Below are 69,874 nucleotides of genomic sequence, written 5' to 3' on the forward strand. Positions count from 1 at the left end.
CTTCCATATACTTCTTTTGCTTCTTTATCTTCTTCTGATTTTTGTCAACCACAGCTAAATTTTTCTCATTAAAAAAAAAAAAGAGAGAGAGAGAGAAGGAAGAGTCTTTATCCATTATAGTACACTGAAAAAGAAAAAAAGTGGGAAATCCATCACTTTATAAGTGCGTCAGAAATAGCTAGCAACATTTTCTAGCCTTCACTGGCACAGTCATGCATCACTTGCAGGCTGTTTGTGGTTTGCTTGATACATTTACACAGATCTGGATACATTTAGAAAAAATGTAAAATTTCCATATTTACCTATCTTCAAATATATATTAAATAAGAACAGATGTAAAACAGATAAAATTTATTAATCATATATATATATTTTTATAATGCAACAAAAACATATTTAGAAAGATAAGGAATAGAATAATTATGGTCTTCCATAGGACTCTGTCAGCAACATCTGTATACTTTGATTAAATAAATTCTATAAAGTATTGAAACGTCTATGGGGTGGGCATTCAGTGCCTGCAAGATTAAAGATCTCTGTTAAGAATTGTTTTTCTTTAAAAATCCAATGATCCTATTCTATATCTGGTTAATTTATGCTTTTTTTCCCTTCCTAAACATCTTTCTGTAGTATTATAAAACTGCCTTTTCACTTTCTCTCCAACCCCAAATCCTCTTTAAAATTTACGTTTATGTTACATTTATATTTTTTAGAACTGTGAGCATGGTGATCTTTAGTATAAATTTGAACCTCATCATGGTCAGAGCAAGATGTTCAAGATTAAACAGAAACATTAAAAAATAAATGTCTATTTCTTTATTGCCTACCAATCACAGATCTGAAAATTTTATCTGAAATATTTTGATATTTACTAGTGCACATATTCATTAATTAAAGCTATTTAATATTCATAATCATAGAATTTAATAATAGAAAATGAGTAACTCCCATAAGTGACAGCCTTCAGAAATAATCTTTAATAACTAAAATATGCATATATACTCATATACCTGCTTTATATTAAATTTTCTAGTGTATGTTACTGAGGGGCTTTTCAGATTTTGAAAATTAGTTGAAGGAACCATTATTATTTTATTGTCTATGTGGTAAGTTTCCAGGTTATGGTCTACTCATTATCTCATAGGATAAGACATATTTGAGAAAAAATGTAAAAACAATGCAGAGATTTAGTATATAAATCATTACACTAAAAAAGCCATCAGAAGTTGCAAAGCTCTTGGCTTAACATGAATCAAGAATTATAGCACTTTTGCACTGAATTATGACTGTTGAGAAATGTTACGAATGTCATAATTAAAAAAGATCTCTCTTCTTTCACCCTGAATTACTCTTAAAATCTATCCAACTAACACCTGAACAGTTTTAAGGCCCATCTCAGCCCATGAATGGAAAACAAATCCAAATTCAATGCTTGAAAAGCAGTCTTTACAGATCTTCTGTAATAGGTCTTCTGATGTGATAAAGAATGAATTGCATTACCTATCTCCCAACCACAATTTTCTTAAAATCTATCCTAGCAAATTTCTACTCTGTAAAGAAGTAAGTTAAATCTTTTACTTCAAAATGTTCACCAATACTAGGTCTTATTCTTCTATTCCTTTTTTAAACATTCTTCCCCACTCCCTTGGTTCTTTTCTCCTGATTCTTCCATCCCATCTTTTTTCTTTTCTCAGCTTCTGCCACTCCTCCCCATATCCCTATCAACAAAAGAAAAGCAACACAGCAAATCCAAAAATATCTTACAGATCTCCCTAGAAGAGGCTGAAAGTGGAGGAAAAACAGGAATGTTGCAAAAGTCATACTTTAATATTTTGGGTCCTACTGCATAAATGCACATGTGTGTGCATGAGTGTATGAGTTCTGGCTTGTCATTAACTGAAAATTAAGTGCTTTGGAAAGTTATTTCAAAACAGATGAAGATGATCCTTTTCTACTGCTTTAGCTAAGGAAATGTATTATTAATTTAAAAAATATTTTAAAAATTAGAAACTGTTATCAGCTCACAGTTGGTATACATCTTTATATAATAAAGATATTAGAAGCAGGTGTAATCACTTCTTTTGGTATCATCACTTCAACTTTTCCAACCTCAAATTCCATTAAATAGAAAAGACTCATATTCACATTCAATCTGAAAATATTTTAATTATTTTTGTATGAAGACTCCAAAAGGTAGATTGATGGTATTCTTCCATTAGAACACAGGGCACTGAAGTCATCCAACTTTTTGTTTTTATGATCAGCATTTTCAAAAGATTTTCACTTTTTATAATAATGTTCAATAAAGGCAGTGTAAACTATAGTTCAGTTTAACAAATATCTACAAGGTGTCCCTTACATGCATAAAATTTTATGGCAAAGATAAGTTTGACTGTACTGTCCTTACCTCTAAGTATCTCTTAAGCTTAAAACTTAGAGCCTATCTTCCATGTTTGCTGTAATTTCCATGTCACTTAGTTCTTTCCATAGAACAAAAATACATTAAAGAAATAAAACCTTGTTTATTTGCAATTGGACTTGCAGACCCTATGAAAGGAGATATTTTGAACCTCAAATTTTTTCATAGATGCCTCCACACTTCCTCTGACAGAAGGGAGCACACTTGTTTGATTCTCTAAAACAGTCTCTCTTGTTACCTACCATTTGACTCTCCTCAGGAGTCACATAGTGCCACTGTCCTGTGGCAGACTGCTCAGTTCATGTGTAGACTCACTACCTCAAAGGTGCCTCCAGTTAGAAAACATCAACCATTTTTCAAAAACAGTGCTGGGGTACTCTCCTGCGCAAGCAATTCACTGGCCCTAGGAAATGTAACAATGAGTATATGACTGCAATGGTTGCATAAAATTTTTTCCAACATGATATATTTAACAAAGAGCTTCCCTAGTGGCTCAGCTGGTAAAGAATCTGCCTGCAATGAGGGAGACCTGGGTTTGATCCCTGGGTTGGGAAGACCCCGTGGAGAAGGGAATGGCAACCCACTCCAGTATTTTTGCCTGGGAAATCCCATGGACTGGCAGGCTGCAGTCCATGGGGTCTCGAAGATTCGGACATGACTGAGCAACTAAGCACGGCCCAGCACATATTTAACAAAGGAAAGAAATGATTACTCACAACCAGAGCTAACATATTACTAGATGAAATAAAGGAAAAGAAAAACCTTACATTTCAGAAGAGTAAATGCCCCATCTTTCTCTTACTGTTCCCTTAAAAAGACAAGTATTAGGCAAGTGTTTCAAAGATTTCTTAGGATATAATATATTTTTTGTATGTTATAAGAGGATGTGACATGATATACATGATTCCTGAGAGAAAAGACAAAAGATCCAGAAGAAGATGCGGGACATCAGAATGTAGTTTTAACGAAGCCTCTTTCTTCTAATAATCAGATTTTAAATTAAGGATGGATTTATATAAAATGTTTTAAAAAGGATATTTACATTGGAAGACTTAGGTTATTTGCTCTTAATCCAAAAGAGGTAACAAAATCCTGTTGGCATTGGCAACTTAGAGAGAAGCCAGAATTAATTATATTACTTCACTTTTCATATAAAGCATAATTGTTGCTCTCTTTAAAATTATTTACTCAGTAATACTTTTAAGTTGTAATGAAGTTTTTATTTAACAGTACATGAATAGATTTGAAGGTTAATGTTAGCCTATCAATGTTGATTCAAAATTACTTTAAAAGTGAAACAATGAAAAGTAAGCTACAATTACTACAGGCAGCAAAGCACTACTAAAAAATAAATTTCATATTTTAGAAAAGAAAAATAAATTTCATCTTTTAAAAACACAGTGTTGGGTTTATCTTAATAGTACCAAGTCACCTCCATTTTGTTATATTTTTGCACTTGTGCATTGAAAGCAAAATTTCTTTCTAAACAAAATAAAGAAGGTTTTTGCTTGAATTTCCACACTGGTTTATTAGAATTACCAAATCTCTATATTCTTAAAAGAACTTTTGATTTGTTTCTTTTAAAGAGGAAAATCTCAAAGAAGAATTCAACTATCTTTTAGAGCTAATTAATCCTTAAGAATACAAAAGCATTAAAAGAAAATTACCTGACAGATGAGGATGAAAGATCGCTTTTAAATGTATTATATATAAAGATGTGGTATCTACTTTCAATTAGAAAATAAAATACAGATTAACACAATTTCCTGGGAGTTGTAAATTAGAAAAGTATCAGAATTATTGAAATTTTTCTCTCAAGTAAAGCTCTGTTCTCATCCATATTTCTTCACTATTTGTAACCTCAGTCTAATCTTTAATTTGTCATGATAAACTTACTTTTGGTTAAGATAATAACTCAAACTGTAAATCAGAACAACTGAGATATGACTTTAAGGTGTTCAACAAAATAATAAAAGGACTAACCTACTTCAGGATTCTTATTTAGTTAGCATCAGAATCTCCATGTCATTAGCCCTCACTGAAGAGAGAACGGTCCATATTCCAAAATAATACATTATTGTAAAGAAAACTCCAAGGACATGAGAATCTTCATTTTTCATAAATCTAAATTAAATTTTATGTTTAGGTATTATTAACTTTGTAGATAGATGTCATTGTTTTCATGGGTTAAATATGACAAGCAGTATCGATGTGAGCATTTCTAAACTAGTTTTTCTACGTTTACAGAGCATTGTCCTTGGAACAGTCTTAATTTACCTTTGTTCTAGAAAGACCAAATATCATTTAATTTTTTGAAATCATGATAGATGAAGTGAATAGTGCTAAATCATAAAAATAAACAGTATACTTTTAAGGTTTTTACCTAACTTAGAATGTCATCTTCTGTTGCTTTTATAATAATTTAGGTCTCTCTTCCACATTTAGTAATTTGTAGAATGAAATATATGCATTTAAATAGAAATTGCTTTCCTTAAATGTTCACTTAAACACACCTTCACTCAGTCAGAGAGAAGCCAGAATTAATTACCATCACTTCATTTGTCATATAAAGTATAACTGTTACGCTGTTTAAAATTATTTACTCAGTATTATTATTAAAGTTGTAATGAAGTTTTTTTTTAACTGTACATGTTTTGTTTATTGCCACAATTTACTACTCAAATAAATGTGCTTCAACGTGCGGTCTTTAGAAGCTCTGTGACAAAATCAATGACCATTCTTTTGCTAACAGACTTGTAACTTAGCAAGCTATTTTTTGTCAGTGTGACTGATATGAGCATTGTTAAGACCAATTTGTGTGAAAATCCATTGGTATTTTATCTAGAGTTACTATTGCAGTATATTCAAAAGTATCTTTAAAACAGCACTGAATTTTCATGGACAATATAAAATAAAGACAGGCTTTTTTAAATGTCTGTACTGCTTGGAAAATAAGGTTTAACATGCATAAATGTTTGTTATTGAAGTGTTTAATTTGCTTTAATTTGATGTTGTTCTTCCTATGCCATATATATGTATTTAAAGAAAATTGTATTAATATATTTATACAATGCAAAAATCTCATTTTCTTCTTACAGAAATGGAGTTTTGACATAATTTTAAGTGTTTTAGGTCTCCAAGGGAAAAAAATCAAACTGTGAAATGGGATCATTTGTTTTTTGGAAAGGCACAATACCTGAGCATTTCTAACATGAATACGAGTGAGAGTAGATTTTAAAGATAACTATATGTGCTTTATTTATGATATATTATTAATCATTTTGTTAATCATACTTTTCCTCTAGAGTGTATTATCGGAAACTTGAATAGCTTTGCACATTTTTCACAAACTATACTTAGGTTTAATTCTATAGGCAGTATAAGCTTTGACACTTAATTTTGACTTCTGATGGAATAATTGTTAATTAACAGTCCATGTTTCCTAAAAATGTTAGTTATATCTTCTATAATAACCTTATTTTTTTAAAAATCAGAGACAGAGCGTGAATTCTGAATATGAAAATGGACCAAATTCCATTAAAACTGAGGAAAAGACAAAAAGGAGTTTGTGATATAACTATTAATTATCCCATTTTAAAAGCAAATAAAAAATTAATAGAAAACAGTGAATGAAAATTATTGTCATGTTACTCTTACTGGTAATTTTGAAACTAAAATACCTTTTGAGGATGAGACTCTAATATAAATATGTTCACTGATAATTGTTAAAATATGTATTGCTATCTACAGTTAGAAACCTTCCCAAAATATCAAAAATTTAATGTTTAAGTTTATTAATAGACCAAATGATCACAATTATTAACATTTCCATATTAATAGTTCATTTGATTTCTAAATAACTATTTCATATATAATTAAAGAACTTACCCTGCAAAACTGAATATCAAACTGTAAAAACACTTTACAGTTATTAATGATTCACTCCTATTAATAATGATGAGATTTTTCTTGTGCTTTATTAAATGTAAAACAGTGTATATAAGATGCAGGTAAAAATAACTGAGTTGAAAGGGTAGCCTTTTAGAATCAATTTATGCTTTTATACAGATACATATAAATGTATAAGATTATGTGTAAAATGTAAATAAGTACCTTTTACACATAGTCTTAAATGTTTAAAAAATATGATACCTATGTATTAGTTGTACATTGTATCTTATGACCTCTAAATGCTTATATTCTTTCAAGGAGATTGCCTTCTCTTTTCAGTTATTTTAAGTATTAAAAAAAAAGAATTGCTTTGTATATTATATTTCCATTCAATCTCTCTAATATTGATTGTAATTTCCCAATTCTCAGAGAAGTTGAAGCCAAAAAACATAACATAGTGGCTAGAAGTTATTATTTTTTAAGTTCTACTCTTCTTTTATATAAATTTGGTCATATATTCCATAAAGTCTGCTGAAGAAAGCAAACACTTTTGCTTTCTCATGAATGGAAATACAGAAAGAAAATCTTCCATTAGACTTTCTATATTCAAAATAGTGAGCATATATTTTTATAGTTATTTTCCACTGTTTACATTTATTCACTTTTTTAATTTCACTAAATAGAATACTTCAAAAAAAAAGGTAAAACCCTTCCAATTTTGCATCAATTGCTTATTTTCTTCAGAGCCTCTAAAAATTCCTTTGAGAAAACAAAACATTTCCTTCCTTATCTTACAATCTTGATCACTGTACCAGTAAATGAAATAGATATCTGTAGTGTAATATAGAGAATAGCAAAAAATAATGATTTGTCTGATTAAAGCTATTTATACCATGGGGAACAGATATAACAAACTTAAAGTCAATCATGTCTGTTTGCTAGTCCAAAACTGTATAATTCTTAATTTTAAAAATAGTATATATACTGATGTACTTTAAATATGTATTTATCCATAAGTCCATTCGTTCATTAACTAACATTTATTAAACACTATCTTGTACCAGTGTCCTATTCTAAACATGGAGGACACAAAGCGACCAAGACAAGCAAAAGCCCCTTTCTCATGGGATTGACCTAGTGGTAAAGATATACAGTGAAGAAGTACTGATAAGTGCTGTGCTGAAAATTAAATTAATATTGCTACATAGCATGACTGTGGCTTCTTCTCTTAAGACGTAAGGGAAATCTTCTCTAAATGTGGATGTGATATTTAAACCAGTATCTGAAAATCATGAAGAAACAAGTCGTGAAAAAATCTGGGGAAATTCCAAGTAGAAGGAACAATTTAATATGTGTTTGGAGTGTTTGAGGGTAGAGAGAATGGTGTGCTTGGTACACAGTTTATGAGCCAAAGAGGGGCAAAAACAAGATGGAGGTCAAAGAACACTTATGAGGCTACTGAAATAGTTTAAGCAAAAAAAAAGAAAAAGAAAAATGGTAACTTTTGTTAGAGTAGAAGTAGTGAGGATGGAGAGAGGCAGATGGATATTGGGTGACAGAGCATGCTAATGGATTGGGCTGAGAGATGAAGAGAGAAAAATTAAACTCTACATTGGGAAAATAAGAAACATAGTCAGTGGTGGTGCAAGAGAAGCAGGTTTGGAGGGAAAAAAATCAGGAGTTTAGTTTTAGCCATGTAATGCCCAAGATGCCTGTTAAATATTCAAATGGAGATATCAAGCAGACAGTTGTATATAAGAGTTCCAAGGAGCAATCAGGGCTTGACATCAAGCTTTAATAGTCATCAGTATATACATAGTATTTAAGGTTTTTAAATCACTTAAGAAAAGCCTGTAAGATACACAAGTAGGCCATGATTGAGGTCCAGGTAGTATCAATGTAAAAGTTAAGTGGAGAATTAGAAGCCAGCAGAGGACCCTGAGGAGTGTAAGGTAAGGTAGAGAACAAAAAGTCCAATTGGCCATATGGATTAAATACTTTAAGAAGTCAAGTTTAGAATAAAGAAATGGCCATGGGGCTTATGAACATGGAAGTTACTAATTATTTTGACAAGGACAGTCTCTTTGAAGTAGTGAAATTAAAGCCTGATTGAAGTGGATTAGAAGATACTTTAGGAAAGAAGGTGGAGTCAATATCTATAAACGACTCTTTCAAGGAATTTTACCATAAGAAAGCAACAGAAATAGGCAGTAGCTGAGTAACTGGAAGTAGATGTAGGGTCAAGAGTGGGTGTGTGTGTGTGTTTACAGAAAGAATGCATATTTATACACTAATGAGAGTGACCTGGGGGTGTGTGTGTGTGTGTTTACAGAAAGAATGCATATTTATACACTAATGAGAGTGACCTGGGTGTGTGTGTGTTTACAGATAGAATGCATATTTATACACTAATGAGAGTGACCTGGGTGTGTGTGTGTGTGTGTTTACAGAAAGAATGCATATTTATACACTAATGAGAGTGACCTGGTAGAAAGGGGGAAACTGATTATGCAAGAGAGAATTTAATTAGAAATGGCTTTGAGAGGTAGATTAGGATTCGTGGCATAAGTAGGAAGGTTAGTTTTTGATATGAGGAGACATAACGAACTAAAATGGGAGGGAAGGAAGAGTGTGTGATATGCAGACAGATTGGTAGATTTGTGATAGAAAGGTAAGTATGTTACTATATGAGTAGTTGCATTTTAGCAGGAGGAGATAAAATTCAGTGTGGGGAGTGGGAGAGGAGTAAAGGCTGAAGGAGAGATGTGTTAGTAGTTCTAAAAGGGAAATGCACACACCCATTTATATATCTATATACATGCATATATAAACATAGGCGATGGGTATTTGTACATAATACACCACAGGAAAAAGACTTATTGAATAAAATATTTTAAAGCCATTTTTACTAAATATTTTTGAGATACTTTACTTGGAAGACTTGAAACTGAATTCTGAGTTTTCCAAGAAGCTGATAAGAGTCCTTTTTCCATAATGTAGAAATTGAGGACTTGTCAATGTCATAGACACTTTTCATATTTTATTTTTGTTTATTACAGTAATACAGAAACATCATGTAGCTATTCTAATTCAAAGTCTATAAAAAATAGTTTAATTCTAAACGATGTGTATTGTACATTCAGTCAATTTTCTCAAAACACTATTTTGAGAGGGTTTGACACAACGTCTGACTTTTTTTAAAAACAAGGTAGTTAGGTTCTAATCTTTTGGTGAAACAATACTTTTGTTTTCACATAAAAACATCTGTCATTTAGAAGAAACACATGGGCTATATGGTTATTTTTTCATTGTGCCCTCTCTCTGATCCTGTAGCAGGGTGTGATTTTTTTCATTATGCTTGCAGCTTTATTTCTGGATAGACCTTATGTGATTCAGTGTGTTGGAATTTATATGTGCATAATAATTCTTTGGATTTTATGTAAAATTAGATTGTGAATAATGGAATAAGATTATCTATTTTTTTCTGTCTTAGCATAGCCAAAAATATATATGTGTACTTACAAATATGTATTTGATTAAACACTTAATATTTAAATGGCCATGTCCAATATTAAACAGTAGATTTGACAGTTGCAGTATATTCAAAATTTTTAAAGTTATAAAAATCTTTGTAACACAAATCCTAAAGAGTTTATTAAATACTAAGTAGTACATTTATAATAAATGCCTAGATAACATCTGTCTAGGTTGAGACATTTAATCCCTCATAGAATAATATTTGACTAATGAAAAACTGCAGCTGAAAACATTTTTCCTTCCTGTAAGCATGAATGATTTTTAAAATGTATTTCTTTGTAACTTGTCATAAAGTTATTTATCATTAATTGTGGATTTAGCACTGTACCCATCTACTCTTGCAAAAAGGAGAAAAGATCTGTTTGTGGGAATAAGGAAGTGCAGCACCACTGCACCATTTTTTCTCCTTGGTATTATATTGCTATTTAGAGCTTCAATATATGCCTTCCACTCAGGTTCTCTTTACTGGTTGCATCACAACATGGTAGAAAGATAAACACAGTAAGAGGGGGTTAACTATAGAACTTCAATCCTACCTATTCTCTACTTCACTATGACAGTGAAGTAATCTAAACTTACTTGAAGGTGGTATTGTTTTCATCTTATAAAAATCTACTGTAATATGATGTTTCATGTAAATTTTCATGTGCTGGCATGCTTACAAGTTATAGTGTTTTAGAATGCTCAGCTCTCAATGAGGGATTGTTTGTGGTGAACTGCATTACATATGTCATCTATTTGCTGAAAGAATATGGTGTTTAGCAAAGCTATCTGCTGAGCAACATAATAAGATTTTTGTACAAAGTACAAGTTACTAATTACTGTATTTTATTTTTCTATGATTTCCTAAGAGGCATTATCAGGGTCTTACAGATGGAGTAAGCCTGTTTATTAAAATATCTATTAGCAAATAAAAGTTACAGTTCTGGTGGTTGACTTTGTGGCTTTTGTATTATTGTATTGATCATTATTTAATATAACATCTTTTAATCTATTAAATCTAGATGCTCTTCAGATATATTAGTAATTTTGAAGACAGCTGTAATCTTTCAAAATAATACTAAGATCAAGACATAAATTCACGTGTGTGTTAGTCGCTCAGTTGTGTCTACCCTTTGCGACCCCATGGACTGTAACCTGCCAGGCTCCTCTGTCTTGGGATTTCTCAGGCAAGAATACTGGAGTTAGTTGCCATTTCTTTCTCCAGGTTATCTTCCCAACCCAGGGATTGAACCTGGGTCTCATGCATTGCAGGTGGATTCTTTACCATCTGAGCCACCAGGGAAGAAAGTCACATAAATCACTATAAATAATTAGTATATGTTTTTGTAGTGATTTTATATCAGCAAAATATTTTGTGAGATTCAAATAAATTAAATGCTCATTGCATAGGTAATACTGTACACAAATTGCAGGTGACTAAAAGATACAAATAATGTACAACTGTTCAAACAGCTTTAGACCACCAACATTCATTCCAAAAACTTCCAGTATATTACAATGGATTTTCTGTAGTTTTTTAAAATTGTTCCTAAGAAAAAACATTAAAAGTACCATGAATTAATCAGAATAGAGCTGTATTCATCATATCTCACTCTTCTCTCATTTAGAATTCTTCTATACAGTTCCAAAAGCCAGTATGAAATTTATCTGGTAATAGAGTACTTGAAACTTTCTTCCCTTAAACAGGTATCTTAAGTAGCCCTCATAAAATTAAATGACTATTAAGGCTTCTCATTCTCATAATAAAATGAGGAGAGCCAATCTAACTTCTTAAATCAAGTAAAACCAATTTGTATGCTGAACTGTCAGTGTATTGTTGAGATCTGTTTGGGCTGGCAAAGCACCAAAACAGCAGATTCTACCATATGGAATATTTTTTTTTTTTAAGGTTGTTAGTTTCAAAACTGGCATTTTCCAGATTATTGACCAGACTGTCGGTTTCATACCACTATTTCAACTCTAATAATAAGAAGCCAACACAGCAACTACAAATATCTAAGATAACTATTTACCTAGCTAAATTTTTGTGAGAGAATTATGTACCCTAAAAATTCACTTAGTTAAATTTTCAGAATTATGTAATCTGCTTAAATTGACTGAAAAGTTGGATATCCCATCTCTCCATTTTATTTCCAGTTTTTACGAAATGTTTTGTACTAATCAAAAACAGAACTCAATCCAGAGGCAGAAAATATCAATTCCAAACAGGAAAATTAAGTCTATAGTTTCCTGAAACATTAGATTTCTGCTTAGCTCTAAGAAGAAAAAAAAAGGTCAAAATCTGGCTGTAAGCACTTCACTTCCAACTTTTATCAAAGTGAGTTGCAAAATCCAGACACACAGAAAAATAATCAACACCTTACTGTAAAACTTGCTGCTGCTGCTGCTTAGTCACTTCAGTCGTGTCCGACTCTGTAAAACTTAGTCAGAAGTTAAAGGACCACATTTAAAAATCTTATCCATATAATAAAAATTGCAGGACAAAGGTGGACAGGAAATTATTACTGAAAACCTGCTGCTAAGTCATTTCAGTCGTGTCCGACTCTGTGCGACCCCATGGACGGTAGACCACTAGGCTCCCCCGTCCCTTTGATTCTCCAGGCAAGAACGCTGGAGTGGGTTGCCATTTCCGTCTCCATATCGAACACCTGCTGCTGCTGCTAAGTCACTTCAGTCGTGTCCGACTCTGTGTGACCCCATGGACGGAAGCCCACCAGGCTCCCCCGTCCCTGGGATTCTCCAGGCAAGAACACTGGAGTGGGTTGCCATTTCCTTCTCCAATGTGTGAAAGTGAAAAGTGAAAGTGAAGTCGCTCAGTCGTGTCCGACCCTTAGGCACCCCACGGACTGCAGCCTACCAGGCTCCTCCATCCATGGGATTCTCTAGGCAAGAGTACTGGAGTGGCTTGCCATTGCCTTCTCCGTATTGAACACCTACTATGTGTCAAACATACATACCTCTTTTTCCTGTTTATTCCTCAAAACCACCGGATGAGCTATATAATGTTTTTGAAGGTGAGGAAGCTGAACAACAGAGCAGGGTTACTTGGCCTAAGGCCACACAATAAGGAAAAATGTATTTCCATACTCTATTTTTTCCAAGGACTTGGTCAATAAGTTCTTTTGGCTATGCGGCTATAGGTTTTTCGGGTTTTGTGTTTTACTAGTTTCTGTCTTTCAACAGAGTCGCTAGCCCAGAACCACATGTTTTTTTTCCATTGTAAAAAATAACAGAGTCATATTGGGAAAAAAGAAAAAGCACCTCATGATCATGCAAATGCAACCTTTCTCTCATTATTACTTTTATTAATACATAATTCCTTCTAGTCTCTTTTTCACTCTTTTAATCCACTTCATTGGATAAGTAAATGGCAACCCACTCCAGTATTCCTGCCTGGAGAATCCCATGGACAGAGGAGCCTGGCAGGTTATGGTTCATGGGGTCGCAGAGTGGGACACGACTGAAGACTGAAGCCACTTAGCATGTACGCACGCACGCAATCCACTTAATAGGCCAAAATAATTGAAAAGCCAAAGAACAGGTCGGGTAGTAAACATATTACCAGGTAGTTGGAGGGGGTAAATAATCCCATATTCATGGCTAACAAAGGAGATGAATCCATTTGCTAAAGTGAAAGTGAAAGACTCTCCAGTTGTGTCCGACTCGTCACTACCCCCATGGATCCATGGAATTCTTCAGGCCAGAAAACTGGAGTGGGTAGCCTTTCCCTTCTCCAGGTTGCTTCCCAACCCAGGGATCAAACCCAGGTCTCTCGCATTCCAGGTAGATTCTTTACCAGTTGAGAAACAAGGTAAGTCCATTACTATAAAACTCCAGAGCATCTTTAGAGGGTAGCTGACTTCAAGCATTCAAACTTTCCCTTCCGGACCAGCTGCCGATTTGCTTCTAGGGACTGTAATCTAATCATAAGAGATTATGCCTCATGGAAATCTCTAGAGATCAGACAGCTCAGTAGCCCGATTACAGGCAGACTTCCTTTGCCGAAAAATGCCTGTGAGTTTCTCTCCTCTCCCTGCTCACATGAACAGTTTCGCTTCCCCGGGACTCTTGGACCTGAGGCCTCGCAGAGCCTGGAAGAGGCGATAGGCAACGAGGCAATTCCCCCGCACTCCTCGCCCTAGAGCGCACAGTCGGGTCCTGCAGTTGTCGCTACCACACTGCGCCCGTGCTCGACGGAGACCCACACTCCTCTGTGCCCCCGACACCGCAGGGAGCGCTGATCCCTGAGACTGACATTCCCGAAACGGCGGGGAGAGCGCACCGGGAGAAAAGCCCTTGGCCCCCGCGGACGCCAAGCACCTCCCAACAGGCTATGCGCGCGCCTACAACTCCCATCATGCTCCACGGGGGGGGGGGCGGCGCTGAGCGGTTCCTGGCTAGGAGGCGGCAGTTCAACCCGTCACCCTTGCTCACACTGCCTTAATACTTCTCACTGTTCCTCAGTTATTTGGGGAAGCTCGTCAATCCCTTTAACAGGAGCAAGGCGGCAGACGCTCTAAGACCTTTGAGGAGGCGTGGCTCCGAACCGGAAGAACCTCCGGTTGCCGGGGGAACGCCACGCACCGAGGCGCCTGCCCAGTCACTGATGCTTGGGCTGAGGAAGAGACTGCTACCCACTTACCCAACTTGTGGAGGCGGCTTTGCTCCGGGCCAGGCATTCTTTCTGTGGAGGCCTAGAGAGAGGCACCCAGAAAGCCCGCACCGCGTTCCCGTCCCCGAGACGGAGACGAGCGAGTGCGTTCACTCCTGTTCTTCAGCAGCTCCCAGGCCCACAAGACTGACCGCAGAGAGCAGGTATCTCCTCAACCCCAATGTTTGTCTCCAAGCCGCCCGCAGTCCCCGCCGCCACCAGTTTTAGAATTGCGCTTCCTCGTGTTTTTCACTCCGTGTAGTTGTTTCTAATGTGTGAGGACTAGAAACAAAGTGGGCTGGTGGCCCAGAGAACTCATTGAACTGCTTTGGGTGAATTTTTGTTTTATTGGATGGTTTTAACACTGCCCAATTGGGGCCTTTTTGTTTGCTGTGTAGAAAGTGTAATTGAAATTTCACCATCAAAAACTGAAAGCTGAATAAAAATGTTTATTGGGGGTAGGAAGAGCGTTCTGTAATTCTCCCTGAAAACATTTTTATAGAGTTACAAAGTATCTCTCATGGTGTTTCCTTTGCTCGACTCCTCTCCCTGTAACCTACCTTCCAAGCTCTTAACTGTGAGTGACATCCAAATCCTTCAGGATTTTTCTGGCAACAAGTTTATAAAATCCTTTAGAAAGCAGTTTCTGGGACTTGCCTGGCGGTTCAGTAGTTGAGACTCCGCGCTTCCACTGCAGGGGGCACAGCTTCCATCCCTGGTTGGGGAGCTAAGACCGTCACATGCCCCGCGCGCGACCAAAAAAATAAAGAAAGCTGTTTCTCAGGTAACAGCTAAGGGAATTTGATTGTCTGGTGTTCAGAGAGAGGAAACAGTAAGATAAGAAACTGGAAAGGTGGATTGGCGCCAAATTGTGTACAAGTTTAAAAGCTATGCGTGAAATTTTAGACTTTATTCTAAAAGCCTCAAATTCTCAGTAGTGACTCTACGTCAGAAACACTGTGTGGTTCTTTAAAATACAGATGCCCTGATTCCGTCTTTGGAAATACTAATCCAATTAGCTGACTCCAGTGTGCAACCAGGGTTGAGAATCATGGCTATAGGACTTTAATTGCATCTGCTTCTGTGCACCCAGGACATGGCTAATGAATATTGAGTGACTTAAACTGTTATCTTTTATTTCCTTATTTCACACATGCAAAAAGTAAATTTATAAAAATGTATAATTATCAAAAAATAGAAGCATATATAAGGCTATGTGACACTTGTTTACAAAGCAACGTCAATAAATGTAATTATATCTTTTAGAACAGCTGACTTCTCTTTTAAATTGTGTGTCCCAAAGCATTTCAGTGACAGGCATCAGGTGTTTGATAATCCAGGAAAAGGGAACGGTAAATCAGAATCCAAGGTTCTGTGAAAAAACAAATATTCAGATATCAGGCTTTTAACAATCAATGCTCTGCTCAGAGGGGGATGATACAAGAAGTGGTCATATTTTTAAAATATTCAAAATCCTATCAGAAATGAAAAACAAGATAGAAGATTATATCAGTATGCTTAGTATAATTAACAGCAAAGTGAGTAATGGCAAATTTACTTTAAATTAAAATGATCTGTATGAATTGTTTCATGATATCAAAAGGCTAACTTAAAGTAGATTCTACAAATGCCTGTCCTTAAGCTGAGATTTAAAGGAATGGATTGAGTGAGATTTGAATCTCTACCACAAGGAGAAAAGTCGATTCAAGCAGCACGAGCGGAGTATCTCAAATGAAACCCATCCCTTGGGTAAGACAACCGTGGCCCTGTGTTTGGTTAGGGCACTGCACCTTCCCTTCTGCACATCATTTTCCAATTTCAGTTTTGAAGTTTCTGTCGATAATGATCGCTGAAGGGGCCTAACCGAAACTGATGATGCAGCCTCCTTTCAAATGTAGTTGTCTTGGAAACTTCTTGTTTCAAGTTGCTGCATCCTCACATCCTTCAAGGTATGGTCTTGCCTTTTTGGTATGGAATAAAAAATACTGAAGGAACTGTAAGATGGCAAGTTAGATAGAGATGAATTTAGTATTTAGAGAACTTTGAAAATGGTGGTTTGGAGAGTAATAGGAAATGTTTGGAATACAGGTATATAGTGGTTGCTGCTGTAGCAGTCCCTGCTACAGTTGAGGGCTGCCAAAAGGGGTATATATCTCTCTTCTCCCGCCACGTATTAATGTTTTGAGGGACTGGGATGGTGGTTTACCCAAAGGAAGAACCTTTGAGAATTTTTATTTGGAGATTTGAAATCTAATCTAACAGTACTTGGAAGGGTATGAATAGCCATAAAGTTATCACATAGCCAGACATATGTCATCAGTAATTTTACTTGACATCAAAATACTTACACATTTGCATTGCTGATGGAGTTTATTGAAAGTTTGCATTTGAAGGATTTTTTTCAAAGAAAGAATTGATAAACAAATGAACAGGGACTTCAGGAACAAATTAACTTCAGGAACAGATTAACAAAGAAATTGTTATAGTATTTGAGAAACGGAGATTAAAATGTAAGATGGGTATTTACACTCATATTCTTCACTAGGACACTAGTTAAAATTCTTTTAAAAAAATACTTAACAGGAGATTTCATATAAGTTATAATTTCAAAGAAACAAAAGTGTATTAAGGTTCAGTGTGTGTGTGTGTGTGTGTGTTTTATACATAACCTTCCCAAATGGATTTGTGTTGACTTACAAAAATATCAAGATATGTAAGGACAAAGGAAAACTTAAGGTGAATATATCAGCTGCAAATTGAATATAGTCAGCAAACAAAAATGGTGAATTTAATATTTATTACTTCATATTATTGCAAAATGCAACAATGGGGTTAGCTTTAGGAAAATATTTAGCCAGTGGACTCAAATGAGGCAGCCTAAAATTTCAGGGTTTTTTTGTTATTCTGGTCTGCTTTCTACTTTCTATTTTAGCAGCAGGCTGTGTATGAACATCACTACCCACACATTTCCAGATTTCCAGAAAAGGCTGCAGGTATTCTCAAGTATCACAAATGGTAGACTCCACAGGATACTAAGTAAACCACATTTTGTTCTTAAGTATTATGTTACAATAAGAAATGTACAGTTATTTCAAGGGCATTATTCTGTCTTGCTGGGGGTTATTAGCTGCCAATCTGCATTTCAGTTAAGACTCCTTTCTGGTAATCAGCTTAAACTCTGTTTACTAAATGCAAAGCTACAATGACATGGTTTTCACAATATCACTGACTTTAAATTCTGAAAATTTGGGATATATATGATTATATTCTCCATATTTAAGGTGCCTGTGTTAATTTTTTTTTCCCCCTGACTTGCAGCTGATTTGTGAATCCTTGCCTCACATTATGGGATTGCTTGATAGACTTTCAGGCTTGCTTGGCCTCAGAAAGAAGGAGGTTCATGTTTTGTGCCTTGGGCTGGATAATAGTGGCAAAACAACAATCATTAATAAACTTAAACCTTCAAATGTAAGTATATTTATTAGATACATTATATATTTTCTGCTAAAGAAAGCTCATGGAAGATTATTTTGTCTGTCCTTGTAACTTCACTGTCACATTATGAAATCTTAATAAATTTGTGATACCTTTAGTAAAGTAATAAGTATCAGCCAGCTATAACGTGAAGTGTATTTTATGCTGATATGTAGGTAAATCTTGACTATTTAAACTGGAGTATTTTCCAAATGCATTTTCTTCACAAAAGATCTTCAAAAATTTGCTATGTTCTGGTAGAATTGCCTTCGTTTTGACTCTCTCTTTACAAGAGGAGCAAAACAAAGGGAAAGGTGGATCATTTTTACAGATTCTATGGATAATTAGCCAGTTTCTGAAGAGTGTTACATGCATATCAGTAGTAGAAAGCAAGATGACTTTAAGTCATGTAAGTCATAAGTACATGAATGTATTGTTTAAATAAGTGAAATATGTATATAAGCTAGCACATTCACTGCATAATGTATGAGTTATGTTGTGCTGTGTGCCCAGTCGTGCTGTGTGCCCTGTCGTGTCCAACTCTTTGCAACCCCATGGAGTATAGCCTGACAGACTCCTGTGTCCATGGATTTTCCAAACAAGAATACTGGAGTTGGTTGCCATTTCCTACTCCAAGGGATGTTCCCCACCCAGGGATCAAACCTCTTGTGCCTCCTGCATTGGAAGGCCGATTCTTTACTACTGTGCCATCTGGGAAGTATCAGCTACAATTAGGTTCTGCTGTATATAAAGAAAACCCACATAACAGTGGACTGAAGATGGAGGCTTCTTTTTCTATCATCTCAGTAAGTCCAGAAGAAATATTCCAGGGCTGTTGTGGCAGCTGCATGGTCCAGGCATCTTCCATCTTTCCTCTCTGCTATCCTTAGTGCCTGGTTTTCTTCAGGGTCTTCGGAATCTCCACATGGCCATCTTAGTTAACTATCCTCAGTTCAGTTCAGTTACTCAATCATGTCCGACTCTTTGTGACCCCATGGACTGCAGCACGCCAGGCCTCCCTGTCCATCACCAACTCCTGGACCCTACCCAAACTCATGTCCACTGAGTTGGTGATGCCATCCAACCATCTTATCCTCTGTCGTCCCCTTTACCTCCCGCCTTCAATCTTTCCCAGCATCAGGGTCTTTTCCATGAGTCCGTTCTTCACATCAGGTGGCCAAAGTATTAGAGTTTCAGCTTCAACATCGGTGCTTCCAATGAATACTCAGGACTGATCTCCTTTAGGATGGACTGGTTGGATCTCCTTGCAGTCCAAGGGACTCTCAAGAGTCTTCTCTAACACCACAGTTCAAAAGCATCAATTCTTCAGCACCCAGCTTTCTTTATAGTCCAACTCACACATCCATACATGACTACTGGAAAAACCATAGCCTTGGCTAGATGGACCTTTGTTGGCAAAGTAATGTCTTTGCTTTTTAATATGCTGTCTATATCCTAAGTTGCAGAGATGAAGAAAGAACAAGGCAAAAGAATAAGTCTTCCTGCCAAATAACGCTTACTCAGAAGCCTCAACTAATGACTCTTTCACCTGACTGGCTACCCTATCTGTAAATGAGGCTGGATTTTTTTTTTTTTTTTAAAGCAGAACATATTGCTGCTTCCATTAGTAATAGGGGTCCTGTAAGTACGAAGTCCCTTGGACTGCAAGGAGATCCAACCAGTCCATTCTAAAGGAGATCAGTCCTGGGTGTTCATTGGAAGGACTGATTCTAAAGCTGAAACTCTAATACTTTGACCACCTCATGCGAAGAGCTGACTCACTGGAAAAGACTCTGATGCTGGGAGGGATTGGGAGCAGGAGGAGAAGGGGACGACAGAGAATGAGATGGCCGGATGGCATCACTGACTTGATGGACATGAGTTTGAGTGAACTCCGGGAGTTGGTGATGGACAGGGAGGCCTGGCGTGCTGTGATTCATGGGGTCACAAAGAGTCTGACACGACTGAGTAACTGAACTGAACTGAAGTACAAAAGAGGGGCTTCCCTGGTGACTCAGTCGTAAAGAACCCACCTGCCAGTGCAGGAGAAGTGAGTTTGATCCCTGGCTTGTTAAGGTCCTATGGAGAAGGAAATGGAAACCCACTCCAGTATTTTTGCCTGGGAAATCCCATGGACAGAGGAGCCTGGCAGACTACAGTTCATAGGGTTGCAAAGAGGCGGACATGAATTAGTGACTAAAAAACAACAAAGTATGAAAGAATAGGAAAGTGGACATGAGGTAAACAGTTAACATTGACAGTTGTAAGTACTTTTATCTAGATAAAAACCATTAGTCAATCAATGGAAAATGTTGATGAAAAAAAATATATAATCTGCATATAAATTGAGCTGCTGCTGCTGCTAAGTCACTTCAGTCATGTCCGACTCTGTGCGACCCCATAGACAGCAGCCCACCATAAATCGAGCAGGTGGTTCAAAATTAGGAAACTGGTGCTCTTAATGACTGACAGGCTGGATAGTAGGAAGCGTTGCTCCTAAATATGGTAATTGAAGGTGGACTTCGTTGCCTCCAAATAGTGCTTCGGGTTGGGCAGAATGAGAACTCCTACTCTCCCCACCACCTTTTCCCCAACAGCTTCATTTTTACTTCTGTTTAGCTTGAGATTGCTCTTCATTTACAGAAATGCCATCATTTCTTTTCTTGTGGTCATCATTCCCTTCTTCTACATGGGAGAGTTTGCCATGTGAAACAACTAACTACTGGTATATTTTCAGATGGCAGTTAGTTTAAGGCAGCTGGGATAAGAAGTTGAAAATGGAGCTGGAAGGTAATTTCGGTGTTTTAAGGGGCTCTCTGCTGCTGCTGCTGCTAAGTCACTTCAGTCGTGTCCGACTAGTAGCGACCCCACGGACTGCAGCCCACCAGGCTCCTCTGTCCATGGGATTTTCTAGGCAAGAGTACTGGAGTGGCTTGCCATTGCCTTCTCCGAAGGGGCTCTCTAATCAAGTTGGAAATCAGCTGAAATAAATGTGCTAAAGTCAGAGATTAAAAAAAAATAGCAGTTTTATTGAAATATTAGTTTTGGAGGGCAAGGTTTACGTCTGGCCAGAGGACTTGCTAACACTCTCTTGAGTTATGATTCATGTCCCAGAATTCAAGCTTTCCTCCTCAGGGAGAGATCCTGCTTGTCTAGGTTTACTGAATGGTTAAGAACAGATGAGAATGCATGGTTTCAAGAAGCATGTGGCTCTTAATGAGAGAGAGGCAGAATCAAGAATGTTGTTTCCATTTCACAAACTGAGACATCAGAGAAGTCCTCCCCACCCATGAAGAGGAGTCAATTTAGAGAGGAGAGATAGAGTAGCTAGAAGTGTCATTTTAATGGAGTCTTCTCTATATGAAAGCAGGGAAAAGAGATTTCACCAATAAGGAAAGGAACAGGTTAAAAAGTCTGTCTCCTAACCGAGGTGATTGTAATAAATTTCTTTAACAGTCTTTAAGAAGAAGATATAGCGACCTACCCACTTGCTTCTGCTGCTGCTGCTGCTAAGTCACTTCAATCGTGTCCGACTCTGTGTGACCCCATAGATGGCAACCCACCAGGCTCCCCCATCCCTGGGAGTCTCCGGGCAGGAATGCTGGAGTGGGTTGCCGTTTCCTTCTCCAATGCGTGAAAGTGAAAAGTGAAAGTGAAGTCGCTGTTGTGTCCAACTCTTAGCGACCCCATGGACTTCAGCCTACCAGGCTCCTCCGTCCATGGGATTTTCCAGGCAAGAGTACTGGAGTGAGGTGCCATTGCCTTCTCCCCTACCCACTTGAATGGGGTCCAAATTGAATTTAGAGAACCATACGCAGCTGTGGTTGGGTCCATAATTAGTTCCATGGATGGTTCAGCTGTCAGTAGATCAACCTGGGCTAATATTAAGAAACTTAGTGGCTGGTGACATGCAGCACTTCTGCAGGTAAGCCTAGTAGCATAAGGGAGCAAAATTATAAGGAAGTTCTTCAGGTAAGGTCCTATTCTATAGGAGATATTTCCATTTTTTTTTATATCACGGAATATCTTCAAAAGTAATTTTTTTTGTAAAAGTTGTGTCAAATAAGTACAAAATGATTGAAACCAGAGCCACAGTTAATAGTGCCAAAGTGTGCCAGCCCCCTGGTGTCTACTGTACTCAGATTGGCAGAAATGACATTCAAAGAACAAAATGGAAATTACGTTGTCTCTTTCCATTTTCCCCAACAGTATAGTGATCTTCTGTCCCAAGACATGGTTATTACCGTAGGAATAATCTTCTTTGATATGGATTGGGAACAGCTTTCTTCTCTAAACATTATTGATCATTTGGGGCAGCAGCAGCAGGAGGCATCCTGTGCTCAGTCTACCATCCTAAAATATTCTAATATCCCAATTTCAGACTAGTCCTGTGCAAGACCTGCTTACCCTGCCTAACACACTATGCTATTCAGGGAGAGTCCTCAGGAATATCTGGGCATGGAGCCAGTTACTGAGGCTTTTTAATTAATCTTTTGTTTTCCAGCATATGCATCTCTCTGCTACCACTGGTGAATTATGGAAGTAGCCTAGACTAGCTCCAGGGCTATTTTTAAGGGGATCATCTAATTTCTGAGACCACTTCCTGAGTGTTAATCGTTAGGCAACTATCCCGTCTCCTCAGAGCAATTGACCTCTACCTTCTGAGAGCACAGTAAGTTGTTTTACTTAAAAAAAAAAAAAATTGAAAAACAACTTCGTGATTATAGCCAAGAGGACACTTGAAATGGGACTTCTTAAAAGCCCTAAAACCTGTCACCCAGGCACAGATAAAACACTTGCTTCCTCCCTACCTTTGAACCCAAGAACGGTTTCTTGTGAGCTTATATCCACTATGAGAAATATTATTTTTAATGAATTAAGGTGAGTAATAGAAATCAAAAAGCAGAGACATTACTTTGCCAACAAAGGTCCATCTAGTCAAGGCTGTGGTTTTTCCAGTAGTCACTTATGGATGTGAGAGTTGGACTATAAAGAAAGTCTAGCACCAAAGAATTGATGCTTTTGAACTGTGGTGTTGGAGAAGACTCTTGAGAGTCCACTGAACCACAAGGAAATCCGACCAGTCCATCCTAAAGCAGATCAATCTTGGGTGTTCATTGGAAGTAATGATGCTGAAGCTGAAACTCCAATACTTTGGCCACCTCATGCGAAGAACTGACTCACTGGAAAAGACCCTGATGCTGGGAAAGATTGAAGGCAGGAGGAGAAGGGGACGACAGAGGATGAGATGGTTGGATGGCATCACCAACTCAGTGGACATGGGTTTGGGTAAACTCTGGGAGTTGATGATGGACAGGGAGACCTGGCGTGCTGCAGTCCATGGGGTCGCAAAGAGTCAGAGCCTAGTGAGCAACTAAACTGAACTGAATTGAATAGAAACCTATGATCCTCTATTAGGAAATGTCCGAAAGAAATTACAAGTCTCATTTTATAGTAAAATAGTCTCTTACGTTTTTGCGGAGGGATAAAGTCAGTTTCTAGATAACTAGATACTCCCTGAGCCCAAACTAGTTTTTAATATTAAGCTCTCTTAATGTTCATTTGTTGTTAATATGTTAAGGTTGCTGATCTTTTCTAAACTGTTAAGGAGAGAAAAGAGGTACATTTTAACCTGATAACTTTTCAAGAATCTGGTCTTAGTGTCATACTAAGAGATGTGCTCTATTAACACCTTTCTTCTAAAATTCTAACTTTTGCCCCATTCCCCAACATAAATGCTCTCATTCTGTCCATCCAGTTTTATATTAACATTTAAAACAATCTGAAATTGCTTCACATATTCAGTTGATAAGTTATTACATTTTTCTTCATCATAAAATTAAATTCATAAGAGCATAGATCTTATATTGTTTAATAATGCTGTTTAGTCGCTAAGGCATGTCTGACCCTTTGCAGTCCTGTGCACTGTAGACTGCCAGGCTCCTCTCCGTGGGGTTTCCCAAATACCTAGAATATTTCTTAGTAGTTAAATGTATTTTTGTACAAATGGACTGATGGGTGATTTTTTAATTTTCATTTTTGGGCAGGGAATGATTATTGATCGTACCAAGGATATCATTTTCAACAGATTTAGTAAAAGTCACTAAATAGGGTCTCTCTTGGAAACCTCGTTCTAGTCTTACTGATACTGGTCTATTACTGGGCTGTCTCAGATGGCCTAATCCACTTAGGTAATAATTCCTGTGCTCTTTCCTTGGTTTGTAAGCATCCCTTGTCCAATTTAGAGAATCATCAAATGTATTTGTTCCTGAATAGAGCAGAGGAAAATTAATCAGTGAAGACTATTTCAGAATTCTTTAGAGGAAAATGAATCACACTTGAATCTGAAAGTACCAGCTCACATATCTTGTCCTGTCCTAATTAATTAGTGGAGTTTCTTCTTTCTAATTATCTTCCACTAGAACTTTAGAAGTGAAGAAAAGATTTGATTAATTTTATCCCTGTTAAAACAGCAAATTAAAGAGTAGCTTCTCTGGAAACAAAAAGAGTTTGTGAAGAAACTGGGTGATTATGGACAGGCTAGGCCAATTTCTAATTACAGTTCAGTGATTAGAATTATAGTTCAAGGCTACTCACTTGAGCTATATTTTCTGAGATTTCTTTAAACGTTCAACTAATTTTTTTGTTATTGTTATTTTTTCCTAATAATAATAGCTGATGGTTTTATCACATTGGCACATGAAAATTAATAACATCAAAACAGTATTGTATTTTAGGACAACAAAAATTAGGAAATTCTTTATTCCAAAGCTTGTTGTATAGTGAAGGACCCCTAAGATATGAGGTAAGAATCTGAGTAACAAGAAATAAATTCTGTCTAACATAAAGAGAGAGATTTTTGTAAGAATACTAGGCAGCTCACAGAATGGAAGGGAAAGCTGAGTAAACAAATTTCAGAAAGCCAAAATCAGGGCAGCTCTGGGAAGTCTTTTCACTAGCACATTACTATTAAGGTGACCAAGCTCCAGAGACCTTTCACCTTATATCTTTCCATTTGAATTTAAAATTTTCAGGAGTAAACTACCAAAGTAAACATAATGATGTGAGGCAGCAATTTTCCCTCTACTCCTCTTTTTACATAAAAGCAACGTGATGAACTGAAAGGGGAATTTTTTTTTTAGGTTACATTTGTGGCAGTATGAAGAAGACTGGGGTACCAAACTGAAATCAGTGACAGTGTAATTCTTAATGATAACAACCATTTGTTGAGTGTTTACTAACGACCAGACCTAGTATTTTGCATCAATTAGCTTACTTAATTCTCATGAAAACATTAAGAGTTAAGGGTAGTAATGATATATTTTACATTTAAGAAAACTCAGGCTTAGAGAAGTAACTTGTTTAGATGGTGTGTTAGCAGTTAGGAGTAATCAGGAGGCGGTTGTAGTAATTTGAAGCAAGAAATGATGAGGACCTAAGCTAAGTTAGTGAGCCAGAGTCAGTAAAGCTCAGAGAATTGTTGTATAGGGGATGTAAAAAAAGGAAGGAGTCAAGTATAACTCCTGGGCATCTGGGTCAGAAAGTGAATGGACTTCTATTCAAAAGGAGAAAGTTTTGATGGTACAATTAAGTTAACTTAATTGATAAGTTAACTTGTCAGTTTAAGGTCTTTTACTTGCCTGTGGATCATGTCAGCAGGTCTTGCCCTCTTGCAATCTCTTCAACTCAATCTCCACCACGGCCCCACCTCTCTCACTTGGTTACATATAGTCTTTCCCTTAATAAATATATTTTAGGCATAGGCCTTCAACTTTTCCTGAGTGGTGAGTTCCTCCCTTCCTTGCAGTTGTTGCCCTGGCTATATCCTTTGACTTGATTGTTCTTTGCCCAGATCTTGTCATAGCTTTTTTCCTTCTTAACATTTACTGGGTGAGATGTCACCTCTCTCAGTCTTATTGCTAAACTAACCCTCCTCCACACCATTGCCTCCCACCTTCAATCACCTTTCATTGCACTTAGCACCATTCAAAATTGGTATCTTAGTTGTTTATTGCCATTTACCTTCTCTAGATTATAAATTCCATGAGAGCAGAGACCATGTATATTCACCATCTAGACATGAAGACAATCCTCTGTAGCACGCATCCTGCTTGCTAAGTCATTTCAGTTGTGTCTGACTCTCTGCAACCGCATGGACAATGTCCTGCCAGGCTTCTCTGTCCATGGGATTCTCCGGGCAAGAATACTGGAGTGGGTTGCCATGCCTGCCTCCAGGGGATCTTCCCGACCCAGGGATCGAACCCACCTCTCTTATGTCTCCTACATTGGCAGATGGGTTATTTACCAGTAGTGCCACCTGGGAAGCCCCTGTGTTGCATTTGCAAACTCAGTAAGTATGGAAGATTAGGAAGTCCTATATGTGAGCTAAAAGAGACTTGTGAAACTACATTAAGTTGATGGTAACTTTCAGCAAGCCTCAAAATGTGAATTAAGACACACATTATGTAGATTTATAATTACTAAACCTTAAACTTGAGAAGACTCTTGAGAGTCCCTTATACTGCAAGGAGATCCAACCAGTCCATTCTAGAGGAGATCAATCCTGGATGTTCATTGGAGGGACTGATGCTAAAGCTGAAACTGCAATACTTTGGCCACCTCATGCGACGAGTTGACTCACTGGAAAAGACTCTAATGCTGGGAAAGGTTGGGGGCGGGAGGAGAAGGGGACGATGGAGAATGAGATGGCTGGATGGCATCACCGACTCTGTGGACATGGGTTTGAGTGGACTCCGGGAGTTGGTGATGGACAGGGAGGCCTGGTGTGCTGTGATTCATGGGGTCGCGGAGAGTCGGACACGACTGAGCGACTGAACTGAACTGAACTGAACTGAAACTTCTATAAAGAATTCACACACAATGATCTCCTTGCAAAAATTATGATTTTGTTTAATCCTTTCATCTTCTTAGTGGCAGATTTTAGAATTGGAAAAACTGGGTGCTTTTCTCTTAACCTGATGAAAAATCCATCTTTGGTAATTGCAAATTTCTAAATTTTGTCTCTTTTCTTAAAGGCTCAGTCTCAAGATATAGTTCCAACAATAGGATTCAGCATACAGAAATTCAAATCATCTAGGTAAATCATTTTATTAAACTTGTGATTAAGAAGTTGTGGGTGAAAAATGGTATTAGATCCATCTAGTTATTCCTGCTCCTCTTAGAAAAAGGAATCTGTTGTTTCAGAAACTCACTGATGTTAAAATATTTGTACTACTATCTCTGGATTATTCTTCAGAATTTAGAGTTTAGGTAAACTCTTTTTTTAAATTTTTTTAATATAAATTTATTTAATTGGAGGCTAATTACTTTACAATATTGTGTTGGTTTTGACATATGTTGACATGAATCTACCATGGGTGTACATGTGTTCTCCATCCTGAACCCCCCTCCCACCTCCCTCCCATCCCATCCCTCTGGGTCATCCCAGTGCTCCAGCCCTGATCATCCTGTCTCATGCATCAAACCTGGACTGGCGATTCATTTCACATATAATAATATACATGTTTCAATGCCATTCTCCCAAATCATCCCACCCTCGCCCTCTCCCACAGGGTCCAAAAGACTGTTCTATACATCTGTGTCTCTTTTGCTGTCTCGCATACAGGGTTATTGTTACCATCTTTCTAAATTCCATATATATGCGTTAGTATACTGTATTGATGTTTTTCTTTCTGGCTTCACTCTGTATAATAGGCTCCAGTTTCATCCACCTCATTAGAACTGGTTCAAATGTATTATTTTTAATGGCTGAGTAATACTCCATTGTGTATATGTATCACAGCTTTCTTATCCATTCGTCTGCTGATGGACATCTAGGTTGCTTCCATGTCCTGGCTATTATAATTTCACTAGCAAAGAAAAATATATTTTTAATATGTTACTATTATAAAGTCAGATTTATATTCAAAAAATTTATTCTGTGGCACTTGTACTTGAAAGCTGGCCCAAGTTGAACACTGTATACTCAAGGGTGGTTTATTTGATTGATAATAATTTAAAGTTTTAGTAGCTTATAATGTAGTAATTTTTTGTTGTTGTTTGTTTTATAGTTTGTCTTTTACAGTGTTTGACATGTCAGGTCAAGGAAGATACAGAAATCTCTGGGAACACTATTATAAGTAAGTATGTTTGCAAATGTTGGTTAACTAGATGGTTATATTTTAACAACAAGTAGCAATTAGAAATCCAAATGATTATATGGGCTAGGTTGCAATGTTTATTTTTATGTAATTTAAGTATACATTCTAAGTTTTTAAAAAATATATAATCGTACTGGACATTATTTGTCAAGTGCTTCAGATTCTTCATAAGCTTGGGCCTTGCATGTTCTGTTGTCTCTGTTTTTAATGTCCTATTTTACTCTACTTCTCTGCATCTTAAGGTTGATATATTCATTCTTTAAGGACTCACTCAAAAGTCATCTCCTCTGTGGAGATTCATTTATTGTGGAGATGCTCAATTATTCTGGCCCCAGTGTTGGGGTAGTACTTAACCATTCATATTTCTCTAATCTTATAACCATATAATCAAGGGGGTTGGATTTTTTTCTTATTCAGATTATTTCTTCAAGATCAAGTACGATTCTGGGCACACAGATCAGTAAATAATTGCTGAATAAATTTAGTTAAAATAGCAGCACCAACAGTTGATCCATTTGTTCAACAAGCAGTTCTAAACAAGATGTTTTGCTGTGTGTGCAAATCAGGTGCTCACCAGTTATTTCAGATTAACAGCTATCAAGTTGCTAGGATCCAAATATGCTATGTTTGTGGTATCCTGCATTAAATTATCTGGGGGAAATGTGAGGTGTTTCTATTTTTAAGGCAACTTGAGTTTTCAGTATAGGATTTTTTAAATTCCTCTTCCAATTATTTGGTAAGCAACTTTTTTTTTTAATGTATTTAATACTTTAAAAATAATTTTATTACAGAAAATGTAATACTACGTAAAAAATAGTACTTAAAGGAAATTTTTTTTCTGATTTTAACATTCTTTTTCCTTAAAATCTTTTTGGAAGAAGTTAATGAATTCAGGAATATTTTAGATACACTGTAGGTGGAATGCTGAATATGGTTACTGTTCAGAAATCTATAGTAAATTTCCTATAGCTATGTTTTTCTGATTGTTAAAGAACAAGTGCATTTTAATCTATTAGACTGAAAAAAGGTTAAAAAGATTAATTAATCTACTGTTGGCAAAACACGCAACTCTTACAGATAATGTAACATCATTTTTAGGGTAATTTTTCAATATCTGTTAAAATGAAGAATGTTCATACCCTCCAGTCATAATTTTTGCTTTCAGAAAAGTACAGATGACTGGGACTGCTTGGAAAACATGTACATAAAAGAATGTGTGTTGAGAATTATTTATAATGATATTTTGTCATATCTCAGTTATATAAAGAAAATTATTCTTAATAAAAATGTATGCTTAATATATATTGAGAGAGAAGAAAATTCTTACTGTAATATAAGAGAGAGAAGAAAATTCTTACTGTAATAGCATTTGTTTGGGTACTAATGAGATTATAAAAGAAGTTTACTTTGTCATTTATTTCATTCTATAATGTTAATTATTGTATAGTTTTTGCATATTACTCTTTGAATATAAAAAAGTAATAAAGCCTAAGATATAAAGAGTGCATATTGGGAAAGGAGTTAATGTTTAGAAAATATATCTTTTGAGTATGTTTCTTCTGTTTTGAAATAACATTTAACATAACTGAGAAAGGAGCCTTCTAAAGTATGCACCATGTGCTGTATAGTTTTCATTTAACATTCTATGATAAGTCAGGAAAATATAAAAAGAATATAACTCTCATGGCAACCTAATATTTTCTTATATTCCTTCCTATGCCAAAGTTTGCTTAATCATTTCTCTGTTTTTGGACATAAAGATTGTTCTCAGTTTTGGAAGATTATAAATAATTCTTCAGTTAACATATTACTGTATAAATCTCTGTCATACTTCATGTTTCCTTAGTATAAATTTTAGAATTGAAATTACTGGCTCAAAGTGACTGAATGTTTTTAAAGCTCTTGATGTATATTTCCAGTTGTATCAGTTTCTATATCCACTGGTAATGTATGACTGTAATAAAATGCATTCATCTTTTTAAATGATAGCAGACAGTGGTATTAAAAAGTTGTTTTATTTTTTATATGCATGGGAGTACTAATGACATTGAACTTTAAAAATCTTGATTTATGACTGGAATAAGTGAGTCACAAAAAAATATAATAAATGTCTAATAAGTATATGAAAGTATATTGAACTTAACAAGAAATTAATAAAATGCAAAGTAAAATAATATGCTGTTAAGATGGTAAAAAATTGAAAAGAATAAGAACCATGCTGGCCAGGGAGTGGGAAAAGTGCTGATAGTATTATAAAATTGATATAGCATTTCTAATTTGTTAGTGTTTATCTAAAACTTTAAATTACATATGTATTCCTAGGCATTCTGTTCCTAAGAAGAGATCTTAAAATATCAATAAATTTTTAAAATGTATTTGGGAGGATGTTTATCCCAAAGTTTTTCATAATAATGAAAATTGGAAATATTCTGTGAAGCCCAACAATAGAAGTTTGATACAATATTTAATGACATACTCAGTATAATGAAAGATGTTATTGAAAGATGTCTTTCAAAAAAAACTTTATTGAAAGCCTCTTTATGGTTTAATGCTTCATATAAAAGTAGTTCAAACTATGCTATAAAAATGATTAAAGAAGTGATTACATATATATCAAAGGCAGAATAAAATAGCAAGAGTCCATTTAAATACAGGTGTAGATATTCGTATATGAATATTCTTTCTTGGGAAATTCCATGTACAGAGGAGCCTGGCAGGCTGCTGTCCATGGGGTTGCAAAGAATTGGACAGGACTGAGTACACGTGCATACACACATGTACAAAGAAAGTGCTGAAAATGATTTATTTGCAAATATTAATGATTGTGCCTGTGTAATAGGATTGTGTTTTTACCTTTTTTTTTTAAATTTATGACCATGCTGAGTTCATTGCTGCACACGGGCTTTCTCTAGTTGCAGTGATCGGTGGCTACTTTCTAGTTGCAGTATGCAGGCTTCTCATTGTGGTGGCTGCTTATTGCAGATCATAGGCTCTCGGTTTCAGAAGCTGAGTCGCTTTGGCTCAGTAGTTGTGATTCACAGGCTCTAAAGTGTGGGTTCAGTAATTGTAGTGCATGGGCTTAGTTACTTTGCATAATGTGGGATCTTCCTGGATCAGGGAATTGAACCTGTGTCCCCTGCATTGGCAGGTAGATTCTTAACCACCAGGGAAGCCCAACTTGTTATTTTTTAAAATTATGAAATGAGTCATTAAATTTACCATGTTATGATCCAAATGAATAAAAATTACATGAAATGTTACTAATTTGGTTAATATATTAATCAAAATATGGCAATATTAATTGCTCATATAAGCTAATAAGGAACAGCACCAACGCCTGTAATGATAAATCGTCATAGGACATGAAGACATAATAAACGGTTTAAGATATGTAAATGAATAGTTAACGTAGAAAAATGTTTATCATTGATTTTTCTCATTCTTTATATTACACAGAGAAGGACAAGCCATTATTTTTGTCATTGATAGTAGTGATAAATTAAGAATGGTTGTGGCCAAAGAAGAACTTCATACTCTTCTGAATCATCCAGGTACATGTGTGTGTCTTTCAGTCTGTGATGTTTATGCTTTGGCGTCATGTGTGATGTTTTGTTCTTTGATGTCAGCAAAACACGTTGTTTACGCTGTATAATCTTATTTAAAATTTTTAAATTTTAAAGCATATTAATTATGTGAAATTTGCAATACCATATATATTTTTAAATTTCAAAGCCATTTGCAGTGTTTTCCAGGTGTTTGATCTTCATTTCCTGAAATTAAAAGTGCCCTTTTTTCCTGATCATGTAAATAATGTATCAGTAGCAAAGTAGATGAACAGAAAAAGAATAAGAGTGAAAGTTAAAATTGATGTTTCAACACATTAAAAATTTTTTTGGTTGCCATCTTTACGTAAGTGTGAATGTGTAATCACAGTATTTCTTAGATATTTATTGTGAGAATTCTTTTAAAACAGATCTTTTCTATTTTTAAATTACTGCCAGCCCTCCAATTCCCTTTTAAGATAACAGTATTAACAATTTGGTACTTTTTCTTTCATACCTTTGCTTATAATTTCATATTATGTATATGCACAGATATACCAACATATGTACACACACATCAGCATATACAGGTACCAAAGATATATACGGTTATCCCTTGGTATCTAGGATCCCTAAGGATACCAAAAGCTGTAGTTGCTCAAGTCCCTTATATAAAATAGTGTTTACATAGAACCTATGCACATCCTCCCATGTATTTTAAACCATCTCTAGATTGCTTATAATACTTAACAAAATATAAATACTGTGGCTCAGATGGTAAAGAATCTGCCTGCAACGCAGCAGACTCGGGTTTGATCCCTGGGTTGGGAAGATCCCCTGGAGAAGGGGTCTACAGTCCATGGGGTCACAAAAAGTCAAATATAACTGAGCAACTAATACATTGCCAACGCGCGGTAAATTCGTTTTGTTTTCAGGAACTTTCTGTAATTTTTTTCGCTGAGTGTTTTCCATCCATTGTTGGTTGAATCTATGGGTGTGGAGTGCGCAGATACAGAGGGCCAACCATATAGGGTTGGGGGCTATGAGGACTGTCATCATTACTTACTAGAACAGGATCATATTCTGTATACTCTTCTGCATCTTCCTATTCTCAAATATCACTGCATGGTGGAAATCCTTTCAAGTCAAATTGCATGTATACAATTATTCTTTTAATGATGCCTAACATGCCATACTATGAATGTATCATGGTTTATTCAGTCATTCGCGTGTTGCTAGATATTCCTTCCCTCCCACCCCCCAGGAGTTCTCAGTACTGTTGTGGAATTCTGCATTTCTGGCTTTGCTCATGCAGAAAGATTTAAGTGACTTTTGTACCAGTACTTTTAGAAAATGGGTTTAAAAGAAATGCGGATTTGTTAGAATAAAAACAGAAATAGTATGTGGCCTTCTAAGAATTCTTTCTGCTTAACCACAATATCTTTGGCATTTTTATTGGACAACCTCAAGTTTATTCAAATATGTGGGGGGAAAACTATCCAATCTGTGCTTTTTCTGTGACTTTTTCACTTTTTTTATCTGGATTGAGAAGGCATTTTTGATTCTACATCCCCTTTTTGTTAATCTTTTCCCCTCTTTCCCAAAAAAAGTCATGACATTGACCAAAACATGAAATATGTCTTACAACATCTGCTTTAAATAAATAAAATGGGAAACTTAATTTCCTCAACTAAAGCCTTGTGCATGTATCTATATATACTTATGCATTTATTTTATAGGTTAGATTCCCAAAAAAGGGATTTCTCAGCTGAAATATATATTGAACTTTTTTTAATTTACATATAATATGTATTACAGAGAAATGCTGCAATCTTTAGTATACAGTTCTGTAATTTTGACAAATGCATATATTCATGTAACTGTTCTTGTCTGTACACTCCGAGACAAGGAACAGAATATTTTCATCACCCTGTAAGTTCTTTCATGCCCCTTTCCAATCAGCACCCACTATAAGCGGCCAGAAGAGCTCCAAATGTGATTTCAATCTCCAAAATTTTACCTTTTTTACAATTTCATATAAGTGGTGGGAAAAGGTACATGCACTTTTGTGCCTAGGTTTTTACATTCAGTGTAATATCTTGGGGAGTCACGCATGTTGTTGTGTATGTCACTTGTTTACTCCTTTTCTTTGCTTTGTAATATTTTATTATATGACTGTAACATGGTTTGTTTACCCGTGTTTAGTAATTGATACCTGACCTGTTCCTAACTTAGGGCAATTATGGATAAAGTTGGTGTGAACATTTTTTGAGATATAATTGACATATAATTTTATATCAGTTTCAGGTATTCAGCATAGTGATTTGATACTTGTATATACAGTTAGCCTTTAAACAACTGGAATTTGAACTGCAAAGGTCTACTTACGTGTGGATTTTTTTCAAATAGTGCCACAGTAGTACTATATGATCCAAAGTTGACTGAATCCACAAATGTGAAACCGCAGATACAGAGGGCCAGCCATGAAGTTATTCACAGATTTTTGAATGTGCAGAGGTCAGAGCTCCAGCCCCCACATTGTGCAAAGGTCAACTGTACTGTGAAATGATCACCACAACTCTAGTTAACATCCATAAGGACACATAGTTAGAAATTTTTTTTTTTTTCATGTGATGAGAACTTTTAAGATGTACTCTTCAGGACAATTCAGTTCTGTTTAGTCGCTCAGTTGTGTCCGACTCTTTGCAATCCTATGAATCACAGCACGCCAGGCCTCCCTGTCCATCACCAACTCCCAGAGTTCACTCAGACTCATGTCCATCGAGTCGGTGATGCCATCCAGCCATCTCATTCTGTCATCCCCTTCTCCTCCTTCTCCCAGTCCCTCCCAGCCTCAGAGTCTTTTCCAGTTAGTCAACTCTTTGCATGAGGTGGCCAAAGTATTGGAGTTTCAGCTTTAGCATCAGTCTTTCCAGTGAATACCCAGGACTGATCTCCTTTAGAATGGACTGGTTGAATCTCTTTGCAGTCCAAGGGACTCTCAAGAGTCTTCTCCAACACCACAGTTCAAAAGCATTAATTCTTCGGCGATCAGCTTTCTTCACAGTCCAACTCTCACATCCATACATGACCACTGGAAAAACCATAGCCTTGACTAGACAGACCTTGGTTGGCAAAGTAATGTCTCTGCTTTTTAATATGCTATCTAGGTTGGTCATAACTTTCCTTCCAAGGAGTAAGCGTCTTTTAATTTCATGGCTGCAGTCACCATCTGCAGTGATTTTGGAGCCCAAAAAAATAAAGTCTGACACTGTTTCCACTGTTTCCCCATCTATTTCCCATGAAGTAATGGGACCAGATGCCATGATCTTAGTTTTCTGAATGTTGAGCTTCAAGCCAACTTTTTCACTCTCCTCTTTCATTTTCATCAAGAGGCTTTTTAGTTCCTCTTCACTTTCTGCCATAAGGGTGGTGTCATCTGCATATCTGAGGTTATTGACATTTCTCCCTGCAATCTCGATTCCAGCTTTTGCTTCTTCCAGCCCAGCGTTCCTCATGATGTACTGTGCATATAAGTTAAATAAGCAGGGTGACAATGTACAGCCTTGACATACTCCTTTTCCTATTTGGAACCAGTCTTTTGTTCCATGTGCAGTTCTAACTCTTCAGTTCAGTTCAGTCGCTCAGTCGTGTCCGACTCTCTGCGACCCCATGAATCGCAGCACGCCAGGCCTCCCTGTCCATCACCAACTCCCGGAGTTCACTCAAACTCATGTCCATCGAGTCGGTGATGCCATCCAGCCATCTCATTCTCCGTTGTCCCCGTCTCCTCCTACCCCCAATCGCTCCCAGCATCAGAGTCTTTTCCAGTGAGTCAACTTGTCGCATGAGGTGGCCAAAGTATTGCAGTTTCAGCTTTAGCATCAGTCCTTCCAATGAACACCCAGGATTGATCTCCTTTAGAATGGACTGGTTGGATCTCCTTGCAGTCCAAGGGACTCTCAAGAGTCTTCTCCAACACCACAGTTCAAAAGCATCAATTCTTCGGCTATCAGCTTTCTTTACAGTCCAACTCTCACATCCATACATGACCACGGGAAAAACCATAGCCTTGACTAGACGGACCTTGGTTGGCAAAGTAATGTCTCTGCTTTTTAATATGGTATCTAGGCTGGTCATAACTTTCCTTCCAAGGAATAAGCGTCTTTTAATTTCATGGCTGCAATCAGAATCTGCAGTGATATTGGAGCCCAAAAAAATAAAGAGTGACACGGTTTCCACTGTTTCCCCATCTATTTCCCAGGAAGTGATGGGACCAGATTCCATGATCTTCGTTTTCTGAATGTTGAGCTTCAAGCCAACATTTTCACTCTCCTCTTTCACTTTCATCAAGAGACCTTTGAGTTCCTCTTCACTTTCTGCCATAAGGGTGGTGTCATCTGCATATCTGAGGTTATTGATATTTCTCCCGGCAATCTTGATTCCAGCTTGTGCTTCTTCCAGCCCAGCGTTCCTCATGATGTACTCTGCATAGAAGTTAAATAAGCAGGGGGACAATATACAACCTTGACGTACTCCTTTTCCTATTTGGAACCAGTCTCTTGTTCCATGTATAGTTCTAACTGTTGCTTCCTGACCTGCATACAGGTTTCTCAAGAGGCAGGTCAGGTGGTCTGGTATTCCCATCTCTTTCAGAATTTTCCACAGTTTATTGTGATCCACACAGTCAAAGGCCTTGGCGTAGCTCTAACTCTTAGCAACCTTCAAATACCCAATACAATATTACTAACTGTAGCCACCATGGTATACAGTACATCTCATAAATTATTTCATGACTGGATGTTTGTACTTTTTGACCCCTTTCATCTATTTCAAGCTCTCTCTACCCCAGTAACCTCTGGCAACAACCAGTTTCTTCTCTGCATCCATCAGTTTGTTTTCTTTAGATATTTTTTGTCTTCTTTAGATTTCACATGTGAGAGAATATGGTATCTGTCTTTTTCTGACTTATGTCACTTAGGATAATGGATTTCATTTTGTCATTTTCTATCTTGTAATGGCCTCTTCTGATTTTGTATTAGGCCTGTAGAGACCTCGTAAAATGACTTGAAGAGCAGTTACTTCTCCTCTTTTTATTTGTTTTTTTATGTTTTGGATTTGTTTAGAATTGTTATTATTTCTTAAGCATTAAATAAAATCTACTAATGAAGCCATCTGGTTCAGGATTTTGGGTGTATGTTCGGGGCATGAACTATGAATTCAATTTCTTTAAATGAGGTAGGGCTATTAAAATTCTGTATTTCTTCCTGGGTCAGTTCTAGTAATATATAACCGAATCTGTTAATTTGTTAATTTTTATAAGTTGTGAAATCTGTTGACATAAAATTGTATCATCTTCTCATTATCCTTTTAATGTCTTTAAGACCTGTATGATATACATATCTTCATTCATTTCTAATATTGGTAATTTATGTTTCCTCCCTTTTTTATTGCTCCATCTTTTAGAGAGTTTATATGGTTTTACTAATTTTCGAAGAAAAAATTTTAACTTTGGCAGTTTCCTCTGTGGATGTGTCTTTTTCAGATTTCAAAATTTCTGCTCTTTTTTTATTACCAATTTTTGTTTTTATTTTGAACTTCCTGTATTTAAATTGAATTTCATTTTCTCTTTATCTTTTTTTAGATTGAAGTACAAATTGTTGATTTTATATATTTATTTTCTTATAAAGTATTTTATATCTACCTTTTATAATAAAAGCATTTAAAGCAATACATATTTTCTGAGGATTTAACTATCTCACAAATTCTGCAAATGGTGATATTTAATTCTTTTTTACGGCTTAAAGTATTTTCTGACTTACCTTGTAAATTCTTCTTTGATGGTTGGATTATATTTAGTAGTGTGTTATTATTTAGTTTCCCAAATATTTGAATTTTCTAAGTGTCTTTTTGTTATTGATTTCTAATTTAATTCTCTTTGATCAAATAACCTATTTCAAAGATTTTCATTCTTAGAAATATATGGCCTAACATATATGGTTAAGCATGGTGAATGTTCCATCTTCAATTCCATACAATGTGTATCGTGTTATACTTGGGTGAAGAGTTCTGTAAATATCATTGATAGTGTTATTCACATCTTCCATATCCTTTTATTGTGGTAGAGTTGATGTACAGTATCATATAAATTTCACATGTACAACATGATGATCCACAGTTTTTTAAGTTGTGTTCCATTTATACTAAATATAAAATATTGCCTGTATTCCCTGTATTATACAATATTCTTATAGCTTATTTGTTTTACACATAGTAGTTTGTTCCTCTTAATCCTCTATCCCTAACTTCTCTTCCACCCTTCCCTCTCCCCAGTGGTAACCACTGTTTTGCTACCTGTGTGTCTGTGAGTATGTTTCTTTTTTTGTTAACATTCAGAAGCTTGTTGTATTTTTTTAGATTTTACATATAAGTGATGTCATACAATATTTGTCTTTCTCTGTATGGCTTCTTTCATCCAGCATACCACCCTCCAAGTCCATCTATATTGTTGCAAATGGTGATATTTAATTCTTTTTTACGGCTGAGTAGTATACCATTATATGTATGTACCACATGTTTATCCATTCATCTGCTAAGTACACTTAGGTTGCTTTTATATCTTAGGAATTTTAAATAATGCTGCTGTGAACATTAGGGTACTTGTATCATTTCAAATTATTATTTTTTTTATTTTAAAAATACTTAACAGTAGAATTGCTGACTCACATGGTAGTTATATTTTTAGTTTTTTGCTGCTGCTAAGCGACGAGTTGACTCACTGGAAAAGACTCTGATGCTGGGAAAGGTTGGGGGCGGGAGGAGAAGGGGACGACGGAGAATGAGATGGCTGGATGGCATTGCCGACTCTGTGGACATGAGTTTGAGTGTACTCCGGGAGTTGGTGATGGACAGGGAGGCCTGGCGTGCTGTGATTCATGGGGTCGCGGAGAGTCGGACACGACTGAGCGGCTGAACTGAACTGAACTGAACTGAACTGAAGTCGCTTCAGTTGTGTCCGACTCTGTGCAACCCCATAGACAACAGCCCACTAGGCTCCCCCGTCCCTGGGATTCTCCAGTGAAGAACACTGGAGTGGATTGCCATTTCCTTCTCCCAGTGCATGAAAGGGAAAAGTGGAAGTGAAGTCGCTCAGTCGTGTCTGACTCTTAGCGACCTCATGGACTGCAGCCTACCAGCCTCCTCCATCTGTGGGATTTTCCAGGCAAGAGTACTGGAGTGGGTTGCTATTTCCTTCTCCAGAAACCTCAATTCTGTTTTCCATAGTAGCTCCACCAATTTCCATTCCTACTAACAGTGTACAAGAGTTCAATTTTCTGTGCATCCACACCAATATTTATTATTTGTGTTCTTTTGGACCATAGCCATTCTGACACATAGATGTAAGGTGATATTTCCTGGCAATTTTAATTTGCATTTTTAGTATATATCTATTAAGTTGATCTAACTGTGTGGATCACAATGAACTGTGGAAAATTCTGAAACAGATGGGATAACAGACCACCTGACCTGCTTCTTGAGAAACCTGTATGCAGGTCAGGAAACAACAATTAGAACTGGACATGGAACAACAGACTGGTTCCAAATAGGAAAGGAGTACATCAAGGCTGTTTATGGTCACCTTGCTTATTTAACTTACATGCAGAGTACATCATGAGAAACCCTGAGCCCAAGAAGCACAAGCTGGAATCAAGATTGCCGGGAGAAATACCAATAACATCAGATATGCAGATGACACCACCCTTATGGCAGAAAGTGAAGAGGAACTAAAAAGCCACTTGATGAAAGTGAAAGAAGAGAGTGAAAAGTTGACTTAAAGCTCAGCATTCAGAAAACGAAGATCATGGAATCTGGTCCCATCACTTCCTGGGAAATAGATGGAGAAATAGTGGAAACAGTGTTAGACTTTATCTTTTTGGACTCCAAAATCACTGCAAATGCTGATTGCAGCCATGAAATTAAAAGACGCTTACTCCTTGGAAGGAAAGTTATGACCAACCTAGATAGCATATTAAAAAGCAGAGACATTATTTTGCCAACCAAGGTCCGTCTAGTCAAGGCTATTGTTTTTCCAGTGGTCATGTATGGATGTGAGAGTTGGACTGTGAAGAAAACTGAGTGCCGCAGAATTGATGCTTTTGAACTGTGGTGTTGGAGAAGACTCTTGAGAGTCCCTTGTACCTCAAGGAGATCCAACCAGTCCATCCTAAAGGAGATCAGTCCTGGGTGTTCATTGGAAGGACTGATGCTGAAGCTGAAACTCCAATACTTTGGCCACTTTATGCGAAGAGTTGATTCATGGAAAAGGCCCTGATGCTGGGAGGGATTGGGGGCAGGAGGAGCAGGGGATGATGGAGGATGAGATGGCTGGATGGCATCACCGACTTAATGGACATGGGTTTGGGTAAACTCCGGGAGTTGGTGATGGACAGGGAGGCCTGGCATGCTGTAGTTCATGGGGTCGCAAAGAGTCGGACACGACTGAGCGACTGAACTGAACTGAATGTGTCTTTTAAGGCTACTGTTTCCTTATTGACTTTCTATGTGAATGATCTTTCCATTGATGGAAGGGGAAGTTAAAGACCCCTTACTATTATTATGTTGCTGTCAATTTCTACATTTGTTAATATTTGCCTTATATATTTAACCTCTCCTATGTTGGGTACATACATATTTACAACTGTCTATCTGCTTGAATTGATCCCATGAGCACTGTCCTTTAATGTCCTTTTTTGCCTCTTTTTATAGTTTTGTTTTGAAGTCTCTTTTGTCTGGTATATGCATTGCTGCCCCACCATTTTTTTCATTTCCATTTGCATGAAATATCTTTTTCCATCCTCTCCCTGTCAGTTTATTTCTTTGTATTTGAAGTGAATCTCTTATAGGCAACTTATGTATAGGTCTTTTTAAAAATATCCATTCAGCCACCTTATGTCCTTTGACTAGTCCATTTACATTCTTGTCCTCCTTCTATAATATTTCTGTTTGAAGTTTTCTTCCTTTGTGTTGACAGTAAAAATGAAACAAAATGTTTGACTCTTTGCTAGGTGCTGTTCAGTAATTGTTTAATGAGCCCTCCACTCCCACCCTCATCCATCTTTGGTTTACAGTTCCAACAGGAGGGCAGATAATTTTACTTCCCTTGTAGCTCAGCTGGTAAATACTCCACCTGCAATGAGGGAGACCTGGGTTTGATCCCTGGATTGGGAAGATCCCCTGGAGAAGAGAAAGGCTATCCACTCCAGTTTTCTGGCCTGTAGAATTCCATGGACTGTGCAGATAACCTTAGGAAGAAGGGTATTTTAAATTCTATTATCACTTAAATATATGCTTGACAGTTCAGTCGCTCAGTCATGTCCGACTCTTTGTGACCCCATGAATCACAGCATGCCAGGCCTCCCTGTCCATCACCAACTCCCAGAGTTCATTCAGACTCATGTCCATCGAGTCAGTGATGCCATCCAGCCATCTTATTCTCTGTCATCCCCTTCTCCTCCTGCCCTCAATCCCTCCCAGCATCAGAGTCTTTTCCAGTGAGTCAACTCATTGCATGAGGTGGCCAAAGTATTGGAGTTTCAGCTTTAGCATCAGTCCTTCCAATGAACACCCAGGACTGATCTCCTTTAGAATGGACTTGTTGGATCTCCTTTCAGTCCACAGTTCAAAAGCATCAATTCTTTGGTGCTCAGCTTTCTTCACAGTCCAACTCTCACATCCATACATGACCACGGGAAAAACCATAGCCTTGACTAGACAGACCTTTGTTGGCAAAATAATGTCTCTGCTTTTTAATATGCTATCTAGGTTGGTCATAACTTTCCTTCCAAGGAGTAAGCGTCTTTTAATTTCATGGCTGCAATCAGCATTTGCAGTGATTTTGGAGCCCAAAAAGTTAAAGTCTGACACTGTTTCTCCATCTATTTCCCGTGAAGTGAAGGGACCAGATGCCTTGATCTTAGTTTTCTGAATGTTGAGCTTCAAGCCAAACAGTATATGCCTTTAAATGTTTATGTATGTGTGATATGGGAAGAAGTGATTGGAAGACAATTTTAGTGGGTTTCAGTTTTAAGGATTTTGGGGAAGATAACTCAAAAAGCTAGAAGTGTGATGATAGTCTTATTTTCTCTTTTAGATATTAAGCACCGTCGAATACCAATCTTATTCTTTGCAAACAAAATGGATCTTAGAGATGCAGTGACATCTGTAAAAGTATCTCAGTGGCTATGTTTAGAGGACATCAAAGATAAACCATGGCATATTTGGTAAAGTCTTTTATTTACATTTCATTTTATTCTGAAAAAATCTCCAACTTCAGGGTTTTTTTACAAGCTCACTATATAAGTGACTTAACATGGTAGGATGAAAGGTAAAGATAATGTTTTATAAAATTGTAGTGTTGCAGGTATTCAGTAATGTATTGTTAAAACCTTTTCAAATCTTTTCAGGGATAGAAAAACTAAAACAACTGTTTAAAGGAATTAACTTAATCAATCTGCTTACTTACCCAGCTTCAGCCACACTAATTCTGCACATTGAATCAACCAACCACAGTTCCATCTCAAGGCATTTGCACTTTCCCTTTGTCTGAATCATTCTTTAAAATAATTTTTCTGCTTACTATTGCACTTTATTTAAGAAAGAGACCTTTCTTGATAATTCTCTGAAATATCACCTTACATTACCCCCATCTCTTGTGTTTTTTTTCCTTACTTTGCTTTATTCATCTATTGCCATATGACCTCTTCTTTTTTCTTTTCTCCTGTATAGCCTATCTTCCTATAATAGTCCATTAGTACCATGAGACCTGGGATTTCATTGATTTTTTTCACTCTGTAACCCCCAGAATAGTAACAGTGCCTGTTTAGTAGGTACCTACTCATAGGTACTTAGGAGATACACAATAAATACTTGTTGATATGAATAAACAGAAATATAAAAATCTATCTTATTCGGACATACTGTAAAACTGAAATCTTAAATAATTAGAGTCTGATATTATTATACATTTTTACTTGGAAAGCAGTTTCTTACTAATATATTTAATTCCAGCGTGTTTTTCTGCCAAAATATTCTGATGAGGATAACCAGAAATTATATATTGGATAGTATTTTAATGCCTGCTGCTACCTTATGTTACATTAAGCTTCCCTCTGTTCACCCTGCACCCACCTCTCCCTGGTCCCCACCTTCTCCTCTATAGAGAAAGGCTGAACACAGAGGCAAAGAAATCTAGGAAAGAAGGAAGTGGTAGAACTCAGAGGAAAACTTTAAGAGCTAACCATGGTGCTGAAAGAGTAATACTACTAATTTTTCAGTACCTAAGGCCACGTATCATGAGTAAAACCCTCCTTACTTTGGAAATCAGAGGAAAAATCAGTGTTTACTAAATTATTCTTGAGTTGGAATTTGAGGTTCTGTGGTATTTTGTTGATAAAGACAGGAGGGAATTGGTGTAGAGAACTATCTTAAGATAGAACCTTTCTGTTTTTGTTAATCATACTTAAAATGATAATATCTGAAGTAGAATAATTAAATTTTGCCCTAAGTGTGCTGACTACATTAATGGAAAGTACAACGTTCAAAATATGGGTCAATTCTAATTAGTAAAAGATGTAGTTTTCCTCTTAATTTTGAAGTAGAAATTAATTTTGCAAGTGGAAAATGTCTTTCTCCTTAATAATTAGCTACTGAATTCTAATAGGTTTATTTATTTAATTGTGACACCTTAACTTTTTTAGTAAGAGAAAAAAATAATATCTGATGCTATAAGGATATGGACTTAGAGCATATTGCCAGTTTCTTTATTTTCTATACAACGTGTAGAAGAATGCTAAGCTTTTCTTTTGAGTTGTCTAAAATTTTGACTTCTTAATTCAAACTGGACATCTCACTAAGTTCCAATTAGTGTTTCACTTGTTAAGGTTTTTATTTGAACTAAAAATAAATTTCTCCTTTAATTTTGGAGAAAAAAAGTAATGCTGAGAGGTGCAGAGATAAAATATTGCATCTCTCTTGCCTTAGGTACAAATAAATTTGGGTAGTAAAGGAGAGATTACAGAGATGTATAGTCTGGAAATTTTTTTTGGTTTATTTTTGACCATTTTACTAAACATATAGTCAACTCTGATTTTCAAGTCTGATTCTGTTTTAATTCTCCCCATGTGTTCTTTGACTGAGTCCCTGGAGTGATATATGTTTGCATTTGCATTTTTACTATCTTGAGAGGGGAACCGATAATAAAAACATCAGTTGGGAAGGTGGGGAAAAAAAAGTAGAATAGTAAGAGAAAGAATAATGAATGTGGTCTCCCTCTGAGATATAATTGAAGTCAAGAAGCAATTCACACAAAGGTTTGGAGGAATAACTTTTCCAGATAGAGAGGCCAGTAAGTGAAAAGGCTCTTGGATGAAAATGTGCCTGATGTTGTCTGGAAACAGCAAGAAGTCCTTGATGGCTGGAACAGAGAGGTAGGGGGGAATTGTAGATGAGGCCCCTGAGAAATAACCAGAGGCTGTGTCACATAGTGCCTTGCAGAAAATGGTGAAGACTCTGGCTTTCATTCCAGTTATGAGTCTTATAATTAATTTGAAAGGAAAGGTAGAATTTAAACATTTGGGAATTATTAGGAAATATGCAAGATTTTTAGAAATGTAGTGACACCTCCACCAAAGGGGAAGGGTTTCTTCATGGCACTGTGCTCTTAGGTGGGACTAGAAGTTTGTGATAAAAGTCAATATGTTGGTCATTCTTGATATAAGTATTTCAGTTACTGATGTTTTGCTGTTAATAAAAGTAATCCATAGTTTTCTTTGAATAATTGCATATCTCATGCTATTTATTTCTGTCTTCCCATTTTAAAATAATTCTATGATAAGTCATGTTCTTGGTCCAGTAAATAATTCCTTGAAAGTAATTTCTCTTTTGATTGGAATCAAATTAACTGTTTTAAGATAATTTAGTACATTTTAAAATCATGCTTTAGCACACTAAAAGCAGTCTTAATCATACAGAAAATCTAATTATGTATACTAATTGTTATTAGATAATTATGTCAGTAACATATTACGCGAAACTGTCTGAGTCTTAGAAAAAGATTATCTCATACTCAAAAAATCCTCTACATTTTATTGTTTTAGTTTATATAATTTAACTTTTATTATTTATAAAATAATGTCACAATAAGGATTTAGGCTTTCTTACTTTCAAGAATGGAGTGACAATGAAAAGACTCTGTATTCAATGTTTTATATGCATATCTCAAACATTTAATTCTTATAATAATCACATGAGGCCAGTGGTAATATTCCTCCATTTTAGAGAAGCAAGAACTGAAGGCCAAAGAGATAAACAACCTATTGAGGTTTGTGAAACCAATAAATATAAAACTATGGTTGAAGTCTACTGGGATTTTTTTATTTTACCAGTTTACCAGAGTTACAGTTACAGATTTATACCTTTTAGATATCAATTTTCGTTTCAAATAAAGTCACTCCATCCTGTGGCTAAATTACAACCCAGGTAAAGCATTTCTAATAAATAAATGCTATTGAATCATTGGGGCTGGTAGGGGAGGAGGTAGGATGGTGGTGTGCTCTGTAATCCCACTACTGAGAGAATAGCTCAAAGCATGTTTTGTTAATGCCAGCCCAAGTAATATTCCTAGAATAGTAAGATTTTAATGATGTATTTTTACAGATGTCCATATAAATTAATGAATATTTTTCTCATGCCTTGATCCTGAACACGCAGACTTTTATATCCTATGTATATTCAGTTTCAGTACTTAGCCAGTTTTCCTCAGATGTGTTATTAAATGCATTAATTTGCCATAGGGCAAAATTGTAATTCTTTATTCTTACAGTTTTTTGATGAAATGGATATTTTTCTGTTGGTTTTATTTCAGTGCTAGTGATGCCATAAAAGGAGAAGGATTGCAAGAAGGTGTAGACTGGCTTCAAGGTACATCATAGAAAACTGCATCTTCAGCCTTTGTTTTCTTTCCAGTCACATTTTCTGTCCTTTTTTACGTTTTATTATATCTCTGCCTTTCCCCCTCTTGTTTCCATCTATTTCTGCTATCAGAAAATACAATACAGTAAGTATCCAATACCTTGCTCCATTTACTTCAGTTACATTTTTATAAAGGATTTATTTAAATAAAAAGTACTTACATCAATATACATGACAACTCTAGAATGTAATTTTAATTCATAGCAATAAGTTTCTGTCAGATCTAGTAATAGAAGCACATTTGAATTTTGGGATAAATTTTAGACCTGCTTCTACTGTCCATAAAAATCTTTGTGGCATGTGTCTTTCAAGAGTCATGCTGTACTCCACATATAGCTCCATTTATACATGGCATGTTTCTGCAAATTTTAGTACTCATATTTAGTACTGTATATACTGGTATTCTATTAGTGTTCTGTATATCACAGTTCTATATGTTATTCATCAAAATAGCTATCATAGTTGGTACAGGCTAACTATACCAGGGATTAAATTAAGATCTATCATTTTCCCTAAGGTTACATTGTCTACAAGACACAGGAATGGCTTGAAGCACAGTGACCCACACAGAGAAATAAAACGTGAATGTGCATGAAACCGAGTTCTATAAATCCTTCTTATAGGACCCTGAAGGTCAGGCAAAAAAATTTCCATTTTTGAGCAGGACAGTGGATGATTTTAGGAATCTCCCTGCTCTGAATAAGGGTGAATAATGAGATTAATTTGTTAATCCATGAGCTGTGGTCTTGTGGCTATAAATTTAATTTCTTCTACACATCCTTTTTATTCCAGCTATATGTGATTTTTTTTTTTCCTCTACTGTATGTCATGGTGGATCCTGCTTACCATACATAAAGAGACATAATATTTCTTTGGTTCAAAGTACTAAATTATATCTAATAAATATTTGTGTTATTAGTAAAATGTGGTGTTCTAGTTAACTGCACAGACTGTTGTATTTTTGTTTCCCTCTTGTGTGTTTATATAGTCATCATGCCGTTTACCATTACACTGCAACGAACCTTCTAGTTACATTTTACAATTAAGTGAAACTTAACTAAGAACCTCTAAAAGTTCTCAGAATCACTAGTGGGATTTTTCTTTGAACACAACAGTTTAGTTTCTCAGACGGTGTAAAGAAGTGGTCAAAGTGACCACTTTATGGGACTGATTCCACATAAAACAGATTACAAAGGAACATTCTAGAGAAGACACTGGAAACATATTTTCAACCTTTATTTCTTATTTTAAGTACTTATTATTGCTCACAGCAGAGATATAGTGTGAATCAAAACCCACAATTGTTTATAATAAAAAATACGAAGCACAGTACTTAACTGAAAATAAGTGATGGTCATCTGGATTTTAAATTGTACTTTTTATTTTGTCTGTAACCATAAGGCCACTAGGTGTCAGTAATGATCCAACATCACAATGCCACTTGCCAACTCTAATCTTAATTTTTTTCATTGACTTTTCTGATCCATTATCTTTGTATCTTAACTCCCAAATCTTTATAAGAAGGATACATTATTGAAAAAAAAAAAGTTGTGCCCTTGGGTTGCCATATTATTTTATGTAAACTTTACAATTTTCTGCAAGGTAAGTCGTAGTATCCCCATTTTATGTGGGCAGCATGATGTAGAAGTAAAAAACACTTGGACGACCTCTGAGTCTGTCAGATATGTTCCACTACTTGTTAATTATTAACTAATGTCTTTATATTATACAGATAATTTTCCTCATCTGTAAAATTAAAAAATAAAATATCCAAAGTTGCCATACAGATTAAATGAAATGCTCTATGTATTAAAGTGCCTAGCTTAAGAAAACACTCAAAAAATGTTCAGTTTATCCTTTTATGTAACTTCTCTGTTTAACAGAAGAGGAAACTTAGTATGCAGATTTAAAACTATATCAGTTTGGTTTTGAGTAGGAGATCCTTTGTTCATAATTTCTATGTTATAGTAAATAGTTTATATTTTTGATGCTCCTGTCTTTGGATTTGAAACAGGTAAAAACCTACTTTGCAAAATAAGTAGCAGTAAATTTAGGAAACTAGTCTGTGCCTCTGCTTGTTACCTTACTATCAAGAAGTTTTTCTGTAAATCTTTGAAAGATGTTTTGAACTTATGTCTCTTCATTTTCCTTGCAAAATTAACATCGTAAACAAGACGGCTCTGGTTCATTCTGGACCAATTTAATTTTATTATTTTAAATTTAAGGTTGAAAAACTGAGGATAAAGTATTAAATAACACATTTTGCGCCATGATTCTATTCTCTTTTGGAGGGATTGTCAATTATGGCCCAAAGACAAGACTCCATAAGTAGACTATTAAATATTTTTTAAAACCACCAGAGAATATATAGGAACTATCTCAGAAATGTAAGTTGTTTTCTAGCTCCAAAACTTAAATATTTATGAAAAAACAAAACATTGTTCCACATGACTCGTGAAACTTATTCACTGAGTCACTTTATCTTATGGAAAAGTTGATAATGCTTCCAGTTTTTATATAAGAATTTTATAAACTATGTATCGGGACATTCCATTGAAAAGCAAAGGATTGGACACACACTTAGTTTCATCCCCTCTTCAAATCTCACCAAGAGTGAAGAGACTGAGGACAAAAAGAATGGGAGTGACAAAAATGGTAACCAAATTTTGAAGCCAAATATGTGATGAATGTTGAATAACTTAACAGACTTGAGAGAGTGGAATTCTAAGCTAGCACTGGAGAAAGCTGGAAACCATCCTAATTTACACTGCAGATCTCTTCAAAGGCTCAGGAATTGATGGAAATTAGAAATAAGGATGAGGTGAGACTGAAAGGAGATGCACAGGTCCATGCCCCAGAAGAAGATTGAAGGTTCATTCTTTGCAGAGAGTCACATAGTATTTCTGGGGTGAACACTGAGCACAGCTGTGTGTTGGAATGCTAAACTGAAAATGAGGAGTAAATGAAAGTTTCATATTGAAGATTATAACCATGTTCTGCTTACTCCTGTTTCTCCAAGAAGACACTGGCAATAGGTAGAAGATAGAAAGCCAGCTTTGAGGAGTCAGAGCAGCTAAGAGAAAAGATCTAAAGGTGTTAACATTAGAAATTCTCAAGGAAACAGCCTAGCTATACACTAGGATGATGATTACTTTTGACAAGCCTCACACATGTAATGAAATTCCAGTCAACTTTATAGTGTTCACTTATACATATGAGAAGGTAGCAAAGGATTGCCAAGTATTTGAAGACAAAGCATTAGGAATTATGGAGCAAAAGAAAAAGTTTAGAAAAAGACTATTTAGGGAGAACGTTTCAAGATACTATTCAAGTAGCCTCAAAGAGATAAAAGAATATTACTTTCATGAATATGACAAGAATACTAATTGAAAAAGAACAAAAATATGAGTTCTTGGAAAATAGTAATAGAATAGTAGAAATGGTTGGATGACATCACCAACTCGATGGACATGAGTTTGAGCAAGCTTCAGGAGATGGTGAAGGACAGGGAAACCTGGCATGCTGCAGTCCATGGGGTCACAAAAAGTCGAACATGACTGAGTGACTGATCAACAAATAGAAATGGAAAACTCAATCAAAAGAAGATAAAATAGAGACATTCTCTAAGAAAGTACGAAAAAGACAATGGGGGGAGAAAAGATAAAGTAAGGAGTCATTTATGAGGCCCAAAATCCTAGTAAGAATTTCTGAAAGAGAACAGAAAATAGTGGAAAGTCATCAAATCATAAAACATTATTTTCCAGAACTGAATGATGAGTTTTTAGTTATAAGACCCCTTTAGAGCCCTAGGCGGTGGATGAAAATATTCCCATACTAAGGTGCATCATTAAAATCAACACTGAAGATGGTGGAAAATTCACCAAATTTCCTGAGAAGAAAATGAGAGATTTCATCCAAAGATTTCCTTAGATAAGGAAACAAAGCAGCATCAGACTTCTCACCAGCAACACTTGAAAGCAGTGCCTGGAAAGATCTAAGGAGAAAATAATATTCTCAGGCAGTATCAGTGTATTGTAACTGTAGAGAATTAAGACATCTTCAGCCACATAAAGTCTGAAGAGTTCACTTTCTATACAGTTTATTAATACTAAAGTAGCCACAGATGTATACTTGGAATACAAAAGTATACAAGTATACAGAGGTATACAAAGGATTAAAGCAAGAAGAAAAAAATAAGGTACTGTGAAATAGGGAAATCTGCACAAGAAAGTTGGGAAGGAACCCCTGGGATGATAATAGAGATCCTAGAATAATAATGAAAGATCTCATATGAAAATACATGGACGAGCATGGAGAACAGCTGGGTCAGATTAAAGAGTCTGCACAAGACTATAATGGAGAGTTCTTCAAGAAAGTGAAGATGATTGACCAATTTTATGCCTCACACTAGTAAAGCCTGAAACGGTGTGAGAGTAGTGGATTGAAGTGTGTTAGTTACATTTAAAAAAAGACAGATTTGGGGATGAAAAGCAATTATTCACTAAAGGGAAAACAAAATATAGTAGAAGAAAGGAAAAGTAACTGAAGTTTATCCCTTGTCCCAGCTGTGAGTAGTATTCACATAAAACTTTACTGTTTTAGGAAAATGGGAGTATTGGAAGCATCATGAGGGTGTCAGAAAATGGTGTACAAACGTGTGAGAACTGAAGCCCTGTGTTACACTGAATTCAGGAAGTAATGATAAAAGCATATTATTTAGAGATACAGAGGTAATCACCTAAAAAGGAGTTGGAAGTAGTTGCTTGTGAAGGGAGAAAGAAGGGATGAGGCAAGGGACTGATTTTTTAATACAAGCCTCGTAGAACTAGTTGACTCAATTGGGTGCATGTACAGTGACAAAAAGAAAACCTATAATACGAATTGTGCTTTTAAAAAAAAAGCAGTTGTATGCATGGGTTTCTACCTATTGTTACAGATTTGTCTTTGATTACTTTAGAAAGTAGATTTTTCCCTGTAGATACTAATAACTTTTTGTTTGGTTTTTGTTATCAGATCAGATCCAGGCTGTGAAGACATGAAAAAATAGTATTTGGAAACCTCAACAGTTTTCAATTCAAGAAATATATATTAAGGCAAACTGAATACATTTTTTAAAGGTGTCTTTACATCTAAGAATACTTTATAATCTTCTGCTGCATTTATGGACTCTTAATGAGGTTTTTAAGAAGATAGGACTTTAGGTATGCTAATCTGACCATTAATTATATCAAAACTAAATCTTCCCTCCAAAGAGCTCCCTCCCTAGATTTATCAACTTCTTGGTAAGTCTACATTTGATTGTAATTAGAATGTTTATACAGTCAGAGTTATCTCAGTACCCCATCATGATTAATGATACCTATAATGCATTTTATTTTTTAATTGTCCAAAAATATAGTTTATGATATGACTTTGTAGCATGATGTGCTTGTGAAAAAGAACTTTAAATATTTATAAGGGTCCTTAGGTAAATGAATATATATTAAAGCTTTACTGTATGTCACCATCAACATAACATAAAATGTAATGTACCAACTAGTGTGCTTTGTATGCTGAAAATAATAATGCTGTGTTAATATGGCATTTGGTGTTTTACTGTCAAACATTTGCAAATTATCTGAGACCAAGTTAAACAGAATTCATTTATTCAGTGAATACATATGAAATATCTCTGTATCTGTACTAGTTTGGCGTTGTCCTTGGCAATGGTGATGTGATAGAAGGTAAATAAAACATGTTGCTTATCAGAGAACTTAAAAGATAATGAGGGAAAATTTGAGAATCTTTTCCTACATAGTGTCTAATTTATTTCATTGGCTGAATGAAAATATTGCATTTTAAGATTAATTTTTACAGTTGATTTTTTTCTTTCTTCCTTTAAATTGTGTCCAGTTTACTGTGGTACTTTGTTAAAATAGACTGTGACTCATCAACTATGATTTTCTTGTGCATGAACTGCTGCAAAAATGTTCTTTAGAATTTTAAACATACTTCTGCCATCTACTGTTTGCAAATTGTGTTGCTTCCCACAACTTAGAGACTACTTGAAATTGTAAACACTAAATGGAAGCATTCGTTTTTAATCAATCACTGGGGAACTGTGGATAGAGCAGTGGTGTAAATCCTGAAAAATATTCCACATAAAGGAAAACTGTAATATACAGTACGTAGCATCTTAAATATCCTTAGCTGTGAAAATGAAAGAAACAGAAGGCAAAAGGTAATTGAGTAATAAAGGTGTATTAAGAGTCGGACACGACTGAGCAACTGAACTGAACAATGACTACAGTATGGACATGTTTCACAGAGATTTGAATATAATAATTTTAAAACTATAGTAAAAATTCTATAATCCAGTTTCTCTTAGTCCAGAAGTTCCAGTGATTTGGAATTTGGCAAATTGAAAATTGCCCAGACTATTCTAGTGATCCAGCATTTTAGCTAGCTTGCCAACTGCTCATAAATGGTTTTGATGAGGATACAATATGAGTCTCATTAATCTAGAGTTGCTTCAAATATAAAAAAGATGTGAAGATGAAAACACTGTAATTCAACAAAAAAACTGATATGCTATAACTATTTTAGGAGAATGGAGAAAGTGGTGGTGTAAGAAAATTCAAATCCTTACCTACCATAAGGTAACAATAATAATAGCTATCATTGTATTTTGAGCAAAATATTAATATATGTATGGTATTTTGCATCATATAACCCTGACAATAACCTTATGTAGTAGATTTTAGTATTTGTTTTATAGACAAGGAAAGAACCTAAAAATGTTACTTGTTTAAGGTCACAGAGCTAGTAAATGGTGGTTCTGGGATTCAGAACAAAACAATCTGTTTAAAATAGATGATTCAAGAGCTAAGAGTAATACTGATTTTAGAAATATAGAGATATCTGCCATAAGAATAGCTAAAAGGATAGAATAGTCTTCACTGGGATGGGAGACTAGGATGGGTGTGGAGGAGGTCATGGACAGGGGACTACTACTTTATTTATTTATTTTTGCTTTTTGTTTTAAGTCTGTTTAACACTTCAAATTTTAAACTGGGCAGAAATGACTATAATAAGAATAATTCTTAAAACTATGTTAATACTGAACTAATTAGTATTCCACAAACTAGTTCATACCTATGCAAATACATAGAAGAGGGTACTGACTGTTTATCCTTTGTTTCCATAATCTCCAAATCTAGTTTATAAGCATCCATTTGTACTCTTTTCATTTAAAGATTATGTAGAAGTAAGTTGGGCTTTAGTGGTCACAGCATGCCGTATAAATGTATATACACGGAGGGTATTGCATTTGTATTTAACATATTATGCAATTAAAATGTTTTTAGGCTAAAGCAAAGTTTTTTTATGTTTAGACATCATTGTGTTGCAAAAATTAATTCATTATGCTCTACATTTCAATATGACACCTCATAAAATGTTGAAAAGTTAACATTTTATGAGGTGTCTATTGTATATACAATATACAATAGGTAGCCTATTGTATATTTTGCATTTAAATGTTTATAATGTGGCCCTATTCAGCCTGTGCCTTATAAATCACAAAAGAGCTGAGTTGTGTATATTTTTCATTTGTAGGTTGTCTGCTAAAAATTATGAATTATCTTCTGATTATTTATTTTTTTCCTTTGAAATGTTCAGCCCACCATGTTGTAATTTCTGTAAATATATGCAGTTACCCTTGAGAAAACTTAAGGCAAATACATCTGCCTGTAACTCTGGTACATTAAAGTACTGTGCATTTTAACTGACTCGGTGCATATTTTCTGCTTTCTGATTATTCCTTCATTGTTGTTGTTCGGTCGCTAAGTGGTGCCTGACTCTTTTCGACCCAATGGCCTGCAGCACGCCAGGCCTCCCTGTCCTTCACTGTCTCCTGGAATTCACGCAGACTCATGTCCACTGAGTCGGAGATGCCATCTATCTAACTGTGTCATCCTCTGCCGCCCCCTTCTTTTCTTGCCCTCAGTCTTTCCTAGCATCAGGTTTTTTTCTAATGAGTCAGCTCCTCGCATCAGGTGGTCAAAGTATTGGAGCTTCTTATCTTCAGCATCAGTCCTTCCAATGAATATTCAGGGTTGATTTCCTTTAGGATTGACTGGTTTAATCTTACTGTCCAAAGGACTCTCAGGAGTCTTCAGCACCAAAGTTCGAAAGCAGTGATTCTTCAGTGTTCAGCCTTCCTTATGGTCCAGCTCTCACATCCATACAGGACTACAGGGAAACCCATAGCTCTGACTATACGGACCTTTGTCAGCAAAGTAGTCTCTGTTTTTTATTATGCTATCTAGGTTTATCACAATTTTTCTTCCAAAGAGCAAGTGTCTTTTAATTTCATTCTTTCTCTTAGTTAAAAAATAAACCAAATATTAAATGTTCCCTTAAGTGGATGTTCAAATAGATTTGTTCATTTCTGTGACTGGCAGGAAGTACCTTGAGAAATGATTATTGTGTTTGATTAAATGTTTCCAGTAACTTAGTTATTACATTGTATGGTGAATCTTTCTCATTAAGGATGTTCCTTCTGGGGTTTTCAAGGAATTGCCTCAGGACCATTACTGACTCTTCCGTTTGATCATTCGATTTTAATGCCACACTTGGCTGCTTCATGGACTCACAGTGTTAAGCTTTTTTTCTGGTTATTTGGAATAAACCAAAAAGAACAAATTAAATTCTTCCTCAAATTTCAATTCAGCATGTGATGCTAGAAGTCATAGAGGAACAGTAGGTACTTTGAAAATAAAATTTGGTTAGAAATATAGTAGTGACAATAAACATTTTTGTATTTTTTTAATATTTTATATGTATGCCAGGCACTAAGCACTTTACATATACATATTAATTCATTTAATCCTCATAACAACTCTGTAAGGTAAATGCGTTTTCTTCTATTAGGTAGATCACAGATGAACAAACTACTATTTTTGTATGGCCCTTGAGCTAATGATGGTTTTACATATTTTTTAAATGTAAATTTTACACTTGTATTTTTAAAGAGTTATTTTTTATTTAAGGAGCAACATATTTTTTATTTAAGGAGCAAAATTTTATGTTTTGTGACCGACAAAGCATAAAATTATTTACTGTCTGCATCTTTGCATGAAATCTTTGGCGACCTCTGTTGTAGATGACGAAGGTAAGGCAGAGGAAGTTAAGTAGCTTACCTATGATCCCACTGCAAATAAACAGAGGACTCCAGATTTTGAGTCTAGACTAAATTGTCCCCATAATTTGTGTTCTTAATCTCTGCAAGGCTTCTCAGCTAAAAATCATTCTAAAATGAAGCAACTTAAAATTACTTCTTTTTTAAAAGAATTATTTTTGGCTGTGCTGGGTGCTGTGCTTGGGCTTCCTCTAGTTGTGGTGTGTGGGCTTCTCACTACAGCGGCTTCACTTGTTGCAGAGCATGGGCTGTAGACCTTGCTGGCTTCAGTGATTGTGAGGCTTGTGCTTAGTTGCCCCACGTGTTCTCTGCCTTGGCAGGCATATTCTGAACCACTGGACCACCAGGGAAGTCCTACTTCTTTCTTAAATAATTATACTAAAGGTGAACAATTAGATGCAAATGGCTGAAAAGTAATGCCCCTTTAAAATTTTTAAGTTAATTATTATTTATCTGCAGGCAGATTCTTTACCACTGGACCACTAGAGAAGTTCTGAAAGTGATGGTCTTTGAAACCCCTCTGTGGCCCCCCTACCAGTTATATTGATGTCCTGATCCTCTGAAGTCTTTTTTCCTCCCTTTTCTTTAAAAAGGTGGCAAACAGATGGGGCAAATTCTGAAATATCAGGCATGTTAAAGTTGCAAAGTTTAATCACACAGATTATCCCCAAGCATCTGATTTGGACTTCCAGATGTCTCAAGTTTACCAATATGTTGAGGTAAATGATAACTAGTGGAACCTGGCAAGTTACAGTCCATGAGGTCACAGAGTTGGACACTACTGAACAACTTTCACTTCATGTATTAAAGTATATTTCTGAGATTTATGTTTCCAATTAAGGGTAATCATTAATGTTGGAGTTAAAGCCAATTTCACATTTAAGCTCTATTTTCTTAGGCTCAGTGTAGTGTGTGTGCATGTGTATGTATCAGAATGCATATCTTAAGGTCATAGGAAGCTCTCAGTTTACTCACAGTAGTGATCATTAACTTTTTCCCCAAGGCTTTCTTGGGCAGGTTTAATATCTTACAGATATGTTATCCTTTCTGTGTTGTAGGTTTGTGTTTGTTTTTTTTTCTTTGTTGTTTTTTGATACTGTTGAATGTGATACATCAGCTCTTGCCATTTCTGGAAACTTTTACTTTTTTTTTTTAAGTTACTGGATTGTAAGTGTCTTAAATACTGTCCACTCATTCAGTGAGTTTAATTTCTAGATTCACATAATATCACTGATTGTCCCTTTTTACATTGTTAAACCCTCATATTGTAAATAATTTTATTTCATTTATGCATAGGAGGACAAGATTTTTAGAGAATAAAATAGTTTTCAAGACCCTGTGGCAACATGGTGTCTTGTTTCTAATTTGAAATACATCTTAGCACAGAATTATTTTTTTTTAATATTAATGCTATGTTTGCTGATTAAAACCCTGTGTTTGTCTCTATAAAGGTAAGAGGCAATATTTTTCTACTAATCAGACTTTCAAATATAACAAGCAGAGCTATCAATAGTTATCACAAAATTTGTCTCTGGGAAGTGGGTATAAACTTAAGAAACAGACTGCAGTTCTTTCTTAAATCAGGACAGTTCTGAGGCATTCCCTCCATAACACGCAGGCACTAAGTCTTTTTTGTGAATAGGGTTTACTCTACAGTAGAATAGGACTCAAGGAACAGCTATGTCTAAGAAGTCTACAATTGTATTTTTTAAGTTATTTTTATTCATTAATTTATTTATTGGCTGTGCTGGGTCTTCATTGTAGCATGCAGGCTCTCTCTAGTTGCAGCAAGCGGGGGCTACTCTCTGGTTACAGTGCATGGGGTGGCTTCACTTGTGAAGCGTGGACTCTAGAGGGCATGGGCTTTGGTCTTAGTTGCCCTGCAACATGTGGAATCTTCCTGGACCAGGGGGATTGAACCCATGTCCCCTGCATTGGCAGGCAGATTCTTAGCACTGGACTACACGGAAGTCTGGTATTTCCTTTTAATGTAAGAGAATTACTAGCGCCACAAAGTAGACTTTATTTACATTTAAACATTTTATAGTACTCTGCATTTAACTTAATAGATCCATTAGATTTATTTAAGTGTCTGTCTTAAGTATCCTACCTTCCAGAAGCAAACTGTGAAAGAGTTTCTATATCCTAAGGTCACTTCATAAGAAAATGAAAAACCAAAAAGCTAAGAGTGTCTTTTTCTAAGGGAACCTTGAAATTATACAGTTAACTCAAGGTTTTTTCCCATCTTTTTTCCTTTAGCTTTGTTTCAAGTTGTTCTTCAGAAAGCCTAAGTTAATATTGATATATATGCATTTATTAAGATAATCCTCTAATCAACTGCAATCAGAAAAAAATAGTGTAACTGCAAGTGTAAACTCTAGTTATAAAGGAGGAATCCAAATTCATACCTTCTCTTCCTCCTTACAGAATATTGTAGGTGTGGGAGGTGGCAGTGGTGCCCTGGTTAAAACTTAGATATGGGCTCTCAGGAAAATCATGATTTCAGATTGCTTCCAAGTCCTTGTAGCTATCATGGAATAGATAGCTCTCTAATAGTACATTTGCTGATTTCAGTAAACCAGGGTCACAGTCTGGAAGCCAGAATGTGAACACATTAGGGATTGACGTGGTTCTTCCTAATAATGTAAATCAGACTATAGTATGTTTAGAAAAGTTGTTTCATTTTTCTCAAAATTGTTCTAGAATTTGACTCAGTACTTATTTTAGAAACGTGTGCATGACCTTGATTTCAAAGGCAACAATTGTGTTTGAATATCTGAGTCTTTATTCTGTAATCCATTATTGAGGAAGCTAATGCTTTCATCTTCCCTTTTTCATACTTCCTAGTCACTCTTGTTTTGAATTTCTACTTACTGTCTAAGATTCTTTTCTCTACTGTTTTCTAAAGTGTTTTCTAAGCAAGTATAGAAGTTTCTAGGGTTCTCTATGGAAAGTCTTAACATATTCTATTCAATTGAACCATATGGCATTGCCATTTTGTCAGCCCAAAGCAGCTGAATGAAAGCTTAGCCTTAACCGAAGGTCACCTGGAAACTTCTAAGTGGCTTAATTCTTTACTAAGTGTCAAAACAGACACAACCTAGCCTGGCCCAAAAGGGACATATGGTTAAAAATATGGCCACAGTAGTTCATAGTTCTGTGCCTCAAACCAAGCCAGTAATCAGAGATGTCTTTTAAGATATATCACTTCAGACACATTTTATGAGCCATTTCAGATTCTCTCAGACTCACCATCTCATTTTAGCTGCTACTGCTTGTAGGCTCTAACCAACTATATGTAGGTGCAGAGTGCCCTATTTTTGTTCTCATGTCCGCACCACATTCTAAAACATATATAGCCCCGTAGGGGAACCATTGACAAGTGGGAGATAGAACTAGTGAATAAATTCTTCCCTTTTTCTGTTTTTCCCATTAATCTTGGACTGTCTTGAGACTCACTATATATAGCTTCTGGGATGAGTCCTCTGACTCTAACAATTAGTCATATTTAACAGCATCCAGCTTAGTAATATCTCCTTGTATTGCCACTCTCCTAACTGGCTTAATCCTCCTTTCCTATAACTCTACTTCCTAATAAAATAATGTAAAATCTCTTTATTTCAGCAGTGCCTTCTGAGGAACCCAGGCTATATCCAATGATGTCCTCAAATTTTCATCAGTCACCTATGGTAAAATACATGCTGAAGCTTGAGAAGTATTCCTCTAGGACTTTTTCCTTTTTATTTTTTATTTTATACTGGAAGAGAATTGATTAATAATGTTGTGTTCGTGTCAGGTGTAAAGCAAAGTGATGCAGTTATACAAGTACCTATTCTTTTTCAAATTCTTTCCCCTTTAGGTTATTACAGAATATTGAGCAGAGTTCCCTGTGTAATGATAGGTCCTTATTGGTTGTCTATTTTAAATATAGCAGTGTATACATGTCAATCCCAAACTCACAATCTATCCCTCTCCCGCTCCCTTCTCCTATGGTAACCATAAGTGTGTTCTTTTAAGTCTGTTTCTGTTTTATTAATAAGTTCATTTGTATCATTTTTTTTTAGATTCTGCATATAACCAATATCATATGATACTCATTTTTCTCTGACTGACTTCACTTAGTATGACAATCTTCAGTTCCATCCATGTTGCTGCAAATGGCATTATTTCATTCTTTTTAATGGCTGAGTAATATCCCATTATATATACGGACCACATTTTTTTTTTTTCTGTCTCTCTTTTAAGTCTTTTTTACTTTCACATTAAACATGGTTCTTGTACATGGTAGAGTTTTAGTCGAGTGTCCTTTAGGATATATATGAAATATTATGAGTTTCCTTCTCCCCAACCCTCCCTGCTGAAAATTGGTTGCTGTTCTGCATTCACCGTACTATACCATTTGAAAGGAGATAGGCCTAGTTTTGACATCTTTCCAGCTTTCCCCAAGTTTTATCTCCAGACTTCACCCAAATTTTATCTGTCTTCCTTTATTTTAACTTAATTACTTCTGTTGCTTTCATTTTAAGTTGGACTACATCTTTATCCAGTCATCTGTCAAAGGACATGTAGGTTGCTTTCAAAGTCTTGGCTGTTGAAAACAGCACTGCAGTTTAATATTGGGGTGCACATATCCTTTCAAACCATGTTTTTCTCCAGATATATGCCCAGGAGTGGGATTGCTGAGCCACATGGTAGCTCTATTTTTAGTTTTTTAAGAGACCTCCATTTTGTTCTCATAGTGGTTGTACCAATTTACATTCCCACCAACAGGATAAGAGAATTCTCCTTTCTCCATACTTTCTCCAACATTTATTGTTTGTAGACTTTTTAATACAGAAATTACTTCTGCCCTCTTGAAGTTTTTAAATTTATTTTTATTGGAGTGTAATTGCTTTACAATGATGTGTTAGTTGCTACTGTACAGCAAAGTGCATTAGATATATATATACCTATATCCCCTCTTTTTTGGATTCTTCCCATTTAGGTTACTACAGAACATTGAGTAAAATTCCCTGTGCTATACAATAGGTTCTCATTAGTTATCTGTTTTATACTTAGTAGTATATATATATGTTATATATGTCATCCCATTCTCCCAATTCATCCCACCCACCCCCACACCCCTAGTATTCATGCATACGTTCTCTACATCTATGTTTCTAATTCTGCTTTGCAGGGAAGTTCATCGTTATCATTTTTCAAGATTCCACATATAAGCAAAATTATATATTTGTTGTTCTCTTTCTTGTTCACTGCACTCTGTATGACAGTCTCTAGGTCCATCCACATCTCTACAAATAAGTGCAGGGAATTTATTTGCACCCTGCATTCCAAAGGACACTGCATGGTATATATTGTGTCCACATTTGTTGAATGGATGGATATGTAAGCCAGTGTGCTGTGTTCAGTCACTTGGTTGTATCCGACTGTTTGCAACCCCATGAACTGTAGCCCGCCAGACTTCTCTGTCCATAGAATTTTCCAGGCAAGAATAGTGGAATCGGTTGCCATGCCCTCCTCCAGGGGATCTTCCTGACCCAAGGATCAAACCTGCATCTACTGCATTGGCAGATGGATTCTTTACCTCTGTGCCACCTGGGAAGCCCCATGTAAGCCAACATTATATGCAATTTTTGTCTTGGGCCACAGATTTTGGGGGCATATTAAATTTGGAACGTTAATGAATGTTGATTATGTTAATCTAAAATATTACATTATTCAGTGATTAACTATTTTTATATGTTCATTCGGGCTTCCCAGGTGGTATGTGAGCACACATACATAAGTTCATTCAACTTCTATTCCTAAAGATATTCTTAAGCTTCTAACCATGAGGTCCTGGGCCAGCAGTAAGTGATCGTTTAGGTTCCTAATAGACCAGCCTTCCTACAGTTAACTATAAATTCTGGTCAGCAACAAAAATTCCAACTACCTGAAAGTTATAGACAATGAACAGAAGCAGGCGTGTTTCAGAGGGGAGTTGAAACTTAAAAGAAGGCACTGGTATGGGGTGAGTTTCACTTTTTGAGCCTTTTAGCCTGAGGACAGGCCACAGTCACAGAGACAAAACTGGCCATGTTTTTGGCCTGAGGAAGAGAGTACAGACCATGAGACAACTGAAGCCACTGCAAAATGAAGGGAGGAGCATTCGGTAAAGGAGCGATCCAGACAATGGGGGTCTAAAATTCTGAGCATAAACTTTCCTAAGTCTCCAGCTAAGCCTCAACGAATGAACAAATGGCAAATTCAAAGCAGCTTTCAGTTCCGTTCAATTCAGTCACTCAGTCCTGTCCAACTCTGTGGCCCCATGGACTGCAGCACGCCAGGCTTCCCTGTCCATCACTGACTCCCAGAGTTGTCAGCTAAGGGTAAAATAATCAACTGAGATTTGATCTGGTGTCCTCAATGAGCAAAATCAAGTTTGAAGTTTGAGTTTAACCAATTTAATGTTTGTACAAAATTCCATGGACAGAGAAGAAAATTGCAACACCTTTTGCAAATATTTAATAGAATCCACAATCTCCACAACATATAACATTCAAAATAGCTAAGAGACAATCTAAAATTCTCCAGGCAAGAGTACTAGAGAGGGTTGCCATTTCCTTCTCCAGGGGATTTTCCTAACCCAGGGATCGAACCTGGGTCTCCTGCATTGCAGTCAGATTCTTTACCAACTGAGCTACTGCTGCTGGTAAGTTGCTCCAGTTGTGTCCGACTGTGCGACCCCATAGAAGGCAGCCCACCAGGCTCTCCCGTCCCTGGGATTCTCCAGGAAAGAACACTGGAGTGGGGTGCTATTTCCTTCTCCAATGCATGAAAGTGAAAAGTGAAAGTGAAGTCGCTCAGTTGTGTCTGACTCTTAGGAACCGCATGGATTGCAGCCTATCAGGCTCCTCCGTCCATGGGATTTTCCAGGCAAGGGTACTGGAGTGGGGTGCCATTGCCTTCTCCAACTGAGCTACTAGGGAAACCCATATTAATTATTGCTATACAGCAAAGTGATTCAGTAATACACATATATACATTTTTTCATATTCTTTTCCATTATGGTTTATCACAGGGTATTGAATATAGTTCCTTGTATTACAGAGTACAACCTTATTTATCCATTATATATGAAATTTGTAGATATAATATTGGACAATACAGCACTACTGCCATTTTTAGGGGCGAAAATCACTTAAATCACTAATCATAAACATGGACTAGGTGACTTCTTAGATTTCACAATAGACATAATATCAACCTTGTAAGTCAGAGTGAATTAAAGGTAATAGCCATGAGAAAGGCAATTTATACAAGATGCCAAACAAATGTCACACTGTTTGATTCTTGTATACCCTGTATTTTGGTGCTAAATTAGATATCTGGTTAGTAGTAAGACTTCCCCTGCCAGATTTACTGGTCTAACCTGTCTCAGTCAATAATTGGCAGATGTAAACTCAGATTATGTAAGTCGAGTTAGTATCAGTGCAGCAGTTTCTCTACTTGCATATTTCTCATACTTTATCATTGTCATCTACTTTTTAATTTTGTGATTATTTTAAAGGATAAAGCCAATAGTTCACGTAAATGTACTTTCATGTTAACATATCAAAGCCCTTGAACACCTGTGTTACACACAATATTTGTACATTCACAATGTAGTTGTACCCACTGACTATAGTATCTTCTCACCAGATCAGATGCCAAATATCAATTATATGTCTATTGGTAGCCCAATGTTAAGCTCCTACTTAGCTCCGATACGGCTTTCTGACAAGTGTGACATTTGTAATATAAATCTGTTTCAACAGGTGTTTTAACTGGTTATGAGTGCAGAACTTTCTGATCCATGTTTCTGGAGCTTGATTCGTGAAATCTGTCCCTGACCTCAAGTATGGTCTGCCCAAGTGATACAGTTAGGCACTTTCTTCTTCCTTTTTCCCATGTATGTCCCACTTTTCATGTTTATCACACTGTCCTGTAGTTTGTAACTGTCACTTCTCTTTCTTTGAGACTGAGTTTCTTGAGGGTGGATCACATTGTGTATTCTAATCACCAAACACAGGACCTAGAAGTATTCAATAAATGTATTTTGAGCAAGTAGAAGGCCATAAAATACTTCTGTAGATGGGATATTGTTTGGGGCTTTTAAATTTTAAAATATATATATATTCCTCCCACCAACTTTCCTAATCGAGTTTGAGGCAGCTAGTACTAGAAGAATGACTACTAGGTCAATGATCTTGATTTAGACTTTATCTGGATCTTTATTTCAGAATTTTACATTTTCTTGTCTTTTGTTTTTCTGAAATGTAGACTGATTAATAAACTTTTCAGTAAATACATATTGTTTAAAAGTTTCTGGCTTTCCAGTAGCTACTTCTTAAATTTTACTAAAAGATTTTACCAAATTTTACTAAAAATTTTCTTTCTAATCTAGATTGTGTTTTATTTAAGCCACAGAGACTAAATATACCTATGCATGCATGCTTAGTTGCTTCACTCATGTCCGACTTTGTGACCCCATGGACTATAGTCCACTTAAGAGATAGGCAAAATCAGAATGAAAGTAACAATTTAAACTGAATAAGTTACTTTCCTTTCCCTTCAGGCTGCATATAGTTGATAATTTTATAAAGTTCTATACTGTGGTTTGGTTAGCGATTTCATTTGATGATATCCATTGTTGACCTTTTGAGATAGAGTTCCTGTTAAACCAGGTGGAAGGAGAATCATCATTTTTGGAGTTACTTAAAAGCAGCCATGAAGTTGATAAAAACAAGGTTCATTTAATTGTGTTCCAGACTTGATAATTGAAAGTTGCATGTCAATACATTCGCCTGTAGGAGAAATAAACCAAATAACTTATGATGTAAACTGACTTCCCAAAGTACTTATTTGGGGAGCTGAAAGAAAAATAGAAGAATGTAGAAATGAATGACATTTAAGAATGGTTGTTAATATGAAATCAATTATGAGAATTATCTTTTTACTTCAGTATTAGAGTCAAATATTCCTATTTCTTGACTTCCGTATTACCTTTTTTCATAGGTAACTCCTTTTACTATTTACCTATGAAAAGCTGATTGGAAGAAGTGAGGAAGGAATTTAGTTGCTAACATACACTGATGGAAATAATTGATGTAGGCTGCTTTCATTCATTATTTGCAAAACCAATTAAGTTACTGTTTGATGAATTTCTATAAATTTAAGTGGGGTCATCGAGAAATGTATCTATTGTATTTATAAAAACTCAAAATTATCTTTTACTTTTATAAGCTCCATATGGATTTTTTAGAACGCACTGGTGATAGCAAACACCTTCTTACAACAACACAAGCGAAGACTCTACACATGGACATCACCAGATGGCCAACACCAAAATCAGATTGATTATATTCTTTGCAGCCAAAGATGGAGAAGCTCTATACAGTCAGCAAAAACAAGACTGGGAGTGGATTATGGCTCAGATCATGAACTCCTTATTGCCAAATTCAGACTTAAATTGAAGAAAGTGGGGAAAACCACTAAACCATTTAGGTATGACCTAAATCAAATTCCTTATGATTATACAGTGGAAGTGAGAAATAGATTTAAGGGACTAGATCTGATAGACAGAGTGCCTGAGGAACTATGGACAGATGTTCATGACATTGTACAGGAGACAGGGATCAAGACTATCCACAAGAATAAGAAATGCAAAAAAGCAAAATGGCTGTCAGAAGGCCTTACAAATAGCTGTGAAAAGAAGAGAAGCCAAAAGCAAAGGAGAAAAGGAAAGATATACCCATTTGAATGCACAGTTCCAAAGAATAGCAAGGAGAGATAAGAAAGCCTTCCTCAGTGATCATTGCAAAGAAACAGAGGAAAACAATAGAATGGGAAGGACTAGGCTCAGAGAGTAAAGCATCTGCCTGCAAAGCAGGAGACCTGGGTTCAATCCCTGGGTCAGGAAGATCCCCTGGAGAAGGAAATGGCAACCCACTCCAGTACTCTGGCCTGGAAAATCCCATGGACAGAGAAGCCTGGTAGATTACAGTCCATGGGATCACAAAGAGTCGGACACGACTAAATGACTTCACTTCAGAGATCTCTTCAAGAAAATTAGAGATAACAAGGGAACATTTCATGCAAAGATGGGCTCAATAAAGGACAGAAAATGTATGGACCTAACAGAAGCAGAAGATATTAAGAAGAGGTGGCAAGAATACACAGAAGAACTGTACAAAAATGACCCAGTTAATCACGATGGTGTGATCACTCACCTAGAGCCAGACATCCTGGAATGTGAAATCAAGTGGGCCTTAGGAAGCATCACTACGAACAAAGCTATTGGAGGTGATGGAATTCCAGTTGAGCTATTTCAAATCCTAAAAGATGATACTATGAAAGTGCTGCACTCAATATGCCAGCAAATTTGGAAAACTCAGCAGTGGCCACAGGACTGGAAAAGGTCAGTCTTCATTCCAATCCCAAAGAAAGGCAATGCCAAAGAATGCTCAAACTACCACAGAATTGCATTCATCTCACACACTAGTAAAGTAACACTCAAAATTCTCCAAGTCAGGCTTCAGCAATATGTGAACCATGAACTTCCAGATGTTCAAGCTGGTTTTAGAAAAGGCAGAGGAACCAGAGGGCAAATTGCCAGTATCCGCTGGATCACTGAAAAAGCAAGAGAGTTCCAGAAAAACATCTATTTCTGCTTCATTGACTATGCCAAAGCCTTTGACTGTGTGGATCACAATAAACTGTGGAAAATTCTGAAAGAGATGGGAATCCCAGACCACCTGACCTGCCTCTTGAGAAACCTGTATGCAGGTCAGGAAGCAACAGTTAGAACTATACATGGAACAACAGACTGGTTCCAAATAGGAAAAGGAGTATGTCAAGTCTGTATATTGTCACCATGCTTATTTAACTTATACATAGAGTACATCATGAGAAACGCTGGGCTGGATGAAGCACAAGCTCAGTAAAATTGCCGGGAGAAATATCAATAACCTCAAATATGCAGGTGACACCACCCTTATGGAAGAAAGTGAAGAAGAACTAAAGAGCTCCTGGATGAAAGTGAAAGAGGAGAGTGAAAAAGTTGGCTTAAAGCTCAACATTCAGAAAACTAACATCATGGCATCCGGTCCCATCACTTCATGGCAAATGGATGGGGAAACAGTGTCAGACTTTTTTTTTTGGCTCCAAATCACTGCAAATCATGATTTCAGCCATGAAATTAAAAGACACTTACTCCTGGGCAGGAAAGTTATGACCAACCTAGACAGCAAATTAAAAAACAAAGACATTACTTTGTCACAAAGGTCTGTCTAGTCAAGGCTATGGTTTTTCCAGTAGTCATGTATGGATGTGAGAGTTGAACTATAAAGAAAACTGAGCGCTGGAGAATTAATGATTTTGAACTGTGGTGTTGGAGAAGACTCTTGAGAGTCCCTTGGACTGCAAGGAGATCCAGCCAGTCCATCCTAAAGATCAGTCCTGGGTATTAATTGGAAGGACTGATGTTGAAACTGAAACTCCAGTACTTTGGCCATCTGATGCGAAGAACTGACTCATTTGAAATGACCCTGATGCTGGGAAAGATTGAGGGTAGGAGGAGAAGGGGATGACAGATGATAAGATGGTTGGATGGCATCACCAACTCAATGGACATAAGTTTGGGTAGGTTCCAGGATTTGGTGATGGACAGGGAGGCCTGGTGTGCTGTGATTCATGGGGTCGCAAAGTGTCAGACACTATTGAGTGACTGAACTGAACTGATGGATTTTTTTGGTGGGGTGGCTTCCCTCATAGCTCAGTCAGTAAAGAATCTGCCTACAATGCAGGAGACCCGGGTTCAATTCCTGGGTTGGAAAGATCCCCTGGAGAAGGAAATGGCAACCCACTCCAGTATTCTTTCTGGAGAATACGATGGGCAGAGCAGCCTGGCAGGCTACAATCCATGGGGTCGCAAGAGTCAGACATGACTTAGCAACTAAAACACCACCACTGTGGATTTTTTGTTACTACATTTAGCAATATTTTGTAAGGAAATTTTATGAAAGCTTGTTAATGATATTATTGTTTTGTAATTTACCGTGGAAGATTTCCATAGGTAAGAATCAGCACTTTATCACTCCAGAATATAAACAAAGTGGATAGATGTCAGCTCCATCTATACAAAGAAAATTCCCGTTAAGGAAATAATGCTAATCTCAATTTTAGATTAGGTAGAGTTCCCATGTGAAAACTGTGGTTCATCTTATATGACAGCATGTAGCATATCCAGCTGCTTTGTCTTTCTAATCAAAACATTTGCTTGCAATAACAGCTGCCTCTCTGCCTTGTTTTTAAACCATTTGCAGCAAATCAAACTGGGAACAACATGTCCACAGTAAGAGAACTCAAGATTCTGGGACATGTCTTTTCTAAAACTTCAAAATAAGAAAAAAGAAATGCCAATTCACAAACCAATTGTCTTTTTCATCTAAAGCTTTGTTTCATGTGCCCTAAGAAGCAAAATTTACAGTCAACACTAGTATACTGAAGTGCAGAGATTTATAAACAATTGTTCTTTTCAAAACTTGTTGTTGTTGTTCAGTCACTATGTCATGTCCAATTCTTTGCAACCCCATGGGCTGCAGCACCCCAGGCTCCTCTGTCCTTCATCCTGGGTTTGCTCAAATTCATGTCCATTGAGTCGGTGATGCTATTGAACCATTTCATCCTCTGATCCCCCCTTTTCCTTTTGCTTTCAATCTTTACCAGCATCAGGGTCTTTTCAAATGAGTCAGTTTTTTACATCAGGTGGCGAAAGTATTGGATCTTCTTTGGCAACAGTCCTTCCAATGAGTATTCAGGGTTGATTTCCATTAAGATTGACTGGTTTGATGTCCTTGCAGTCCAAGGGGCTCTCAAGAGTCTTCTCCAGCACAATTTAAAAGCATTTAAAATTGTGTAACAGATATGTCCAATACAGTGCATAACTTCTGTACTTATCAATTATTTTGGAAAAACAGAATATAAGATCTGAGTTTTTCATATAATGGTAAATTAGTCTTCTGAGCCATTATCTGTGTCATGTTTATGAAACTGCATTTCTATAAGTTAATATGACTGCTACATATGACTATATTATAGGTAGCATTTGACTCAAACACAAGACACATCAAACTGAATTAGTATGAATAACTTTTGGAATATGTTTTATAATCAATAGTTTGGTATAAGCAAATTTTGCACTATTTTTGAAGAAAATATTTGATTGTTAATTTCAACATTTAGTGAAGCATTCATTTCTTATTTCTAAGTATCATCATCATATCAAGGGAAGAAAAGAGGATATGTTTAGGTCAGACCAGCACATCTTAAGCATTAAAAGGTGTGTTTGAAAGATGTCAGTCTCCGCATGTTCTGGAAATAAAAACCAGACAATACTTCATGCATCCCAAAGAAGTCTGAATAACCAATCGCTTAAAATTTCACCATCTGCTCTTACTGAAGCAGCAAGATTGAAGTGTTTTCAGGCCATGATGATCAGAATGTAGCAGAATGAGAAACACTAACAGGATTCCCCCCACACACCCTTTCTTTTTTACTGTTGTGGTTCTTAATGAAAACCTGGGCTATACAAAGAAAAGGGGAGGATGTCCCCCGCCCCGTCTCCTAATTGAGTGCTTATACCCAGTAATAGCTTTTCGCTGCCCTGGGCGGCATGACATTGCCTCATTTGGCCTTGCACAGCTATTATTCCAGGAGGCAGCTAGTGAAGTGCCCCAATCCATCTGCTTGCTTTTCATGGGCTGGTGCTTTCCTTGATGTTGACAGCTGTCTTAATATTCCGGGGCCACCTGCCACATAGCAAATACTGTGCCGTAATGCATACACAGAAATGTAACCCTCTGGTGGACTTTTTAGAACAAAAAGTATTTCTAAACCATGCTTGCATCCCTGTTGAAAGGCTTCAGGGTCAGCACTTTGTTCTCATATTTTTGAGGAGTAATGTGCTTATGCTTTGGGAATGGTAGTTCAGTTACAGTGTGATAAACTTGAGCTTTTCTCACATATCAAATCAGCTATTGAATTGTACTCTTTTTGTAGAAGTCATGGTGGTCACAGGAAGCAGAGGAAGAGAACAAACTGACAGTTATCTCCTCTAGTGAGTCTTCATGGAAATTTCTAGACTAAGTTGGCATGTGTGCATGCTAAATTGCCTCAGTTGTGTCCAACTCTGTGAGACCCCCTGTACTGTAGCCCACCAGGCTCCACTGTCCGTGGAATTCCCCAGGCAAGAATACTGGTGGGGGTTGCCATTTCCTCCAGGAGATCTTCCCAACCCAGGGATCGAACCCATGTCTTATATGTTTCCTGCATTGGAGACTAAGTTGGGATTCATCCTATGTATGCTCATAGAAGGATTTTCTCTTTTCCTATCTGCTTTGCTCATCTGTTCACCCCATCTGACTTGCGTCTTGAGGGAAAGCTGTTGGTCTTATCTCTAAGAATGAGTGTGTTTCTGATCCATAGTCAGCACTCAAGGACAAATCCAGGTTTTAAGGTACCTGAAGATTTTTGCAATTTCTCTTTAAAGAAAAATATTTAAAATTAAAAACAAAAATTAGATATAAAAGTGAATGAAAAAATAAATCATAAAAATGGCCAATTTTAAATGATTGATTAATATTACAAATGTCAGAGTCTAGAAAAACAGCCTTTTTTCAGTTATCTGCCTATTATACTTTTATAATATTTTTTCTTATATTTTTGTTAGTGTATTATTTTGTATGACATTTTCTAATATTTTCTATACATATAGTGGAAAGATAATAAAGTGTTTCCTTAAATTTGGATGAGCGTACTTATTGATAGAAAGGCTAGGTAAGCATACAACGTTATATACCCACATACACACTCATTGTGGTATTGCTATAGGTTTGTGCCCTACAAACAAATATCATAAGTTCTATTTTACATGATTTTCATTTAAAAGTTTGCTGCATTTACAATTAT

The 69,874-nt window shown here is 36.2% G+C and overlaps 1 protein-coding gene across 2 annotated transcripts; it reads left to right on the forward strand.

Moving 5' to 3' along the window:
- Positions 1–14,242: 14,242 nt before the first annotated feature.
- ARL6 (ARF like GTPase 6) lies at positions 14,243–53,270 on the forward strand. Of its 2 annotated transcripts, none has more exons than XM_055398978.2 (8): positions 14,243–14,665; positions 17,820–17,969; positions 27,011–27,072; positions 28,046–28,114; positions 31,592–31,686; positions 41,828–41,957; positions 45,599–45,654; positions 50,719–53,270. In XM_055398978.2, exons 2-8 carry the CDS (start codon positions 17,847–17,849, stop codon positions 50,742–50,744), a joined length of 561 nt encoding a protein of 186 aa, XP_055254953.1. In that variant the 5' UTR covers positions 14,243–14,665; positions 17,820–17,846; the 3' UTR covers positions 50,745–53,270. The 2 variants fall into 2 exon arrangements, with proteins under 2 accessions (XP_055254953.1, XP_088692414.1); XM_088836288.1 differs by lacking the exon at positions 14,243–14,665 and adding an exon at positions 14,697–16,450.
- Positions 53,271–69,874: the final 16,604 nt, after the last annotated feature.

Source organism: Moschus berezovskii, chromosome 1 (genome assembly GCF_049115385.1).
Source record: "Moschus berezovskii isolate FMDL1 chromosome 1, NW_MosBer_1.0, whole genome shotgun sequence".
In the NCBI taxonomy this organism is placed as follows: domain Eukaryota; kingdom Metazoa; phylum Chordata; class Mammalia; order Artiodactyla; family Moschidae; genus Moschus; species Moschus berezovskii.

Coding starts and splice junctions, on each gene's coding strand:
- ARL6 (XM_055398978.2), top strand. CDS start 17,847: ATGGGATTGCTTGATAGACTTTCAGGCTTGCTTGGCCTCAGAAAGAAG. Junction 28,115..31,591: donor CTCTGGGAACACTATTATAA/GTAAGTATGTTT, acceptor TATATTACACAG/AGAAGGACAAGCCATTATTT. Junction 31,687..41,827: donor TACTCTTCTGAATCATCCAG/GTACATGTGTGT, acceptor TTTCTCTTTTAG/ATATTAAGCACCGTCGAATA.